The sequence below is a fragment of the Stegodyphus dumicola genome, chromosome 2 (assembly GCF_044657685.1).
Source record: "Stegodyphus dumicola isolate Sdum_Otavi_A_Nest chromosome 2, ASM4465768v1".
NCBI classification, from domain to species: domain Eukaryota; kingdom Metazoa; phylum Arthropoda; class Arachnida; order Araneae; family Eresidae; genus Stegodyphus; species Stegodyphus dumicola.
Window position 1 is genome coordinate 62,469,843 of NC_140769.1, and position 68,528 is coordinate 62,538,370.

Here is a 68,528-nt window from a genome sequence, read left to right on the forward strand (position 1 = left end):
CGAGCTAGCGTAAGTCGCTGAACACTGGTAGTTCGGTCCGAGGTTCAAATCCCGCGAACGGGCTGGCTGCATGGGTGTTTTCGTGGTTTTCCCCATGTGTAACGTGTATACGAGCCAGTTTACCTTAGAAAGTTCTCCACGAATTCATCCCTCTCCTTAGGCAGATAGCCCTAGTGTGCTTTGCCATAATTAAATACACCACACACCACCACCTTCTTTCTACAGCAAAAATTATCATTCGAAATCTAATCAACAGACATACGCTTTCGTTTAAGACCGCATAAATGCTATAATTTACTTAAGTAGCTAGCTATAATTTACAAGCTAGTTCTAATTTACTTAAGTATTTTTTAATTTTAATTCTTTTATATCTAAATACCTCATGGCCTGCACGACCATAAGGCCCATTAGTTCCTTTTTTTATGGCTGGGGTAAGGCTTAGATAGGGAATTTTATTCTTGTTGTGGACTTCAAGTTGTATGTATTTTTTGCATTTTCTTTTTATAGCATATCATGTACAGATATGCCGTTCATAGCCGCCCATAGCGGCTATGAACAATACAATTGATTTTGATGAACTGACTGATCCCTTATTTTGACTACGTAGAGAAAGGGAGTGTAAGATCTTAGTAACATCAAGAAGATGATATACAATAATGATGAAGAAAGGCGATATTTGGAGTTTTGGAGAAAGAATTATTGTGTTTTTTACTGGTTCATAAATTTAGGAGGGCAATGAGGAGCGTATTTACAAGGTGTAAAAATAAAATAAATTAGAACCATATATAATGTAGTTAATTATATGTTTTCCAATAAAATAATTCCGTTTATTTCAGATACAGGAGGTGGTTGAATATATTCATCAGGAAGTTTTAAATATCTTAGAAAATACGCATGGTATGGACGAAGAAACTAAAAAAAAAGTCATCGAAAAGGTTTTATTATGTTTCTCATGGCTCCTTGTGTTGTATAAAACAAAACATTTAATGCTTAAGCAGTAATCGTTTGTTGCTTTAAACTTTGATAATACATATTATACAATTCTAAAGTAATCTTATATTCATCATTAACTTCCAAGGAGACGAAATCAAATATAAGACGAGGATTTTTGCATTTGTAATGTAACAGAGATGCCCTTCCAGTTTTCTTGTTAACAGTTTCTTTCTAGTCATTTTCTAGTCTTTTAATCCTCTATATTGTTTCAAGTAAATTAATTTTAGGACGCCAGAAATAATTTTAGAACCGTAAAAGTGGGTTATATTCTACAGCTAATAATCACTATTTTCTCTGTTTTCAAAATTACTATCTTTATCACTATCACTATAGTTTTAGTTATCAAAATGTTCTGAAGTTATATTTTGGTATTTTTTAACCGTTTAGATAAATTTACTGTTTAGTATGGAATGATATTCTATTCAAGGAAAGCTACTCAAACTCCATAAATTATATTTTGATAAAACACACATCACATTTCAGAACTTCAAGCATAGTAAAAAAAACTCGTAAATTTTATGTTAAATTTAAAATGTGAAATTTATTCATCAAAATTTAAACTTGTACATAAAATTTGCAAATAGTGAAAATTTTGTTTAAAAATATATAAACCTATCCAACAGAATTACAAAACATCTGTTATTTTAGTTTTACAAAAATTTTATAGTTTATTGATTAACCGGGATGAATTTACCATACATATCTAAATTAAATACATATTAAATATCTGTCGAAATGGTATTTCAAGAATAATTTATAATCGAAAAATGTTCTTTCTCATTTATTTATTGTTAAATACAGCTTTCTCGAAGTGATTTTTTTTGAGTAGAGTTATTGTTCAGCAAATCCCAACAGAAACAAAACTGAAGCTAAAAAGTTTTTATTTAAATGAGCTATAGAATTCATAAAGTACGTGAAAGAATTTACTTATTTAATTCAACCATGTAGTTATTATTAAAAAACTCGATAAAATAATTATTACATCTACTACGCCATTTAAAAGTATTTCGAAAGAAACATGTTACATCGATTCCAAATTCAGTGAAGGCTAAAAAGTTGACAGAAACTAATTTCGAATAAAACACAATCGCGCGAAGAAGAGCGCCAGCGTTTGTCTTGAAGAAAACATGCTTTAAGGTATCACGTTTTTTAAAGTGGAATTTATTTGAATGAGAATTATGATAGGCGTTATGTATCATTATTATATAATCAATAATTAAATTATCAGATGTATAGACATTTAATTTCTAACTGCATTTTTGTTAATAAATATTTTTAAAAAGAAGAAATTTCAACACTTTTTTCAAAATATTACATATTATAATTCGTTCATGAATGGAATGCTGTTTGCATGTAAAGTAGCAGTTCAGCCTAAATGGTGAAATGGCCAAAGAAAAACCTACCTTTTTCTTATTTATCAATTCATTAAATTTGTTATTTAATTTTGTTCAAGGTTTGCAAATTTCGGCTTCACATGTGTGAATATTTCACAAACTGCGCTTCCTTAACAAAAATTTATATTCATCAACTTCTGCATCTTCTTCTGCATTCATATAATAATTCAGAAAATAGAAATACTAACTTATTTACCTTGCAGGTTGCAGCCATAAAGTATCACGTAGGATATCCTAAAGAGCTTCTGAATGATTTTATTATCTCTGATCTATACGCAAATGTAAGCTTTTTAACATTCATTAATGATTTTTTTTTAAAAACGCTTTATCTATAAGTACTTTCCTCAAACTATTTTTATTAAATTTACTTTATTTTTCATTTATTGCTTCATGTTTTTTACAGTTAAGGCTTAACAAAAATTATTTCGAGAATGTGCTGAAAGTTCGTAAATGGTATACTGACTCATTCCTGTCACTGCTAAAGAAACCTACGACAAATGACGAGTATGTGATATTTGAACCATTTTAATATGAGTAAATTTGCTTCATTTTCGAGCATCTTACTAAAGGAAGAATATTGTATTATAAGGTTGTTCGTAACATAAATTAATATTTCGGAAGCCTTTTACTTGCAAATTAATTACTTCTTCTCCAATCTTAAATAACAATTTGGTTGTTAATTTAGGATTGGAGTTCCTTTCTTTCCTGCTGTCAGTTGCAAAATTGCACGTATTTTTCAGAAACTGAATTTCCGTACAATTTTTTCGCCTATCAATAATTGCGCAATTATGTCTATAAAACCCCTCCTCTAACATGAATTGTTAAGGAATTTATATCATGCCTCGTTAGTTCGGTTTAATATGCAACGGACAGAAAAAACGAGCTTTAAATTTACGGATACAGAAATTCTGTGCTTGAAAAAAGTAAACAAATAAATCTTCTAGTGCCTAGAACTGTTCAGCTACAGATCACAAATCCGATGTTGCTTTTGCTAAAATCGTCATAATGGCTTCAGTTGGTGAAGTAGATTTCCTTGAGGCTCTTTATAACTATAAATATATCTGTACAATAAATTCAATGATTTAAATTCTAACGCATATTTCTCACTCATATATCGCTGACGCTAACATCCAATCAAACCCTCGAATTCGTCTTTGTCCAGAGCGCAATCCAATAAGTCTTGGCCACATTTTCCAGTCACGTGAATGCGAAATTGCCTTGTTCCTTCCAAGACTATCTCGATTTCACAAGGCCGAAGTTCGGCGATGCCGTAGCCAAAAGCGTTCGTGTTATTCAGTGTTTTTCCTATTTCCCAGAAGTACGTGAGAAGTAAATATTTTTTTCTTCGTAGAAGCAGGGCTAGCGAAACATATCGATGATTTAATTGTTCACATTTCACACTTGGACGACGGATATTGCATTTAAAGGGAAAGCCTTATCAAATAAGATTAATTTATGTTAATCGATGGTGTTAATAACAGTATTATATTTTTGATTATATATTCTTTGTGTTATTTAATACGATAAAGCTCTGCAAAATACAATAATTTCACACCTATTAAAACGAACATAATACCAAATATATACTTTAAAATACTAGAATTTAACTGTTTATATTAAAGTGTAAAAGAGATTTAAAAATAAAAATTAAATTAAATATTTTCACTTATTCACTTTGTTTTCTCATACAAGCAGTAACAGTATTACATAGAAATTCCAAAGCCTTTAATTGTTATTATTTCATGTTTACTCAACAGGGTTGCCATTCGAAAGAAAGTTATTCTTAGTGCTATGCTTATCTGGGACCATATCAATATAAATACTTTCCATTTTCCACATTGTTTGATTAAATCCATAGAATTTTCGTTCCCATAAAATGAATACAAAAAGCTGAATCCATTATTTAATCTGCACCTTCGTAACATGCAATGCACGTTATTCTAGTTTCCATAAATTACCTGTTCATAATAGCTTTGAGGCTTATTTACATGAGGTGCTAAATACATTCTTCAAGACATGTTGATTGTTTCTGCACCTGATATTCATAGACGAATACAGTAAAATTTTCAGATCAAAAAAAATTTTGCAAAAACGAAATAATCGTTTTCGTAAACAAACATTAAAACTTTTCATGTATACCTAAAATTAAAATTAAATAACTTATCCAACACAATTAATTTTTATAATAAAAGTAACATGCTAGGAATGAATAAAATTGCTAAAGCAGTACATTTTAATTTATTATTGTATACACAGCAGCTGCAACCGCGACTTCAGATGGCTAACTTTTGCATTAATGTATAATGTATCCCTTTTCTTGGATTTTGTTTGTTTTTAAAACAATAATTTGGAACTTGAGCATAATTCTTCAACAAAATTCTTGAAACTGATAATAAACACGATAACAGTATAAGTTTTGGCTGTTAGCACATAAAAATTTAATTTCACAATGTTCTGAAATAAATGCTTGAAACGTCTGATATGTAACGCCCGTAATGTAGATAACAAATTCAGCAGCTCAAAATGATATTCAACACATCCCAATTAATCTGAATATTATTTTCATATTAAAATCTATATACAGCCGCTTACAAACTTTAAAATAAAATATATATATATGCCTAAAATACGTTGTATTCATCATTAATGATCAGATATTAATTTGGAACATTATAGTTTCAAATAATAACCCAAAAGTAGTTGTAACACTTAGTTAAAAACTCGGGAACTCTATTAATGCTGATAAATATTTTCTTCTAGGTGGAAGATTAACGCAGACGGAACTCGAGCAAATCTATTTTACAAGAAATCGAGAAATAGCATTGGTGAATTCATCTTCCTTCCTTTATAAAGTCCTTAAGTTTTTAATCTGCCATTTTGAAAGAGTAACAGGACTTCAAGTGTTAGTAAGAGGACCATTAGCTTGCTTGGGCCACACTGGAAGAACACGAGATATTTTGAGCCATACAAATTATTTCTAACATCAGTGGTAGCTCGTGACCTCCAAAACAAGCGAATCACACAATGAAGTACGTTTTATTCAAAATTTTTGTGTTTTCTCAGGTTTGACGGCTACAAAAAGAAATTTGAATTTCACATTTAGGAGAGAAAAGCGCGAGTTTGAGTACAAAAGTTCAAATCTTCCCAATACGTACTAGAGGTACTACTAGTTGACTACTAAACTGTAACGAATATATTTGAGGACTTACCTCTTAGTGTCTTATATATATGTTTTCTCACTATTCTTATGGTTACTTTTTTAATACGTATATTATTTACTCAAGCTCTTTCCTTTCCTCTATCACAATTTTTTCTTCTTCTTCCCCCCTTTTTTGTTTGTTTTAATGTATGGTACTTTTCCGTTTCGCCGCCGCCAATCTCGCCAAGCAGACTTTATTGGCGACAACATACAGTATACACATAAAAATGTTAACAAATGTTAGTTATAATAATTTTTTATTTTGAAGGCATAAACATTTTAATATCGTTTAAAATTTTGTAAAAAGCCAATAAATAAAGACAATAAATTTGTAAAAAGACATTAGCTTAAGAATTTACCATGCTTTTATGGTTCAAAATCCTGATTCGCCGGTTTATATCACGTGACCCCATCTCACGTAAACTACGTTACAAAAATCTAATTCTCTCAGTAGTTATCTACATTAATTTCAAGTTTAATGTTAATTTGGAATATAAGTTTAAAATGAAAGAATTATTTCAATTCGTAAAAATAGCTTACTCAGGAAGTCTGTAAAACCACCGTGCTTTACTTCGCTAGTGCATTCTCATTAGAAATGATGAATTTAACCCTTGATTTTGCCTTTTCTATATTTTCGCCTTCGAGTGAGCGGTGTGATTGCATTCTAATTGACTTGATTACCGCGAATGGCCTTAGGACATAAAATTGAAATATCTGGTAAAAATTCTATGTAATGTTATGCCAGTATTGAAAGAAACAATCAATCTGATAAGAAATGGCTGCTACTTGTTCTGAAAATGAGGCGTAAAAGGTTACCAGCGAGGATATCCTGTTTGGCATCAGTTACACCATTACTGGCGACGTTATCGCCTGCGCCGGTAAAACGAAAAAGTATCTAATTTACACTCTTAGACAAAAAAAAAAAAAAAAAAAAACGACGCTTCAAGAAGGATTATCCGAATGGGACAAAAATCGGTAGAAGTGATGTACATGTACAGAAAAACAAATGATTACAGTTTTTACAGTTTGAGAAAAATTGGATGATTTATTGAAGTGATAGAGCTTCCCAAAGGGAAAACGTCAGTAACACGTTTGTCCACCTTTGGCCCTTATGCAAACAGTTATTCGGCTTGCCATCGATTGATAAATGTAGCGGATCTCCTCCTGAGGAATATCGTGCGAAATTGTCCAACTAGCACGTTAGATCGTCAACATCCCGAGCTGGTTAGAGGGCCCTGCCCATAATGCTCCAACCGTGCTCAATAGGAGAGAGATCCGGCGACCTTGCTGGCCAAGGTAATGTTCGGCAAGCACTAACGCAAGCAGTAGAAACATATGCAGTGTGGGGGCGGGCATTATCTTGTTGAAATGTAAGCTCATTGTGGCGTGACATAAACGGCAACACAACGGGCCTTAGAACTTCATCGACGTACCGCTGTGTTGTAAGGCTGCGACGGATGACAACCAAAGAGGTTCTATTATGAAATGAAATGGCACTCTAGACCGTCACTCCTGGTTGTCGGCCTATCTGCCGGAAGACAGTCAGGCTGGTATCACACCGCTGTCCGGGGCGTCTCCAGACTCACCTTCACTGGTCATCGGGACTCAGTTCAAAGCGTGACTCATCACTGAAGACTATTCTTTCCCAGTCAGTGACATTCCAGTTCGAATGAGCCCGACGCCACTGCAAACGCGCTTGACGTTGTACAGAGATCAATGGTAGTCGGCGCAAGGGGCGCCGTGACCTCAGCCCCCTTTCTGCGAGCCGACTATGAAGGGTCCTTGTGGTTACTGAAGCACTAGTTGCACGTACAATCGATGATAATAATGCATCTGGGGCTGTGAGTGCCGCTCTGACGATTGCTCGGTCTTCACGTTCTGTCGTTTCTCTAGGCCTACGCTTCCTTCTTGACACTGTGCGGCCGTGTTTCACCTATTCCTGCCAACATCGTCTAATATTGTCATCGCTCCTGCTCAAATGTCGATCTATTCGTCGATAAGACCAACCGGCTTCTTTGAGCCCACTACACGACCTCTCTCGAATTCTGACATCTGCGCATATCGTTCGCGCACCTGTATGCGAGGCATAGTTACTGTCTACTTGAGTACACTGAATGACATTCGTGAAGAATTTATGACCTGGAATCGTAATTTCTCTTAAATATCCTGCCAGTTGCGCAGATCAGATGCCCTGTAGCGATAACCGTTCATCCATTGGCAACCAAAATGTAAAATTTTGCATCCGTCGAAATCTGTATGCATATCAATTTGAATTTGTGTTAAATTTGCTTTACATCTTCTCGGTGCGTCGTAGTGCGTCGTTTTTTTTTTTTTTTTTTGTTTTTTGTTTTTTTGTTGTCTAAGTGTTTGTGTGTGTGTGTGTATATATATATATATATATTCCCTTCAAACATTAAATGTCGTAATGTTCCAAACGTACAGCGTAGCATAGAATAGCACGAATATGTGCATCATGTAATGTTGTATTTAACATGATTGTGTGTAATCGACAATGGACCTTGGGCCGGATGTCATCTCGACGATGAGAAGTAACTAGATGTAAGAAAGAGCATTTGTAATAAAATTTTAAGTGAATCAGTGATTCGCTTGATTTGTAGGCGAGCCGCCACTGCTTAACACTAGTGATGGCTGATGAGCAAGTATAAAACTTGAATTTCAAGAATATATGACTTTTCATATAATGACATCAACATAGAATTACCTTGACATTGTGCACACAACATTTCATTATAAATTTTATTTATTACTATAAAAATCAGAAGAAATCAGGAAATTAATGTGCTATTTCGTCTTGAATTTGAGAAAATATTGCATCAGTGTCTGAATCGATTTAAGTGCTTGCAATTCTGAGGGAGTTCCGAAGGTGTGCATCTGTTGATCTAGTTTCAAATTTAATCTTAATGTGTTTGAAAAGAGTGTTCACAAATGTACACAGCGGGGGGAAGGGAGTGAAAGGGACAGTCTTATATCTCCCGTTCTACTGGGCCGATTGATGAAATTCAAATTGTGTTTTTCATGTCTCAAAGGCGCGCTTTATGATATACATTAGTTTTATATATAGCAGTACTCAAATATATGTATTTTAACACAAAATCGTAATTTTTCTGAAATGACATGCAATTGTTTTTCCATATTTCGATTCTACGACTCAAATTATGCCGAAATATTAAATTTTGTAAACTTTAATGCGAAATTTATATCGAAATTCAAAAATTTATCTTGCTATATTTTTTTCAGTTTGCGCCAAGAATAATTTACTTGGCGAACTTCTTAATTTATAGCAACCTATTTTCCTTTCCTTTTTTTTGATTGGACTTTCATGCATATGTATTTCTCCCGCCTTCTTAGCAAGTCTTCATGGTGTAGTGGTCTGCACGCTGAGCGCGTAATTGAGAGGTCCACAGTTTGATTTCCGACGAAGGAGTTGCTAATTTTTCACCTTGCCTGCTTCCAAAAAATACCTAATGTCTCTATAAGGTGAATAAAAAAAGTCATTGACCATACTTCCAAATAATTTTAACAAAGTGCGTAATCCACATTTGCGTTATTATCGCTCAAAAGAAAAGATTCCAAATTTCGAAACGAGCCAATATGTAAATTCATGTATAAAAAAATTTTGAATAAAAAACCTCTAATTTTTTGCAGGTTTGCCTAGAAATACATCTACTTTAAGATGATGTTAAATGTTAAAGTTTTTATACGTTATAATACGAAGACGTTTTTGAAAAATTTATAAAAAATATAAATTTTAGAAGTAAATAAAAAAAGGGTTAATTATATTTGGATTAAGACTGAATTTTAAATTGTGGAAGAAGGAATCAATTAAGTTTATTAAAAAAAATATTAATGGTACTTTTTCGTTTTGCCGGCGCAGGTGATAAAGTCGCCAATAGTGGTACAACTTATGGAAACGGTGTGGTGTGTATTAAATTACGGCAAAGCACACTAGGGCTATCTGCCTAAGGGGAGGGATGCCTTCGTGGAGGACTTTCTAAGGGAAACTGGCTCGTATACACGTTACACATGGGGAATACCACGAAAACACCTATGCAGCCAGCCAGTTCGCGGGATTCGAACCTCGGACCGAACTACCAGTGTTTAGCGACTTTACCGCTCGGCCGCTGATGGCAAACGGAATATCCTCTCTGGTAACATTTTACGCCTCATTTTCAAAACAAATCGCAGCCATTTCTTATCAGATTGATTGTTTTTTTCAATACTGGCATAAAATTACATATAATTTTTACCAGGTTGCTCAATTTTATGCTCTAAGGCCATTCGCAACGGCAAAACGGAAACGTACCGTTTTTATCTAAGGAGCATGAACAATAACATAAAACAAATATCCTAAATGCGTCATTTTTAGATTTTATGTGATAATAAATGAGTTCTTTGATAAGGTCATCCATAAAAAAAGAAATTATGTGCACATTGAAATGATCATTCTGATATCTGAAGCAAATTAAGGATTTCTTAATTCTGGCAAAACTTGTACGTGAAAAACGAAAATAGAATAATAGGTACTTTTATAATAGGTTCTATGTTCATAAAATTACGTAGAATTTTTACTAAATACCTCAATTTTATGCCCTAAGGCCATTTGCGGTAATTAAGTCAATTAGGATGCAATCATACTGCTCACCCGAAGGCGAAAATATAGAAAAAGTCAAGGTTTAAATTCATCAACTCTAATGAGAATGCACTAGCGAAGTAAGGCACTGCGATTTTACATAATTTCTGAGTAAGCTATTCATACGAATTGAAATAATTCTTTCATTTTAAAATTGTATTGCAAATTAGGATTTAATTTGAAATTAATGTAGATAATTACTAAGAGAATTAGATTTTTGTAGCGTAGTTTACGTGAGATGAGATCACTTGGGGTCACATGATATAAACCGGCGAATCAGGATGTTGAACCATGAAAGCATAGTAAATTCTTAATTTAATGTCTTTTTACAAATTTATTGTCTTTATTTATTGGCTTTTTATAAAATTTTAAACAATATTACAGTGTTTATACCTTCAAAATAAAAGAATTCTTAGAACTAACATTTGTTAACATTTTTTATGTGTATATTGTATCGTGTCGCCAATAGAGTTTGCTTGACGAGATTTGCGCCGGCGAAACGGAAAAGTACCATATTAATAAATATATATCAAGTTCAATTAACAATAAGGAGCTAAATTTTTGAGAGCTAATTGTTAAAAAATTACGCCTGCAATTTTTACAAAACTTTGTAATTTGGCATAAATTGAGTCGTTGAATCGAAATATGGGAAAACAAAATTGCATGTCATTTCAGAAAAAGTCCGATTTTGTGTCTCAATACCTATATTAGAATAATGCTATATATAAATCTAATACATATCTTAAGTCGCGCTTTCGAGACATGAAAAACGCAAGCTTAATTTCATCAATCGGCCCAATAGAACGAGAAATATAGAATTGCTTCCTCCCCTTTTTTTTTTTGCGTAGTGTACCTGCTGCCAAATAATGATGGCATGAACAAGACACGACTGTGCGAAGAGATTTGTTTCTGGATTGGCATGATTTATAAAAGTCTAACAAAAAAGTAAAAAAAAAAGTGTCCAACGTAAAAAATTGAAAATCGCAATTCATTATTACTCACTATGGCATCCATATGAACACTTTGAAACATCAGACTGATTTTTTATTTATTATACACTCAAAATATTCATTAACCATATCAAATTGCACAAATGATACAATAAAATGAAGAAAACAACAGGACGGATTGACCTATTTTAGGGCCCTAGACATTTTTTCCTACCGAGCCCCTGTTCCCGGGGTGCTATGTAATTTTTACGAGAACTTTCGAACAAAATAATAAAAGTTTTATGAGACTTTGTTACCTGAATAGTTTATATCCTACTAAAAAATTTAAAACATTGCTTTCTCGTCAAAATCGCTGATGATAGTCTACTGAATATTGAAAACTGCACTATTAAGGAGGAAAAGACGGTAAAGTTGCGCAAAATGAATGGATTTTAGGCGTAGCTATAACATGCAAATGATCCACTTTTCCAGAATCTAGCTGTAATCAGTGACAAGTGTGAGGGCCTTAGTTTATATGAAAGTATGGTTGAAATCTTTTTGTATGTTTTTGTTTGTTCCGTGAGATTTTAAAAATAGAATAAGTCTGATGGATTTATAGGGAGATTCGTCGAGTTCGTCAATTGTTACTTATCATTATCTGTCCAAGAAAGAAATCCCTTACAATCTCTCAATTCAAAGATGGCGGCTTATCACGTTTAAGGAAGGAAATACGGGTGCTGTTCAATGTTGTACATTCATGTGGTTACAACAACAAAGACGAACTAAGATAACAAAATGCAAAGATCAGAGCCAAAATTCTACTAATTTTTAAAGGGAAGTTTAATTATAAATTTATCGCACTGTGATGATCTCGATCTTAAAATTATCGCACTGGGATGATTGTACTGTGAGCGAGTCTGGAAGTCATTTACTAAATTCAGAAACTCAGGCAGCGTCGATATTGAGAAGGTAAAAGAGAATGGAAGGGAGGATATCCTCTTTAGCAGTGGACTTCCCTTCTGCCTTGGAGGAAGTGAAGATTGAGAATAATCTGGAAACCATTTGGCCAACGATTACAACAAGCCTTCACATAAAAAACATCATACAAACGCTATTCCTGGAGTAACGACTTAAGATAATGTAGGGTTGTACATTCAAGTGGTTTCTCTGCATGATCTTTTGTCCTTATTGTACCTGGAAATTAAAGTAGAAAGTCTTGCAGGCCTTACTCGACTAACAGAGAATTATCGACATGTCTCGACAACTCACAAATGCGGGAGAAAGTTTAGAACAACCTTTTTATTTTAGTCAAAATTTGAACGTAAGGCATGGTTTGTGCTACGAATGGTTTGGTTTGGTTTATGTAATTATGGCAAAGCCTCGAGGGCTATCTACCAAATGGAAAGCTTGTCTCCCTCCAGGAATTTGTAGAGAAAATTAACTCTCTTCGCGTTATACATTCTGAAAATCAAGAGAAACACTTCTACAGCCATTATGTTTGTTTGGGTTCGAATTCGGATCGAACTACCAGTATTCAGTGGTCTTAAACATAAGGCCACTTCTGAGAGAAGTAACACGCTTGTAAGTGGGGACCTTCGGCTATTAAGTATTTGACATAATCGATCAATAATTACATGAAATCCATGAAATGCAGTAGCTATATAAAATGAGTGCCGGGATATGAAAAGTCATGCAAATTTTCCGAGTATAACTAGAACTTTTAGCATAATATAAGTAATAGATTACATGAAGAGGAAGGGATTTTGTTATAAAATACTCATTCATATCTTAGAGTCAATGAGGAGTTACTTCTCTTAGAAAGACTTAGAGAATAAGTACTAAGAATAAGCTTAGAGAATTCTTAGAAAGACTGCAAATATATAATTTCTGACTCATTTGTCCAGTTTCTAATATATTAATATTCAAAACTCTCATTGATTTTGAATCAAATCGGGCCTTATTTTTGTTGTACTGCATTCTTTATCAACAGCTTCGTTTTACAGATATCCTTGGAGGACTTTTAAAATTTCCTTTCTTCGAAAATCGTCGACCAAGGTAAATTGATAATAAATCTCCTGTACGTTTTTAATTATACGTTGAAATGAAATATATTTATCTGTATTACTCAGCTATGGTGTTTGTAAATTCATATATGCGATTCATATTATTTCGTATGTTTATTCCAGTTACCTGAATTTTGGAACAATCGGTTTCCTAGTTGGTCGTGAGTTAATGCATGGACTGAAATTCATAGGTGAAGTAATAATTTACATTAAAATAGTTACAAATATAAGTAGCGAAAACGTATCAAATATATTCGAATAAAGTAAGGAGCTAATATTAAGTTATGCAAAATTTTTAAAGTATAGTTATCATGAGAGATTTTTCCACGCCATATTTCATATTCAACCAAATAATTGGTTCTACATCAAGTCCTCAAAAATTTATCTGTAAAGCTTTCACAGCGCAGAACAAGGAATTCAGTATAGACAATTATGCACATTTTTAGAAACATCTGAGACCTTTTTCTTCGGTAAGATATAACTTTGGAAGGATGTCTGCTGAAAACGTCGCGGAGAAAACAGCGCAAAGCAAAAACTTCGTCATACAAAATATCATGGGGGAAAAGAAAACAAAGAGAAAACATTGCAGCTCCTAAAGCATCGTGGTATAAAATATGGATGATTTGTATCTGCCTAATTTTTATCACGGTGTTTTCCGCTTCGATGTTTTAAAACTGTTTTTGAACTGCTTTATTTTCGACGAAGATATTTTAGAACTGTGATGTTTTCTCCTTACTTTTCTTCTCTCAAGATATTTTGTAAGACGATGTTTTCCCCTTGCATAGTTTTTCCGCGACATATTCGTCTGCGGTATTTTTGCCGCAATGCTTTCGCCTGTAACCTTTCGAAGGCGAAAACGAATTAAGGTTGGGTAATAAAAGTAACTAATATACTAATGAGCAGTTTTAATCACATTTTTTAACTACCCTGGCGTTCTAAATTAAGAAGCGTTTCACATTTGATCGATTACCTATAAAATTAATCACTTATTTAACTGAAATTGTTTATGTGTGTAAGTTAATATAATGCAAAAAACGTATACCATAAAACAGGCATCGTGGGATCTCATCTGTTGGCAAGAAGGTTTGTTTCCCATTTATCCCCTTAATTTATGCGTAAAAAAGACCTTTTTTAACAGATCGCGGAAAACATCGATTTTAAATCTCATGTCAGTGAGGACTGTTCTTTTCACAAGTAAGTCCTGATTCAATCTAAATACTGGTTCTCTATGCATCTTCATTCATATGGAGAGAAACAAGGACTTGCTACCTGCGCTCATTCTAAAAAAAAAAAAAAAAAAAAAAAAAAAAAAATGGAAGCTTGATGGTCTTGGTAGGCATCATGTTCGACGGGTACATTAATTTTCATGGCCTTTACCAAAAATTCTGTGACTGTTATGAGTACATGGAAGATATTTTAAGTCACATATACGCCTTTTCAAGAGTGCAGTTAGCTTCACTTCATTTCTATGGACGACAACGCTTATCTATATGAGGATAATTTGATAGATGATTTAATGGCAAATGAGGATGTTACTTAAATAGATTGGTCAACCAGATAGATCTGAAAGCTACAGAACATATCTGGAAGAAGGGCAACTGACACTTCCGATTGCCCGAAATCTCCGAGAATCCTGCTGGATCTCAAAACGGTGTGACTGAGGGGGGGGGTAAGGCCGATTGTCACAGGAATTCATAAACTGCTTCATTTCCAGTGGGAAGTTACTTTGTGAGAGTTGTTTGACTGTTGGAGTGGACCATACCTCTATTATCCTCCTTTTTACTTCCTTGTACGAAGTAAAAAGAAAGTATTGTAATCGCGAAAAGTTTCAGGCAGCATATTTCAACGAAAATATCCATTTTGACCGCTATCGAATGCAATTTAACGATGTTTTTGCGTGATATCTGTACGTAAGGACAGAATAAAATACTCTTTTCCTTCAAAAAAATTATAAAACTGCTTTAAAATTAATTCTGAAGAGAGTTTTTCGTGGCGTCTGTACGAACGTATGTACGTACGTACGTATCTCGCATAACTCAAAAACGATTAGCCTCAGAACGTTGAAATTTTGTATATAGGACTGCTATAACATGTAGATGTGCACCTCGTATTTTGCAATCGGCCGCAACAAACGTATATAAATATATATTTATATATACATCTACTCTATTACCCAGCTCAGTGATATCAGTTTCTTTACTCTTATATGTTTGTATATGTTTGTAAATTGTACATTTTTTGCTTTAAAAATGATTGAATTATGTTGTTTTTATCTTCCGGTTAAGGATTTTATGCCTTTAGTAAATCTGTGTGCAATAATTTTAGAATTATCAGCAATTTTAAAGTTGTTTAATTGCCGCTAAGCCTGTTTTTAATGGCGGCCATTCATGTTTACATTTGAAACAGGAGACTAGTGGATTTGTTGCCAATCTAGAGAAACTTAGCTTCGCAACAACAAAGATAACGCATTTATTTATTATTGCCAATTAAATCATGCTTAATTCTTTCTGGAATTTTTTCGAGGAAATAAGCGTTTGAGATTTACTTCGTAATTTTTAATGTAGATATTTTGAGTTTTTATGTATTTTTGCCTTCTCGCGAAGTGAGAACTGAATTAATTAAATAAGAAATACTCAATCGTCTGTGAAAAACTGTTTCTTATTTGTTTTGTTTGCTTAATTTGTTTTATACATAGTTCTAGCTTTATTATAGTATTTGAATAGAACATTTGGCAACGATTAGATAATTCTTTAAATGATATACATTTTGTGCATTCTGAGTTATAATATGAAAGAAATATAATATTGTTAAGTAAATCTAGCGCCAGAGTGTCGCTATGGTAAACAAAGGGAATTTTAAAGAATGCATTTATTTTATTGCGGTTTATGCGCTGTCGTTCGCCGACAGCGCATAAAGGTAGGTTTAATTCAATCTAATAAGTTTAAATAAAATGCAAGAAAAAATGCGTATAATTTAATATTCCGTACAAGGAAGTCATGTGGTGTACACATCAGATTTTTTATTCAGTTTTGCCAACTGCTAGTTAGACTTTTCTGCGCCAATGAGCTTTACTCATCATCATACATATGCATCATTGCTGTTGTATGTTTTATTTTATTATATCAAACTACGTAAACAAAATTTGATTAAAATCTATTTATCAGACCTGGAGACAATCAATCAAATGCGAAAATTTTCTTAATTTTGAAAACCAGTGTGTACCTTCATAAAAACTTCACAAAATCCACAATGCATTTTTTGTAATCCTCATATGGATATCAAGAAATATAAAAACCATCTGCTTATTTGGTGTATTTAATACCTATGTTGGGAACTTTTGAAACACTTGAATGTATTTTTAAAAGATTTCTGGAAATATTTAGATTGTTTATATTGTATTAGTATGTGCACGCCATTTGCACATAGTCTCAACATCATTATTACCGAAAGTCATTAATTTAATTTACTAACAGATTGTTTTTTACTTTACATACAAGTATTCTTTCTACTTTATATTACTTACGAAAAGATGCAAAAACGCGACTATGTTACATATACATAGATAGAAATATGTGTTTCGAACTTCGAACGATTTTATTTCGTTTTCAAGTTAATTAAGGAAAGTAAATTTTTTAACAGTCTTTGGAAGGTAAATGTCTTAAAAATCAGTGTTATGATTTAAGATAGGAATATTAAGCTTCAGATTGTTAAAATCAAATTATAAGATCTAATTTTTCAGTCTCTTAAAAAGGACTTTTGAAGAAACTGGATGCAGTATTCATTCTCCACGTTTTCAAAAATGATTCAAAAAGATAAAAAATAAATCGTTATTCGGAGTGTTATTTTCACCAACAGAAAAAAGGTTGATTCAAGTTTGATGTTTTTACAATCCAATTTCTCGAATTTACGGATTAGAATCGTAATGGTAAAGAGTTATTCTTTATATTTGTTACTTTATATAATATTCACAAATTGCTTTTACAAAGAAGATGGCTATTAAATTTTATTATATTCAGAAGCTCTAATTAAGATTATTGCGGGAAGTGCTTTTATAAAAGACAAAACAAAAAAAGAACAGAAGAGTATTTTTATTAGTTGGAGTTGTAGCAGATTTGTTATATATTACACCGAAACTGGACTTTTTGATCATTGTGCAGTCATTTGTCAAACTTCTTTCATATTCAAAATTTTAATAGGTTATAGTTGTACAGCATTTAACACTTTAGAACGTTTAAAACATTTCATGTAATAAGGAATAATGCAAAAACTTATTTTGATATAAAAATTGTGTATTTAATTAAAATACCTTTTTATGTAAAAAAACTACATAATTTATTAAAAAATATTTCATTAAAACTCATTATTTATTTCTGTTAGTGTATTTACAGTAATTTGTTAATTTGTATTTTAAAAACATTTAACCAGCTTATTTTCCCATTAGGCTTATAACTTTGATATTTTTATCCTCTTGTTTTCAGATTTTGATGTTCTTTAACGAAATCATAAAGCTACTTGCTATAATTTAGGCAAACGCCCATTAAAAGCAAACGGATGATTATTGAAAAATTTATTTCACTTAATCAGTTATTTTCCATTTACTTTACTGTGATATTAAGGTTTGTCAGAGAAAATCTCTGATATTTATTTTTGTCATTTATAATTTTAAATTCAAGAGATAGCATCAGGCTTTTAAGATTTCTTTTAATTTCATCTAAATAATATTTGAAGGGTTATCAATCAAATCAGTCAACTCATTATTCAGTTCGGTAAAACCAAGTTACAGAATAAAATATTTAAGCAGTTTTCGATAGTCGCTAAAGGCAAACAGAAGATATAATTTTTCAAGAACTGTATTTTCAAAATAAAACACACTCAGTGAAATTTGAAATAATGACCACTACTACGAAAGTTAAATTACATACTCGTAAGTCCACAATAACAAAACATGAGTTAAAAATAGCTATATTCAAATATATTGAAAATTTGGTGTTTAAGTTATAATTATACTATTAAATTTTTCATTATTATTTAAATTATTTTTAGTGTACAGAGATGTTTGTAGTAACTACCAGGTTTAGTTGACAATTCCGTCTGAATGCAAACGCTCATGTATGACATACCTACATCTGTGAAGAGTTAGAAGTCAGATAATTAGTATACCACAGACCATCACCTGGTGCAGTTGCGGATTGCAGCAGTAGAAGCTCTGATTAGAGCAGATTCCGTTACAGATGCTCAAAGGGTATTGCGGTGAACAGTGAAGATCGGCACAATTGTGGGCAAGGTAGTTAGAGGATATGTATTATTTCCAACAATACGGCGTAAATGCGAGCACAAATATGGCTGTACCCCGATACTATTCAACAGCACATATTGATGAGCGTCAATGAACCTTTTGCAAAGCTCAAATTATGCTTTTAAACAGAAGAAGGACATTTGAAAGACAAAAAACAAACTTTCGCAAACTGATACAGTAAGACGTTTGATACAGTAAACTGATACCCAGTGATGTAACCTCTATGCAATGCTTTTTAATAACGCTTATTTATAAGAAGTTAAATTAGTTATTAAAACTTATCTTATCGTACGGAAGTATTTCATGAGAAGCACTCCTGTGTTTGGGCAAACACCGAAAAAAATCTGAACTTGAGACAGGAAAGTATCAATCGAAAGACTTAAATGTAATAATGTAATAGAAGTAAAAAAAATCTCAAACTTACTGAGCCTTGAGCATGCAATGCAAAATTAAAACTAACAAACAGAAATTGACTTTCGCCTTTTGCAGGTATAACATACAATGCAGAAGGAAGTTTATTTACAATTAACAGGTTTACATTCTATCCTAGTACCTAGCTTAGTAAATTTCACCGTTTAATATAACTTAGCAAGTTTCACCAACTAACTTAATATTCGCAGCGTAAGGGAAATTCACTAACTCTGAGAAATACCCCTCTCGATAGATACAAACAGAAGAGTCTCTTTAAATCCGGTTGGCGTCACCAGCTTGTCTTCTCTTAAATAAGAATCTTCCTCCTATTTAAAATTCTTTTCATTTACATATTCTGTTGGAGTAGCAAAACTGTAGGAACCTAGGACGGATTTTAAGAAAAAATACTAGTTGGCTGAAATAAAGTTTAAAAAAGAGTCTTAAACCAAGCGATATGCAAAGTACTCTGTATTATCTACTTTTAATACTCACAATTTCTTTCCAGTTGAAAATGTTGGCAACAGTACACATTGTTGCGTGCGTACGGGTTCGTTATGAAATGAATGCACAAGTACAATGAAAAATGAACAAAAATTTATTATTATCACAACAAAAATGCTTAAATTTTCTCAAATTATCATGCAGTATTACAATATCTCACAGTAGTTATCTTTTAACTACTCAAATATCCAATAGAACGTAATTCAAAACAGCTAAAGAACGCTAATCCGCGAATTCGCTACAATCAACAAGAGCAGTTTTCTAAACAACAACAAACTAAGCAAGCAACTACTACGAACTGAGATGTTTTCCTCCTTTTATAAGATTTTAAAATCACGCGCTGGAATTTTCCAGTACTTTCTCGAAATCAAAAAGAGATATTTATTTATTTAACGCACGCGCTCTTGTATTTTTAATTTTTCCGGCTTAGCTTTCTTTTAATATTCGTCACGCGCTGCACTGCGCGAGAAATAAAACCATTTAATTTATAATTGAACTAACATTAGCTTTTTAAATATCAAATTCGTAACACTGCCCCCTTTCCAAGGACTGCACGTCCCGGGCAGTACAATCCCTGGACAGGAAGCTAAACTTACAACTGTGGCATAAATGCAACTGAGGCATAAACATTACATTACAATATCAAACAATATAAACAATAAATGCAATAACTAACTTAAACAAATCAAATGCTATCAAATACTAAATACAAAACAAATACTAAATACAAATCAAATACTAAATGCAAATCAAATACTAAATACAAATCAAATACTAAATACACATTTATAAACGAAAAGGACCATGGTCTGATACTATTTACAATTATTTACATTACGTACTATGGCCATAGTAATGAGCTAACTTGTCGTAATGAAGGACTTTAGGTTTAGAGTTCGAAGACTTACGGATGCGAACCACGACGTCGTTCAGCCTGTTTAGAACTGTGTACGGGCCATCCCAAGGTGACTGTAAATCAGGCCTGACTCCTTTTCGTCGAATCGGGTTCCACAACCACACCTTGTCTCCTTCGTTGGATCTATGTCCAGCAGCTCTCGTGTTGTACCTGGTCTTCACTTTCTCCGTCGCCAAGTTCACTCGCTTTCGTGCGGAACGGTGCATCACTTCAAAACGGGCCTTGACATCTTGGATGTGTTCCTCAGGCGATGAAGGCGCATCCGTACGGCGATGAAACAGGCGGTCACAAGGCAGACGAAGGTCTCGACCGAAGAGCATCTGAGATGGAGTATAGCTGGTAGTCTGGTGTTTCTTTTCGACCCTAGCATGATTTCGGCTGTTTCTCGAGCTGGTTCTTTCGGACAAAGCGTCGGCATTTCCAGGTGAGGATCCCTTCTTAGGATGGATAGTCATGTCTTTAGATCCTGAAAGCAGTTTGTTGTTTTTCAAGTCTAAGGAAAAATTGTATTTCCTTAAAAAGTCCAATCCGAGTATGCATGGATCTGTAATATCCGCCACATATGCCGTGTGATGGTAGGCGGTACTTCCAAACGTGATGTTTACGTTTAACTTCCCAGTTATGTCGATCTTGTCACCAGACGCAGTCTGAAGGGTAACACAGGATGGCGTCCAAATAAGTTTATCTTTAAACTGTTCAGCTAAATCTTTCCTAATGATGGTAACATTAGCTCCTGTGTCAATGATCATACTGCAAGGAACTCCATCGATATTCCCATTGATGGACAGTCCGTTATTGTTGCCACTCACTGTATAAATTTTAAGAGCTTTAAAACAAGGTTTTTCACTATCTGGCAACCTCCGTTCCTCGATATGGTCACTAATTTGTTTACTGCGTTGTTGCTGGGAAATGGTCTTATTTTCCGTACCTCGGGGTGTTCTGCAGTTTCTGCGTATGTGGCCTTCAACTCCGCAGTTCCAGCACTTTAGAATTAGTTTCTTTTCACTTCTGTTCCGTCTCAAGCCACTGACTTGTCTGGTAAAATCATCTGCTATATATTCCGTACCCTGGGGTGTTCTGCAATTCCGTCTTAGGTGACCTTCACTACCACATCTCCAACACCTTAGAGCCACTTTCTTCTCGCTCCTACTCCGTATTAAATCTTCGACTTGTCTGGCTAAATCATCTAAACGAGCCATCAGTTGATCCACTGGCTCATGGACTCGCACAGCTCTAACTGGGTAGCGATCTCTACTAGTTGCTTGCTGGGCTGCCTCGAACTTCATGGCGTACAACAGAGCGCTTTTTATGTCCTTTACATCTGCCATTCGAAGAGCTTTCTGTATTTCAGTATCTCGGATGCCGTCGATAAAGTATTGTAAGGACAGGATTTCCCTTGTTTCTGTCGGGCATTCCGAAAAGGCGAGATGGGACAGCCTTTCAACATCCGCGGCGAGCTCCTGAAGTGTTTCGGTAGGCTTCTGTTGACGAGATTTTAATTGGAGCATGCTGTAGTCTTTTAAACATTTCTCGCCGAAGCGCAGCTCCAAAGCGCCGGATAGAGCTTCGAAATCTAGCCTTTGATTTTCGGGAAGCGTCTGCAGGATATCCGCTGCGTCTGCTCTCAGAGAAGCGGCGAGATGACAGGCCTTAGCTTGGGAATCCCACCCATTCGCATCCGCAACGATAGAAAATTGTGTCCTATACACCTGCCAGGAGGTCTTCCCATCATATGTAGATAGTTTCAAAACGGAACGAGCAGGCATCGATAAAAATTTGAAACCTTCAGAATTGTTTCCTACCGTCGCTATGCACTTCTTTAGGCTGTCAACTTCTTTGGCGACGGCAGCAGAAACCCTATCATCAATTTGTTGTTCGACGGCAGAAACTCTCTCTTCTATATGTCCAACTTTAGTTTCAACCGCGTCTATTCTGCCTTCCATAGCCTCGAATTTATTTTCTATTACGCAGGTAATTTCTCTTTTCATTTCGTCCTGACCTGCTTTCATCTCATTTTTAAGAGATTTCATCTCTTCCTTAACGGATTCCTGGCCCAATTTCATTTCTTCTTTGAGGGATTCCTGGCCCAATTTCATTTCTTCTTTAACGGACCTTTGACCAGCATCCATTTTCTCTTTAATTTCTTCTTTAAAAGATGTTTGGCCAGCTTCCATCTTTTCTTGGAAAGCAGCAAAAGCAGTAATGAGCTGTCTCAATTGTTCTTCCATCCCTCTTGTTATTGGCATTCAAACCCCACTTCTGACACCAAAAATTGTTGCGTGCGTACGGGTTCGTTATGAAATGAATGCACAAGTCCGATGAAAAATGAACAAAAATTTATTATTATCACAACAAAAATGCTTAAATTTTCTCAAATTATCATGCAGTATTACAATATCTCACAGTAGTTATCTTTTAACTACTCAAATATCCAATAGAACGTAATTCAAAACAGCTAAAGAACGCTAATCCGCGAATTCGCTACAATCAACAAGAGCAGTTTTCTAAACAACAACAAACTAAGCAAGCAACTACTACGAACTGAGATGTTTTCCTCCTTTTATAAGATTTTAAAATCACGCGCTAAAATTTTCCAGTACTTTCTCGAAATCAAAAAGAGATATTTATTTATTTAACGCACGCGCTCTTGTATTTTTAATTTTTCCGGCTTAGCTTTCTTTTAATATTCGTCACGCGCTGCACTGCGCGAGAAATAAAACCATTTAATTTATAATTGAACTAACATTAGCTTTTTAAATATCAAATTCGTAACACTATTGTACAGACGAAGTCTACAGAAATAAAACCCAATGTATCAAGGAGCAATATGGCAATTATAGATGCGCTAATGGAATGAAGGTGAGATATATTTAACGCATTTTCATCCTTTAATATATATATTGTTGCGTGCGTACGGGTTCGTTATGAAATGAATGCACAAGTCCGATGAAAAATGAACAAAAATTTATTATTATCACAACAAAAATGCTTAATATTTCTCAAATTATCATGCAGTATTACAATATGTCACAGTAGTTATCTTTTAACTACTCAAATGTCCAATAGAACGTAATTCAAAACAGCTAAGGAACGCTAATCCGCGAATTCGCTACAATCAACAACAGTAGTTTTCTAAACAACAACAAACTAAGCAACTACTACAAACTGAGATGTTTTCCTCCTTTTATAAGATTTTAAAATCACGCGCTAGAATTTTCCAGTACTTTCTCGAAATCAAAAAGAGATATTTATTTATTTAACGCACGCGCTCTTGTATTTTTAATTTTTCCGGCTTAGCTTTCTTTTAATATTCGTCACGCGCTGCACTGCGCGAGAAATAAAACCATTTAATTTATAATTGAACTAACATTAGCTTTTTAAATACCAAATTCGTAACACAGCCCCCTTCCCAAGGACTTCACGTCCCGGGCAGTACAATCCCTGGACAGGAAGCTAAACTTACAACTGTGGCATAAATGCAACTGAGGCATAAACATTACATTACAATATCAAACAATATAAACAATAAATGCAATAACTAACTTAAACAAATCAAATGCTATCAAATACTAAATACAAAACAAATACTAAATACAAATCAAATACTAAATGCAAATCAAATACTAAATACAAATCAAATACTAAATGCAAATCAAATACTAAATACAAATCAAATACTAAATGCAAATCAAATACTAAATACAAATCAAATACACATTTATAAACAAAAAGGAACATGGTCTGATACTATTTACAATTATTTACATTACGTACTATGGCCATAGTAATGAGCTAACCTGTCGTAATGAACGACTTTAGGTTTAGAGTTCGAAGACTTACGAATCCGAACCACGACGTCATTCAGCCTTTTTAGGATTGTGTACGGGCCATCCCAAGGTGACTGTAATTTCGGACAAAGTCCTTTCCGTCGAGTCGGATTCCAGAACCACACCTTGTCTCCTTCGTGGAACTGATGTTCAGTAGCTCTTGTGTCGTAGCGGGTCTTCATCTTCTCCGTCGCCAAGTTGACTCGCTCTCGTGCAAAGTTGTGCATGACTTCAAACCGGGCCTGGAGATCTTGAATATATTCCTCAGACGATGAAGGAGCATCCGGAGGGCGGCCAAACAATAGATCACAAGGCAGACGAAGGTCACGACCGAAGAGCATCTGTGATGGAGAATAGCCGGTAGTCTCGTTGACAGCACTGCGGTAAGCCAGTAAAAAGTGTGGTAATTTCTTGTCCCAGTCCTGTTGGTTTCTGGAAACCACTAATGAGAGGTTATTAAGGATGGTTCGATTGAACCTCTCTACCATGCCGTCCGACTGGGGATGCAATGGTGTCGTTTGAGTTTTGTCAATGCCGAGTAGTTTGCATAGTTCTTTGATTACTGCCGAGGCAAAATTCCTTCCCTGATCGGAATGTAACTGAAGAGGCACTCCGAACCTGGAAATCCAGTGCTGTATCATTACCTCAGTTACTGTGACAGCCTCTTGATCAGGAATAGGATAAGCTTCAGGCCACTTGGTGAAGTAATCAATGACAACGAGTATGTATTTGTTGCCATCAGCAGTTAGTGGCAGAGGTCCCAGGATGTCAAAGGCGATACGTTCAAAAGGCGCCCCTACGTTGTAACGTTGCAGCTTGCCTCGGCTGCGTCTCCTCGGTCCTTTCCGACCTGCACAGGCATCGCAAGATCGGCACCACTTTTGCACGTCATCCTTTGCATTATTCCAGTAAAAGCGCTCACGAACTCTCTGCAAGGTCTTCATTATTCCAAAGTGACCTTCAGTAGGGGTGCTATGTAACTCTTTAAGGACATCAGGAATGCGGGATCTTGGAAGTATAAGTTGCCATCGGAACGTCTTCCCATCATCCGATTCGAATTTCCGGTATAAGACGCCGTTTCGAATGTGAAGTGAATCCCAGAGTGCCCAATATTGTTTGGTTGTAGGACTACAGATAGAAATGTCCTGCCAGGTAGGTTTTCTGTTTGATGACTCCATTAAATCAATTATGGGTTTAATGTCGCGGTCTTCCAGCTGGTCTTTCCTGACTTCATCATCACTCCACGGTTCTCGATCAGCCGATGTTGATGTTGTAATTTGTCTTGCGACCGGAGTCAGCAGCTCGTATTTCGCTTCCACCCTGGAACAATATCGGCAGCTTTCTTTGCAAGGTCTTCTAGACAGGGCGTCGGCGTTTCCGTGTGATGATCCCTTACGATGACGGATAGTGATGTCATATTCTTGGAGTCTCTGTATCCACCTGGCTATTTGACCCTCAGGATTCTTGAAATTTAAAAGCCAGGTCAATGATGCATGATCGGTGCGGAGCAGGGATTTTCTGCCGTATAGATAGTGATGGAACTGTTCTACAGCTTTGACTATGGCGAGCAACTCTTTCCTGGTGACACAATAATTCCTCTCCGGTTTAGACAGGCACTTGCTCCAGTATGCCACTACACGTTCTTGGCCGTCTATTTCTTGGGACAAAACAGCACCAACACTTTCATTACTCGCGTCGGTGTCGAGAATAAATGGTCGGTCAAGCTGAGGATACGTCAGGATTGGAGCAGATGTTAAAGCCTCTTTTAAGTTGTTAAATGCATCCTCGCAATCTTTTGTCCACAAGAACTTCTGGTTGCTCTCTGTCAGCTTGTGTAGGGGTCTTGCGATGGAAGAAAAGTCCTTCACGAATTTCCTATAGTAGGTGCAAAGCCCTAGGAAGCTTCTCAGCTGATGGACATTTTCGGGACATTTCCAGGATTTAACGGCTGATACCTTTTCAGGATCCGTGCGCACACCTTCTGCAGAGATGACATGTCCCAGGTAAGTCACTTCCTTTCGGAACAATTTGCATTTAGCGGGACTCAGCTTCAGATTGGCTTCTTTCAGTTTCTGAAGCACCTTCCTAAGATTTTCTAAATGTTCTTCAAAACTCTTTCCGACGATGATGATGTCGTCCAGGTATATGAGGCAGGCTTCGTAGGAAAGGCCTTTCAAAACAGTTTCCATAAGACGTTCGAATGTTGCCGGCGCATTACACAGTCCAAACGGCATCACCTTGAATTGCCAAAGCCCTTGTCCCGTAGAAAATGCCGTCTTTTCTCGGTCTTCAGGCTGTATTTGTACCTGCCAATACCCACTCTTTAAATCAAGTGTTGAGAACCACTTGCTTCCAGAAAGAGTGTCTAGAATGTCGTCAATTCTAGGAAGAGGGTAACTGTCTTTCTTCGTAACCTCATTCAACCGGCGATAGTCGACGCAAAATCTTGTTGAGCCGTCTTTCTTTCTGACTAGGACGATGGGAGATGCCCATGGACTTACTGAAGGCTCGATGACATCGCCTTCTTCCATATCTTTTAACAGTGTTCGCACCTTTTCCTGTTTAGCAAACGGTAGACGTCTTGGATGTTGCTTGATCGGGGGATGATCACCGGTATCTATTCTATGTTGTATCAAACTAGTTCGACCCACGTCAGAATACGAGCGGGAGAAAACAACTTGAAGATCTTTAACGACGCGATCGGCAGCATTCTTCTCTTCATCGTTTAATTGCGCATTCTGAAGTAACTCTGATGTAATGCTTTCTGAAGACACGGATTCTTGGATGTTACTCTTTCTTTCAACGGTGGTTACTGGAGTACATGTTGCAACCACTTCACTTTTCTTAATAACTCTCGCCTTCTCAGTTACATTGGCGACTCTCACCGGGATAACCGTTCTGGATAGGTCGACGAGTGTTGAGGCTACTAATACTCCTTTTGGGATATTACAGTTATTGGGATATTCTATGATGCCGTAGCGGAAATTTCTATTTTCGCTACGGCATCATATTCTATTTTCGGCTATGGATCCAGGAAGTAAAATTTCCGTTCTTGCCGGTATTGTGATATTGTCTTGTGCTATGATTTTATGGACAGATTTAACTTCATCATTGACTCCAAATAACGCTATGTCCTCAGATGTAGAATGCAATTCGTTATTTTTAAAGTCCAAGGAAAAATTGTATTTCCTTAGAAAGTCCAATCCGAGTATGCAAGAATCAGTGATCTCTGCTACATATGCCGTGTGATGGTAAGCGGCACTTCCAAACGTGATGTTAGCATTTACCTTTCCATCGATGTTGATCTTCTCACCGGACACAGTCTGTAGGGTAACGCAGGGCGGCGTCCAGATAAGTTTGCTTCCCAGTTGTTGAGCCAAATCTTTTCGGATGATGGTAACGTTGGCTCCTGTATCTATCGTCATATTGCAGGGAACTCCATTAATATGTCCTATTATGAAAAGTCCATTACTGCCGCCTCTCACTGCAGAAATCTGAAGCGCTTTAAACTGGGGCTTTTCATGATCTGACAACCTCCGCCCCGCGAGATGGCCACTAATTAGTTTCCCTGCTGTTTGTTAGGAGCGGTCTTAGCATCCATGCCCTGGGGTGTTCTGCAGTTTCGTCGTATGTGTCCTTCAGCACCGCAGTTCCAGCACTTTACGGTCGGTTTCTTGTCACCAATATTCTGTCTCAAGGCGTTCAGTTGTCTAGTTAAATCGTCTAGACGAGCAGTGACTTGATCCCCTGGCTCCTGGACTTGAGCAGCTCTGACTGGATGGCGGTCTCGACGAGTGGCTTGCTGGGCTGCCTCAAATTTCATGGCATACACTAAAGCGCTTTTCAGATCTTTAACATCCGCCATTCGCACTGCTTTCTGTATTTCAGGGTCCCGGATGCCATCGATGAAATATTGCAGGGACAGGATTTCCCTTGTTTCTGTCGGGCACTCCGAAAAGGCGTGATGTGACAGCCTTTGAACATCCGTGGCGAGCTCCTGAAGCGTTTCGGTGAGCTTCTTTTGTCGAGATTTTAATTGGAGCCTGCTGTAGTCTTTTAAACATTTCTCGCCGAAGCGCAGCTCCAAAGCGCCGGATAGAGCTTCGAAATCTAGCCTTTGATTTTCGGGAAGCGTCTGCAGGATATCCGCTGCGTCTGCTCTCAGAGAAGCGGCGAGATGACAGGCCTTAGCTTGGGAATCCCATCCATTCGCATCCGCAACGATAGAAATTGTGTCCTATACACCTGCCAGGAGGTCTTCCCATCATATTTAGATAGTTTCAGAACGGAACGAGCAGGCATCGATAAAAATTTGAAACCTTCAGAATTGTTTCCTACCGTCGCTATGCACTTCTTTAGGCTGTCAACTTCTTTGGCGACGGCAGCAGAAACCCTATCATCAATTTGTTGTTCGACGGCAGAAACTCTTTCTTCAATTTGTTGTTGGAAGGCCGAAACTCTTCCTTCGACTCGTTGCTCCACAGCCGACACTCTATCTTCTATTTCATCTTTGACAGAAGAAACCTTTTCTTCAATTTGCCCGACTTTATTTTCGACAGCTCCTATTCTGTCTTCCATAGCCTCAAATTTACTTTCTATTACGCAGGTTATTTCTCTTTTCATTTCGACTTGACCTGCTTCAATCTTTTCTTGTACAGCTTTTATGTCTTCTTTAAAAGTTACTTGACCAGCTTCCAACTTTTCGTGAACGTTTTCCATTTCCTTTTTAACGGATCTCATCTCTCCTTTAACGGAATCTTGGCCCAATTTCATATCTTCCTTAACGGATTCCTGGCCTAATTTCATTTCTTCCTTAACGGATTCCTGGCCCAATTTCATTTGTTCCTTAACGGAGTTGACGGCCCCTTCCATCTTTTCTTGGAAAGCAGCAAATGCAGTCATCATTTGCCTGAATTGTTCTTCCATCGCTCTTGTTATTGGCATTCAAACCCCACTCCTGACACCAAAAATTGTTGCGTGCGTACGGGTTCGTTATGAAATGAATGCACAAGTACAATGAAAAATGAACAAAAATTTATTATTATCACAACAAAAATGCTTAAATTTTCTCAAATTATCATGCAGTATTACAATATCTCACAGTAGTTATCTTTTAACTACTCAAATGTCCAATAGAACGTAATTCAAAACAGCTAAAGAACGCTAATCCGCGAATTCGCTACAATCAACAACAGTAGTTTTCTAAACAACAACAAACTAAGCAACTACTACAAACTGAGATGTTTTCCTCCTTTTATAAGATTTTAAAATCACGCGCTAGAATTTTCCAGTACTTTCTCGAAATCAAAAAGAGATATTTATTTATTTAACGCACGCGCTCTTGTATTTTTAATTTTTCCGGCTTAGCTTTCTTTTAATATTCGTCACGCGCTGCACTGCGCGAGAAATAAAACCATTTAATTTATAATTGAACTAACATTAGCTTTTTAAATACCAAATTCGTAACACTATGTTGCATTCAAAACTCTTAAAACGTTTCACGAAATAGACAATGATTTAAACGTTTTGCCAGCTTATATGACTAAAACCCAAAATATTTTCTAGTTTACCATTACTTCGGAATTTGACCAGATACTTCAAAGTTTGATCGAAAGAAACTTGTTAAATTTAGAAACTACACGAATAATAAAAGCAAAGATTTTTTAGCAAATTTTTGATGAGTCCATGAAGCGTTTTAAAACTTCATAAAAAAAAAAACTGAAGCCAAGGCCAAATTTAACATAACTGAAACAAAAGGTAAATTCAATAAATTCTTTTATACATTGTATAAATGCTTAATGTATAAATTTCTGCTGATTTTCCATACTTATGCGACGCTAGAAGGAGTTGATGGGACATCCTGAATGATGCACAGAATGAAAAGAATAACGATTATCTCTTTTAACAGCACAGTTGCTCTTCGTATTTTCAAAAATTATTATTAGAAACCATTTGTAAGAATATCTTATTCATAATTTGCCACAAAAATAGGGACCATTTGAAGAATATCTGAATCATACGTTATACCTGAGGTGGTTACTATGCACAGAACGAGGGCTTATTGTATTAATGTAGTGCTATCGCATTCTTTGAATTTCATCGTATGCATTTCGTCTTGCGAGCATTTGTCTAGGATAATACTTTTCACCCTCTTCTACCTACTTACGTTCAGGGTCATTACAACAAGATTGGTAACTTTAACGTTCAAATTAAGGAATGATTCTTTGTAACAGATTTTTTTTTCTTTCTTTAACTTATTTTTACAGTGGAAAAGAAAAATTTGTGCTGAGCTTGTAATATCTGAAGAATTTCTGCAAACCATCTGAAATGAAAGTGTTGTGAAGTGTAAAATGTTAAATGCTATAGAAATATTAACGCTATTTGAAAATGGCCCCCCTTGATTGAAAGGAGAGATTAAGTTATTTTTTGTTGTAATATAGCATTCTTAAAGGAAAATGTTCAAACTTGAAACAGTATTTGCTTACTCTTAACCAAAAATCGTAACCAAAAATCAATATCATATGAGATGAAAGAGGTATTCCGTAGTGCTCTTGTCTTTGTTTACACGCATATATGCGTTTGATGAGGTAAAACGAAGAAAAGTACAAGTTTGAAGAACATTTCTCATTACCATCCATGCTTATGTCTTTGCTTACAATTTAAGATGATATACCTATATTAATTGACATGGATGATCTACAATTGTAATAATTCATTCATGAATGTATCACTTCATCACTTATTATAATCATGCAGTATGCATTGCATCTACGATGCAATAAATATTATGTTTTGCCTGATTTTCTACAGTTAAAATAAAATAAAATAAAACTAAAACTTTAAAATGTATATTATATTGAAAAATTTTAACTTTTGCAGCTAAACGCAGTTAAGTCGTTATCTGAAAATATAGCTGACAATGGAGGTTTGAAAATAGCGTATCAGGTAAAAAATGCATCTAAACTAAAATATCTGATGTGTACACCAACTGACTTACTTGTACAGAATATTAAATTATACACAATTTTCCTGCCTTTCATTTAAACTAATTTCCTCGAATTTCATTAGAGATATATTTCTCATTCAATTCATTCAGTTTTCACTTCGCAACAAGGCAAAAATACATAAAAACTCAAATTATCTATATTTAAAATTGGAAGATATAAAAAACAAAACGCCAAATACAGTTAAAACCATTAAATTTTTTTTTTACAATTAAAATTACAGTTTCTGCGCAAAAATATTCAATTCGGCTAGCGTGCAAGAAGGCAGATTTTTCGGTGCACAAAACTGAAAGTTTACTTTTGGTCTAATTCGGCAAAAAGACACTGAAGGCGTAAAATCTGACTTAATTTGTTATGGATACTATGTTGAGTCAATATATGGGATAATTTAAAAATTTTAATGATAATTTCAGAATGGATTAAACGTAATGTAATTCGCAATAATAAACGAAACGTTACTTTGTTGTTGCGAAGCTTAGCTTCTCTAGATTGCCAACAAATCCACTATTTGGCTAACTTTCAAATGTAAACAAATGTGGCTATTATGATAAAAAAATTAGGCTTAGCCGCACTTAAAAAACTTTTAAATTGTTGATAATTCTACAATATAACATGCAGGTTAACTTAAGGCATAAAACTCTTAACTGGAAGATAAGGGCAACATAATTTAATCATTTTTAAAGCAAAAAATTCACAATTTACAAACATATAAAAATAAAGAAACTAAGCTGAGCCGAGTAACAGAGTGAAAATATATATATAGGAGTATAGTGGAAGTATATATGTAATATATTCAGGAGCAGGAATTTTGATGTCGTAGAATGTTGATCCATAATGACTAGGAAAACTGGAGACGAATGCAGATTAAAATCTTCAGTTTTATTTTAGCAAATATGTTGCGGCTACAGACAAGTTGGCACATTAAATGTGCCTGTTCCAAAAGGCTTACATTTTTGATAATTTTGTATCAAGAACGCAGAGCAGACAGACAACAGTGTAGCTAGGCTAAAGCGTGGAAAGCAAGTGCGTAATGTTCAGAATGAAATCTCAAGTCAGACTGAGTTAGCTTTGGTTCTCAAAGCATTCTAATTGGATGGTTAATATTGCTGTAAAATCATTATAGGCTGTTTATAGGCTGTTAGTTCCATTTACATCCGTATGTGAATCAAATATTGCGAATCCTTACTTGCTTTTCTTCAATAATAAAGTTATCTTGAATCCGGACATGTTTGCCACGTTTTTTCGCTGCTCATCTATTACGCTACCGCCAAGCTCCAAATCATTCATTTTATATCATAACATTTTAGGATGTGTATCTGTTGCCTAGAACTCCAATGGGAAAAGTATCTGCAAGTTCATCATTCTTAAACTTAGATATCATCGAGTATTCAAATATGGTGCTTACTTCATTTTGCAAATTCTTCCGAAAAAGTGCGTGGAACTAACTTCCAATGCACTGCTTCCAAAATTTGTGCTTTCATTACATATACATTTATAAACTTTTGGTGCGACCGATTGCAACCAAAATAGGTGGTGTACATCTGCATATTATAGCAGTCCTATATACAAAATGTCAACGTTCTGAGGCTACTCTTTTTTGAGTTATGCTAGATACATGCATACGTACAGACGCCACGAAAAATCTTCTGAATCAATTTTAAATCAGTTTTCTAATTCATTTGGGGAAAAAGAGTCCTTTATTCTGTCCTTATGTATAGATGTCTTTCAAAAACATCGTTAAATTGCATTCGATAGCAGTCAAAATGGATATTTTCGTTGAAATATAATACCCGAAATTTTTCGCGATTACAATACTTCCATTTTAATTCGTACAAGGCAGTAAAATGAAGCCAGAATTATAGTTTGAGTTAAGACTATGTAACTAAAAACAACTACCCCTGCCCCAAGTACAAATGGGTGTACGTAAAAGAATGTTCCACTTTTCAAAGGTATACTATACCATTTAATTTAGACTATTTACAACAAATCATATATCAATTTGAAGGCAAACTTACGTAGTGTTTCCTACAAATGTTTAGTATGTGCATCTTTAATTTTTGCGCAGTTTCCACTTAATGCGATAATCCTGTACTTCTCACACTGTAATTAATAAGTCCGAAGTAATGGACGTAATAGTATCTTCAATTCTGCGTGTCAACCACTACTTAGAAGAGAAGGGCTAGCTCACAAGAGCTTTTCTCTTGTAAACAGGAAGCGAGAAGTGATGACGTAATCATGTTGACACTGAGCGCGGAGATGTAATTCACAACAAAGAAATTAGCGTTTTAAATTTGAAGAACCAGCGTTTGAAATTAACTGTGTGTGAAAGATAGCTATAATTTGGAAAAGTCAATGTTACTGCGGTATGCATTTTACACTAAGCATTAAAAAATTTAATAATCCTTATTCGATTTTAAAATAATACATAAAATGTGAAACTCTTAACATAAAGTTCCATTTTTTAAATTTGCCTTTTTTGAAAATTTTAAACGCTGGTTTATTTATAATCATTCTTTTATCTGCATGCTAGGAGAATTCTACTACTGCTTCTAAGATAACTATAATAACAGCTATTTAAAATTAATCAAAAACCAACCTTAGATTGGCATAGTTTTAAACATATATGGCATATATTGCAAAATTTCTGCTAATCTAAGGATGATTTTTTTGTCTAACTGTAAATTTTTCGTTGGCATATTTCTCTTCCAATTCAATATAATAATAGATATTTTTCAAATAATTTTGTAACTTACGTCTATATTATATTTAAATAAATATATGTAAGATTGTTATCTTAATTTTGATAAAACAACTTTACTCTTAGTACCTAAAAATATTATTACATTTTTCAAAAGTGGGGGTTAAGAAGCCATGTCCTTTTATGCCAGTTACTTTGATGTACTAGTGACTTTAGGATAATGTTTCTTCAATATTTTGTCTTGAATGCTAATCTAGCAGAAAATCGAATCAATAATAACAAAGGATACAATAAGAATAACTTTAACAAGTACTTAACAAACAAAATTAATCCTAATTTTAAATATGCTTTATGTTATTAACTGCTAAAATGTCATCCAGAAATATTTCAAATCAAAACATATTATATTTAAATGCAAATGATATAAATGCTTACTTGCACGGTCACACTGCACTTACAAGCTCTTCAAATATTATCTGCTGGTTGCCACATACGAAACAGTCCTCTTTTTTTGCCTTTTGAGTTGCTTTCCTTTGGGAAAAAACATATGCACTTCTATTTAAGAAATGTATTCTAATAAGTTCGCACTCTGCAAAATAAAGGAATTGCATCTCTAGTAACTTTAGGATAATGTTTCTTCAGTTTAGTAATTAATGAACCAATTACATGCTTCCCTCTATAGTAAGTTGTACGATGAACTGCACAAAATATTTTTTTAAAACTCGTTAACTGTGTTCATCAATGAATGGGAAGGTGCAGTCAAGCCTCTTAAAGACAATAACTTAATCCATTTTGAATGAAACATTGTTTCATTAGCACTATTTCTAGATATTGTTCCCAATAATGGGTTTTTGTTTCGCTCACGGTAGGCAGTATAACGTGCAACATCTGTTAATGCTTCTTTTCTTGTGTTTGAAAATTGTCTGGTAGAATTCTTTTCTAATTCCCAAGCCATAGGAGAATTCTCCTCCATGAAATCCAAATGCAAATCATCAATAGTATTTAATGGAAAAACAAATCTTCCTCCTCAGTTTTCAAAGCCATTTCAAGTAATTATGCGGCGTATTCGGAAATTAAGTACCGTTTTGAAAAAAACCATTGTAAAACAATTTTTTCGAATCCAATTTTATTTTTACATGAAAATACATGTCTTAAACTATTTTTCAACATAGTTTCCGCCAATGATCAAACACTTGTCATAGCGGGTGACCAGTTTTTGTATACCATCGTCAAAGAAACTTCCCGCCAGTTTCGATAACCACGACTCCACAGCATTTTTCGTATCATCGTCAGATCCAAAGCGCTTGCCACCAAGCTCGCGCTTCATGTGCAGGAACAAGTGATAGTCGGACGGCGCCAAGTCCGGGCTGTACGGCGGGTGATCGAACTGCTCCCAATGAAACTGTCGAATTAACGATTGAGTGACACCAGCAGTATGGGGCCGAGCATTGTCATGGAGCAACACAATTCCTTTACTGAGCATTCCTCTTCGTTTGTTTTGAATGGCACGCCTTAGTTTTGTTAAAGTCTCACAATATCGTGCCGCATTAATGGTTTCACCTCTGGGAAGAAATTCAGTAAGCAAAACGCCTTTCCTATCTCAGAAGACAGTGCACATGATTTTTTGTGATGATATTGTCACTTTGAACTTTTGTTTTTTCGCAGAATGAGTGTGTCTTCACTCCATCGATTGTTGTTTCGATTCTGGTGTGAAATGACACACCCAAGTTTCATCACCTGGCACGATTTGGTTTAAAACGTTTTCTCCCTCATCACTGTACCGCGTGAGAAATGTCGGGGCACTACCAAGTCGCTTTGTTTTGTGAACATCAGTGAGCATTTTTGGAACTCATCGGGAACACAGTTTGCGATAATTCAAGCGGTCAAACATAATTTCGAACAAAACAGTACGTGAAATTTGTGGAAATGCCTCTGAAAGAGTTGTCATTGTGAAGCGTCTGTTCTCATGAATTGCTTCATCAACTTTCCTTACCAAATCATCTGTGACAACAGAAGGCCGACCACTCCGAGCCTCGGCATGGACATTTGTTCGACCTGCATTAAACATTCTTACCAACTTTCTCACCATTCCATCACTTATCGCGTATTCACCGTAAACTTCTGTCACTTGACGATAAATTTCGGCCGGTTTAACATTCCTCGCGTTCAAAAATTTAATCACGGCACGAATCTCACAGTCAGCGGGAAAACTAATTGTCTTGAACATTTTGAATGTGCACAGCAAACTGAAAACACAACATAGAGCAACCAAAATGGCGACAATTGAAAGTCAGTGAACAAGAAAGACTAGTGCGCATGCGCGGGACGCCTACCACGTGCTGCGACGGCGCTAGAATGAAACGATACTTAGTTTCCGAATACGCTACGTATTATATAAATATCAATCAATATTTCTGCTTTCTTTAGTTATGCACACTTTTGAAGATAATTTTAATAGCTTATTAGGGAGTAATAATTGCTTTAAGCGGCGTATAACTTCACTAGCTGATGGGTAGTCATTAAATTTACCAAGCCCTCGAATCTGACTAAAGAGACTTTCAAGTGAATCTTGAGTTAATCTAGAGGTTAACATATATTTAGCATCATATGATGATTTCAAATCATGTAGGCGAAAATGAGAATTTATTGAAATTATTATTCCTTTCATTAAAGGCAGTATGTTAGATTTTTCCCTGAACTCTTAATCCACTGAAGACTTTCTTCATTGATTCCAAAACTTGAGTTTGTTTCCCATGATGTTCATTCAATCAAAATACTGCTTTTTGTATTTTATATGAAGGAGAGTATGGCTTGGTAATATTCATAACATCGAAAAAGTTGTAGATTAACTCAAAGAAGTCAAATGCGTTTTGATTTTCTGTGAGGTGGAGGATACTTTTTGCGGTAGTTCATAAAAATAATGTGTTCACTGGAGCGACGTTTTGTCTTTCGTTTCCCTTGACCATTAAATAGATCGGTTTTAGTTTGTGACACAATTTAATTTCTCCTGAATCTCTGTTTAAAACCTTTTTAATAATATCAACATTTAAAACAGTTCTATCTTATAAAACTAATCCTTTATCTAAAAGGTAGTTTCTCAGTAATTTGAGGCAGTGCATTAAAACCAAATTTTTTTCGTTTGCAATATGGGATTAAGAAACTTAACAATTTTTAACTGAAATCTGTAGCTCTTTTCACAAAGTACTATATCATCCTACATCAGACCCTATTACTTTCTTTTCTAATTCAGATGATTGGATATGTCTTATGAGTGAAAACAGAAGTCCTTTCTTCATTACAGTGTTAAAATTAAGAAAACAGTTGGTTGTTTCCACTGTAAAATGAGACCTGTGATTAAAACAAATTGCACGTTTTGAAAAGGACCGAGAATTTGGTCTAGTTTAGAGCCATAGCAGAGTTTAGAATCTATATACATTTCATCGAAACAGAAAATGCTTTTTTTTTCTACAGAATTCAAATATTCTCATTTTTCCTTCATTACAGCAAGAACACCTCTCTGAATTCCTGTACTACATGAAAATTTAGCACACCATCTCTTTAGTAGGTAAAGGAATTCCCATTTTTTTCTTTCCCCAAATCGTATCTTTTATATGACAGTGCTCTTATGACGTAAAATATCTTCAGTAGTCCACCTGATATTTTCCTTCTTCAATAAAGCATAAATGTCTTTGTAAAAATATGCTTTATATGTTTTTCCAAATTTCCTCATCTGTGCTTTTTTTCTGAATTTCGCTATTTGAGATTTTAATTTCTGAAAGAAATTTCTTTCTAGATATCGTCCACTTTCTTTGTCACTGAGCAAACATTCTGAAATGTTTCTTTTCTCTGTTTTTTAATAGTTTAATACTGTTTTCTAAGGGTGTTATTTTGTTCTTCAATTTATCAATGCATTATTGTTTAACTTTAAACTTAGGGCTTTCAGGGATACATTCTTTACACTTAGGAACATTGTCATTTATGAATTTTATTTCAAAATCATTCACATTTTATTTATTATTACCATCATCAATTTCGTTTTCGGCCTCAAAATGAATTTTCTTAGGGTTTACTTCTTCTTTTAAAAGCACTCTGCATTAATTTTCTTTACTCCTGTCTCCGATTTCTTGGTGTTATTTCGTTTACTGCACACGATAAATTTGCTTTTTGGCACAGCATTCCATTCAACAGTTTCTTTTCCGCACTGCATAGAAAATGTTTGCTGCAAATTCTTGCTCTCTTCACAATAATAGAATCCTGTTTTCGACATTTATGTGTCCATTATTTCCTTAAAAACAAATTATCCTTTGGGAAAGCAGGAAATAAAATATCTCTTCCTTTTGTATTTCTAAAAATATTACGATACGTTACTATAGCGCAAGAAGCCATATTACATAAACGATACTTTACAATATAGAATTTAAAACGAAAACTAACTAAAACTGTATACGTATAAATTATTTTAAACATTTACATTATTAGAAAACACATATATACGATTAAAATTAATTTGGGATAAGCGACCTCCAGAAAATCGCTTCGCAGCTGAATAAAACTACAGTTTTAAACGCGCAAAATCGGAGCAAGTTGTAGAGACATTAGTATTTTTTGGAAGCCGGGGAGATGAAACATCTCTGGATACCGGCCCAGCGTGCAGAACCATTACACCACGAAGGCACGCTAGGAAAGTAGGAGAAATACCTTATATACACTCCCCTTTTTAAAGGGTGACTGCGGTTTTAGGGGACCCAATCGCCAAATCCTGTGTGTGGAGAATCCTCATCCAACGCTCTTTTAGTTCGGGCGCCACTATAGAGGCATTAGGATTTTTTTGGAAGCCGGAGAGATGGAAAATTAGCAACCGCCTTCGCCGGGAATCGAACCACGGACCTCTGGATACCGACCCAGCGTGCTGTACCACTACACCACGAAGGCACGCTAGGAAAGCGGGAGAAATACCTTATAAGAAGCAACACAGTCATGACAGATTGCTTCCTGTTAACTGCCTCCATGAGACTAGCGACGGCGAAGAGTCGAACGAAGGAATGAACTAGCCCTTTCTATTTATTTCTGGTGTCAATTCTACAAATCATTAGGTAGTGGGGGAACATAGAAATTTTATAAAGCCCCAAAGTAAAAAATTGCATGGCTGCAAGTCATGCAATAAACGTGGAGGCCAGTGAAAAAAGAGCTCTGTCGTGTTGACCATTACGACCAATCCAACGGTCAGGGCTTCGACGTTCAACTACTCTCGTACAAAGAGATTCCCATTAGGACGGGCTCCATCGTGTTGCCAAATAAGGTTGACGAGTTCACTATCTACTAATTGGGTAAAGAGCCATTCCACCTCTATAAGGGTAACTTCAGCGAAACAAAATGTTCCGTACAACTTGACGTCGAAACACAGCGTAGCAAACGTTTAATTTTGAGAAATATCTTTGCGGTTCTACAAGTTAATGAGGATGTTCTGACCTCTAGATACGAACATTATGGGTGTGTACCTTCCCACTCAGATAAAAAGTCGACTCATCATTGAATATCACGCAGTCAAGAAAGTCATCTACCTCTCAAACACTTCACTTGCAAGGTTAAAACGTACACCATAGTCATCTAGCTTTAAAGCATGTACTAATTGTAACCGTTACAGAAGCATACGTAAAAGTTTTCTTAAAACCTTACAAACAGACCTTAGATTTCCGTCTTTAGTAACTGAAGTTCAAAACTTGATTTCCGAACAGATTTCTCAGGACTGAGAAGATAAGGTGCTCTGACCTGGTCCACATCCTCTACGTTTGGTTGTCTCGTGCTTTTCCCTTTACAAACACATCCGGTTCATTCGATTTGCCCATACCATCGGTGGATGTTTTTTCCACATGCAGGATCAAAATTAACGAAACGCAAACTGAACTTAAATTACAGATTCGCTCTCAGCAAATTACAGAACACAAAATGCTCAGAAGTCACCATTTTGCTCAAATGGAGCTGTAAGCAAGAAAACAAAAAAGCAGTCTAGAAGAGAAACACGCTAATGTGACAATCAAAATCGTAAAAACAACCTTGTATTTAGCGTAGGTATAATGAAACACTCAATCGATTTCGAGGGCAGCTAAAGGTCCCTCCTCATCAGGAGAAAGAAGTACCTAGAAAGAAGAAAATAAAGGAGAAGGAGTCTCAGAAACACGTGGTCCTTATCAGCACTGCACGTGGTTATAACTGGATTTTTAATCAGAGTTGCACAGGCCGCCTACTTTTACAGAGCCAGGCTATCTGATCAAGCATAAAGGACAAGAAAAATTAGCGAAGTTAAAATAGGGAGCGAGGGGCAAATGCACCTTCACGCTCAAAATCTGAACTTCAAATAATGGAAAGCAACCACTGAACGGATTTTTATACCCTCTGGTAGTACCAAACGCGAAGAGGTAACGCCATCTATCGGCAAAAATAACTGAATTAAGACAGTAGAATTTTAAAGGCATTAGGAAGGACTGGATTGGACTTCAAATCATTAACTAAACCTGCTAAATCTTTGTGAATGTGAAAAGTCTCAAGAAAATCCAATTCACTTATGGAAGAAGCCTTTTGGATAATTTTTGCAGACCCAAAGTCAAAATTATGGTTAAATATCCAACTATGATACGTTATTGAAGACTTGTTAATTTCGCCTTTTCTGACATAAGATTCATGTTCCTTGATACGAAACTTCAACGCTCTTTTTGTTTGGCCTATATATCTTAAATCACACTGACACGATATACTACTATAAATTCCCCAAGAATTCAAGACAGAAACGCGATCTTTTAGAATTGAAGGGTGAATTTTATTAATAAGGGAAAAACCGACTTGAAAATTGAATTTCTGGAGAATCCGTGCAATTTTATAGCTAACAGAAGGATAAAATGGAAGCACGACAAGGTCATTAATATTATTTCTAACAGTGAAAGGTCTTCTTTGATGGGAATCTGAAAATTTTTTAACGGCTTTATCAATAATCACGGGAGAAAATCCACGGTCAATCGCAACTGCTCTCAAATAATTAAGTTCATTGGTAAGCAAAGATTCAGAGGAACAAACTTTAAGCGCGCAGAATACATAATAGTAAAAAGAAGCCATTTTTTGCTTAACAGGGTGGCATGACTTGGCATGGTGTGGTAAACAAACTGCAAAGGGTTTACGGTACACAGTGGTGCTAAAATCAGTTTTATTGCGGATTATAAGAATATCGAGGAAGGGGAGGGAATTGTTGGGTTAAATTTCAAGAGTGAATTGGATGGCTGGATCAATTGAATTCATAATAGATAGAATCTCGGATAAATCCTCTTTATAACCGTCAAAAAGTGCGAAAGTGTCGTCAACATACCGAATCCAAAGACGAAAAGATAGTTTATCAAATAATTTCATCTCAAAATAGTGCATATAAATGTCAGCAAGTACCGGACTGAGAGGATTACCCATAGCCAATTCTTCAAATTGACGAAAACATGCATTTTGGAAAACAAAGTGGGTTTGACTTAGAGAAACTTTAGTAAGCGAAACCAACTCATTAATTTCAGTATGTGTGAAGTGAAATTCCCGAAGCCTAGTTTCAAGACAATTTAGTGCTCCTTTGACCGGAACATTAGTAAACAGTGATTTGACATCAAATGAAACCATAATGGAGCGAAGTGGAGAACTATTTTTAAGTTTATCAATGACTTCAACAGAATTTTTTACAGTGTGAATATTGTTAGCAAGTAGAGGAGAAAATCTGGAAACTAAATATTTGGCCAAAGGATATGAAGCAGTACCTATGTTGGAAACAATTGGTCGAAAAGGAATACCGGTTTTGTGGACATTTTAACTTTCATGAGGTCCGAAGTTGAAGGATCTTTAGGGATCGAGCAGTATGGGCCTTCATTTATCAGTTTAGAGACTCCAGTAATATATGTGTGTTTGTTCATAACAACGATCTGTCCGCCCTTATCAGCTTTAGAGATAATGATATTAGTATCAGAATGAATTTCACGTAAGATCTCATTTTCCTTTTTCCTAAGATTCGAACCCAAAGATTTGTTGTTAAAATTAACGTTATGAGTAATTAGGTGGCGGATTGTATCCTTCTGCGTTTCCGAAATTTTGGAGAATTTAAAGGCGATGATTTGAGGAATTGAAGGTTTAGATGTCTTTGAAAAGTTGAAATTATATTTTAATACTTTTAACTGATCCTCTGTAAGATTCCTATCGGAGATATTAACGATGGGGTTAACGTTTACAGAAGGAAGATCAGCTAGATAGGTGGGACTATCCGACTGGTGTGTGAGTTTAAGAAATTTAGAAATAAGCACATTTTTATGCCGTTGACAAACGGTATCGGTTCTACACCAGGATGTATGTTCAAATAAGGAAAATTTTTCAGTGGAATTAGCAATTTGTAAATGGAGGTAATATAATTCAAATTCAAATTTAGATAAACGTTTGCGCGTGTTCCTTATAATATGACGAAGAAGTGCCAATTTGAATTTATGCAAAATTTTTGAAACGTGAACCGAAGCTTTAAGGCTACATTTCACATGTATGAATTTGGGAATGATATTTTGATGTTTGCATTTAAGTAGAAACTGTAGATGACTCAAGAATTTCGTACGCTTAAGGCGTAACTTACAAAATCGGTTCCTGTCAGTGGACATATTTCAGTGGTTTATTTCAAAATGAAATATTGTGTTATTTTTGTATTTGAAATTATTTTTTATCCTGAAATGCTACGCACTATTCAGAAATGTTTACATAAAATAAATCTATAAAATAATATGAACGTTTATAAATTATATGAATTAATACCATGTGAAATACTGTAAATTATATGAACAAAAATAGTTAAAAATGAAGTAGTAAATTTTCTCTTAGTATTTAAAGCCGATGCTCAAAATCCTAAAATTAAAATAAGTATTGCAAAAAATTATAGAGTGGCCCGTACTTTATCTGCGGTTTTGAAATGGCAAGTGTATGATAACAAGCATGCATATGTGCAGCATGTTAACATGTGAATGATGTGTTTACTTAATTTTTTCCTTATATAGGCTTATCAAAGGTGGGTAAGAGATCATAAAATCGAGTCCGATCTTCCGGGACTGAATTATACCAAGAACCAGTTGTTCTGGATAAATGCAGCACAAGTAATTTTTTGTCATTCAATTGAATAGTTATTTTAAGATCGTTTAAGCTTTGCTAAAATATTTTTGCAATAAATAAGGAAATAGAAAAATTATAAAAAAGAGAGTTTTCATAAAAAGATTTTTAGTTCCCCCATATTTCCTCCTTTACACTATATTTCCTGAAAGCAAATGTGAATAGAACTAACAAGGGGAAGAAAAGAGGCTTATAAGGAAATGCTTATTCATTGTAACTGACCGTTTCCTATATTTAAAACAAAATCACTTAAAAGCGCTACATTATTACTATTAATCTGTATAATGTGATTCCTACTTTTCCTCTCCCAAAGCTATTTGCGTAGCTCGAGCTTCAACACCTTTTCTTAAAAGCTGGAACAGGTGCTTGAAGCATATGAAGACGATTATGAACAAATAATGTTTATGATAAGTAATGTGGATTTTGAGGAGACGTACTACCTATTTTGGAACACCATTTTTGTAAGAAATCATATTTTTATTTACTACGAATTAAACAAAATATATTTAGGAGTTTTGATGACCGATATAAAAATTTTAGAGTGGTGTAGGATAGTACTTTGTCCTCGGCATCTTCAGAATTGAAGAAATTCATTCAATCTCTCTACATATATTGTAGATATGGAAAACTTTCTGTCAGTTTTTAATGACTGTTATTTCTACATAGATTTCAACACTAAAGGCCGTTGATTAACTAACATTCATACGTTGTGGAGCAATGTTACATAGGTTGTGGAGCAATGTTAAATGAACATACAATATTAGAAGTATTCCTCATTTCCTGCTACAATAGTGTAAAGAATCAAATTTGCTTTGCCTGTTTATTACCTCAAAATGTGTACTTGTGTTAATTCCTCTATCAGATGCAATTTTAGTTTGTATGCAGAACTTTTGAATTGCTTTCAACAGATTGTGTGCTTAAAATAGATGCTCTCTTTCGCGTTAAATCTTTAAACATTCTGAGTTGCACTTCAAAGTGTGAATCCCGGTACCGGTTTAGAAAAGGGTAAGATTCAAATCCAGATTGTTGCAAGCACCTACAAGTACAGAAACAAAATTTGCATTATTTGATTCAATTGATATCAAATTTACATTATTTTAATTGCACATTATGCCCATATGATAGTTCCCAAAAGTCTAGTCGAGGATTTAACTTTATTCAAATGAAGTTTAGATACAAACAAAATTTGTCAGTTTAGCATTTGATCATCAGCTTATTTGCACAAATTTATGAACTTAGTAACATTTGCATTAAAAGCGGACACAAAAAAGGATATTTGAAAGTTTAAAACATGGGGCATGCTTTGACACTTTTTCTTATATTGAGTTACGTCTTGCTTGTTAATGCCCCCAATTTTTTAAATGCTTTATTTGGATGGCATACCTTACCTGATATATCTGTATATCACTGCCCCATCACATTTGCCTGAAGACATTCAGAAACATAAATAAGTACTTGTAGAGTAACAGTTTTTAACTTCAAACGAAACAAAAACAGAGGTGGCAAATAATATCAGTCATATTATTGGTGCTCAAATGTAAGTTAAATGTGCGAAAAATATAAAATGTGTAAAAAAGTATCTTCAATAACTTTATGGCGCCATAGCCTGCATAATATCGTGTTAATATAGGAGGATCGATGAATTAACTGAGCGGTTTCTATATGCACAGATCATTCTGTTCTCAAAATACCAGGAAAAACAATTACGTTTGTCGAGTATATTAGTTTCCATTTATCGGATAACCAGTGTCTTAATTGGCTGGTCTAAGTGAGCAGCTGCGCAGCTTTGAATTTCATCCGTTTATTTTTTAGTTCCTGAAGCCAAATTGATCAAAAGGAGAGTTAATAGGTCTCACATCAATATTTCCCAAGGCCTCAACATTGAATTATTCTGATAAAATGTGTAAATGCGTCCGTCATGTTGTAGTGAAATGCTTAAAAACATTTCATCATTTTAGTCGAATATCAGACTTTTTATTTCTCAAATTTGCAAAACTTCGTCATTTCCAGCGCGAAGACTTTAATATTTCTCTCAGGATAATTATTTGGTAGCGTAGCAATGCAAAGACGTTACAGTTTTAAGCACCTTCTCTCATGGAATTTTATTTACTTGTATTCGCAACTCAGTTCTGTGTACCTTTTTCAGATTACTATATTAAAACTGCTCACAACACAGAAAAATTTTCAAATATACCAGTAACAAATATAAATTAGATGAACACAACAAATTAATACAACTTAAATTATCGACATTTTTGTTTTGCTTCCAATTTATATGTACAGCAAATAGGGAACCTTTTCATGACGAGTTTAGAGGATTTTTGTATTTATCAATTATGTAAAGGTTTATTTAAAAAGGACATCTTCATCATTATCATAATATCTCTCATACAAATTCCCTTTGTCCCACCTGAACACTTGAAATGATTCAGAATAATGCGACAGTTCATCTTCATCACCATTAGGTTCATTACCAGAATGAGCATTATGTACATAGTTTATTGTTACCAGCGTCCATTGTGTGGAAGATAAAAGAAAAATGTCGCAATTTAGACACGGAAGACAAATTTAAACTAAATAAAGCAAATACCAATTAATTTAAAAGCATACATGGTACTTATTTTCGACTATATTACAATTCACATCACGGAATCGAGGTGACTCACTCAAATCTGCAAACCACGCAAAATCAGGGCGATTCTTCAAAACTTTACTTAATCGGTTGATTCAACAAAGTTTGCATAGAATCAGAGTGATTCTTCACAACTTCAATGAATCGGGATGATTCGGCTAACAATAGAATCAATGGGATTTCATTCAAACTTCACGGAATCAAAATGATTCATCCGACAGCATATGATCAAGAAGATTCTCTTCAAACTTCATTGAATCGAAATGATTCATTTAATTAAGTAGAATCGGGATCATTACTGAAAAATTCACCATCTAGGATTGGATCTCCCGTGGTTCGAAGCAACAAGTGAATTCTTAAGAACTAGATGTTCTTTAACCGGATAAGTCATTCGGTTCCTGCTTTGAGCTGCCAATAATTAAACAGGAAGCCATACATCTTAACGTTGTTAGCTTCTATTGTTTTATTTCAATTACTATTCTGCCAAAAACTATTTTTTTTAACTTTCTCTTACCATTTACTGTTTTAAAAAAATCTCTCCTTGCCATGACTATGCGCTTGAAAGCCGTGAGGTTATACAACTTCATAGTTAAAAATTTGTGACATCAAATCCCTGCGTAATAGTCTAGGGGAAGTCCCAGTACTTTGATCCAACCACACGGAAGTATTTTAATAAGTCTGAATGATGAATTTATGAGATCCATCTAGCAAGAGATTTTAATTTTTGTACTGGAAATACAATGGCTGCACACTTCCTTTACATCGTAATATACTTCTGTTCAGTAAATAAAAGGTTTTTGCTAAGAAGCATTATTGGATGTTCTTCGCTATTAGCCTTTATATGTGACAATACGACATCAATATTTGAAGTACTACACTGAACTGTAAATGATTAAGAAAAGTTTGAGCTGTATAAGACTAGATTTTCTGATAACCGTTTCTCAAAAACGTTTGGCAATAATCAGTTAAATTTATAGCTGATTTGCAACATTTTCCTTTTAAAACATCTGCCAATGGTGCAGGAATCGCAGAAAATTTGGAAATATAATGTCGATAAAACCTCTCAAGGCTTAAAAATGATCTACCAGACAAATATAAATTAGATGAATACCCCCAGTGTTTTCGTAGTAGGTGTAGGAAACTCTTTTATGGCTTGGACATTTATTTCTCCCGGTCTCCTTTCACCTTGTCCTGCTATATGACATGTGTATTTAATGGTCGTTTGGACAAACGGACATTTCGAAGGCATAATAGGTAGTTCAGCAAGTTTGAATTTCTCCAAGACAACTTGTAGGTGCTTCAAATGTTCTTCCCGGGTTTTTTCGAATACTGCAAAATCATCAATTTAGGGTACAGCGAATTCCTAACAATTTCCCCATATTTCTGCAATCAAACGGCTTAAATCGTACGGAACAATTTTTATCCCGAATTTAACCCGAAATTTATTCATCCGACATCATATGATCAAGATTATTCTCTTCAAATTTCAGGAGTTTAAAGGTGTCAGAATTTGTCATAAAAGCAGCATAATGTTGAGCTCTTTTAGTTAGTGGCATTTGCTAGTAACCTTGAGTGAGATCTAGAATAGTTATACATCTGGTAATATACATCCTTTAATAGTTATACATCATACAGGTAAATAGTTATACATCCTTTAATACGTTAACAAATAAATAAAAAATAACGTTGACAAATGAATAAAATAATAAGGTTTAAACAGGGAAATTATTATACGAGTACATTTTAAATAAAGATGATCTTCAAGTTTATGAGTACCTGTTGCTCACACGAAATCACCAGTTCCAAAACCGTTTTCATTATGATCGGCTTTGGCAACACCAACTGACATTTTTCTCTGCCACTTACACATACGTAAATATATGTCACATGTATATATAAAAAATTCTGGACAAAGATGGTAGCAGAAATAGTAATTTATAATTGAGGTAAAAAGGAAAAAAAAAAGCAATTAATTCATATATTACGATTATTTTGTATAAAAGATTTATCTGTTGATAAATCTTTTATACAAAATAATATGCCATATTAAATATTTTAGGCTAAAATTACACACCGAACAAATATTAATTTAGAAGTCAACAACAAAAATCAGCGCTATATATTTGCAAATTTCCACAGGACTAGTTTCGATGGTTTTACCGAACCGCCATCTTCAGCCGCCAAAGTGCAAATGAACGAGATCAGATATAGTAATAAGATAAGAATGGCTGGCGCCATCTATTGATGAAAATAAAACTAAAATATAATTTCCTAAAAAGCTGAATTTACATATGGATTGCAATTAGAAAGCAGAAGAGAAAGTTTTTTTTTAATGTGAAACGCCTCTAGAAAATCTAATTCACCAATGGAAGATGTTTTTTGAATAATTTTGGCTGCAGAAGGAAAAATATGATTTTCGAATCAACAATACTGGGCAACAGAGGACTTCTGTATTTCCTTTTTCCTAAAATATACCTCATGTTCTTTAAAGCGAAATTTCAAGGCCCTCTTAGTTTGACCTATGTAAATTAAACCACACTAGCAAGGAATCCTGCAAACACCCCAGAAATTCATATACGAAATGGGATCCTTAAATATGGAACTCCGAAAATTATTCATAGGAGGATAAACGACTCGAAAGTTAAATTTCTGTGAAATATGTGCAATTTTATAGCTAACTGATGGAAAGAAACTAATCACAAGAGAATTCTTATAATATCCTAAAACAAGAGTATGCCAATTCAGAAGTCAAACAACAAAAATCAGCGTTAATTCACAAAATTTTCACAGGACTAGTTTCGATGGTTTTATCGAACCATCATCTTCAGCTGCAAAACCGCAAATGAACAAGATAGGAAATAATGTTTAGATAAGATAGATAAGAAAGCCTGGACAAGAATAAGCAAGTGGCGCCATCTGTTGGCGAAACCAGAACTAAAACATAATTTCTCTAAAAGCCGAAGGCAAATTTGGATTGGAATTAGGATCGTTAACTAGAACAGAAAGATTTTTATGAATGTGAAATGCCTCTAGAAAATCCAGTTCTCCAATGGAAGATGTTTTTTGAATAATTTTGGCAGCAGAAAAACTGAAAGTGTGATTTTCGGACCAACAATGTTGAGCAACAGAAGACTTCTGTGTTTCCTTTTTTCTAACATATGCCTCATGTTCTTTGACGCGAAATTTTAAGGCTCTCTTAGTTTGGCCAATGTAAATTAAACCGCACTGGCAAGGAATCCTATAAATACCCCAGGAATTCATATCCGGAATGGGGTCCTTGAGTATAGAAGTCGGAATTTTATTGATGGGAGAGTAAACAACCCGAAAGTTAAATTTCTGCAAAATATGTGCAACTTTATAGCTAATTGATGGAAAGAAGGGAATGACAACAGAATTTTTATAATCTCCTAAAATAAGAGTGTGGCTTTTAGTGTGTTGAGATGAGAATTTTTTAACTGCTTGATTAATAATGTTGGGTGAAAAGCCCCTGTCAATAGCTATTGCTTTTAAATAATTTAGTTCTTCATCAAGGGCTAGTTTGGAGGAGCAAACTTGAAGAGCACGGAAAACATAGGAATAAAATGAAGCTAACTTTTGTTTAGTCGGATGACATGATTTAAAATGTGGTGGAAGGCAAACCGATGAAGGTTTACGGTAAACTGTAGTACTGAAGTTGGATGTGTTACGTGTGACCAGAATGTCGAGAAACGGAAGAGAATTGCAAGTCTCAAGTTCAAAAGTGAACTGAATAGCAGGATCAATAGAATTCATTGTTGAAAGAACTCTATTTAAATCATCTTTATTACCTTCAAAGAGGGTAAAAGTATCGTCTACGTAGCGGAACCATGCCGGGAAGTTTAAAGTTTCAAACAATTTTGATTCATAATAATGCATGTAGATATCAGCCAGGATGGGACTGAGGGGGCTTCCCATGGCTAATCCCTCAGTTTGCTTGTAATATTTATTTTGGAAAACAAAATGTGTTTGTATCAAACAGAGTTGAGTGAGAGAAATTAGCTCATCAATTTCGATGCAAGAGAAATGAAATTCGCGAAGTCTGGTTTCTAGACATCTTAATGCACCCTCCACTGGGACATTGGTGAATAATGATTTTACATCAAAAGAAACCATGAGTAAATTACGAGGAGAAATGTTTTTAACCTTTTTTACAAACTCTATTGAATTTTTTATGGTGTAAATGTTATTGTCTAATAGAGTGGAAAATCTAGAAACTAAATATTTAGCTAATGGATACGAGGCAGTACCTAAATTTGATACAATAGGGCGGAAAGGAATACCACTTTTATAAATTTTGGGAAGAGCATATAATCTGGCACAATTCGCAACAGATGGGATAAGCGAATGTTTTAAGTTGCTTGAAATGATTTGCGAAGATTTGATCGCAGTTTTTATTTTGGATAAGTCCGAAGGTGAAGGATCTTTAGGGATCGGATTATATGGTCCTTCGTTTAAGAGTTTAGTGACACCATCGATGTAAGTGTTCTTATCCATGACGACTATCTGGCCACCTTTGTCGGCCTTTGAAATGACAATATCCGGGTTAGAATGAATCTCGCGCATTGTAACTCTTTCTCTCGCAGTTAGATTTGGTTTCAAAGGTTTATTATTGAATTTCACATTATGAGCGATAAGATGCCTAATCATTTCTTTCTGTGAATCTGAAACTTTACTGAACTTGAAAGCTTTTTCGATAGGAGCCAAAATCTTTGGAATCGAAGGTTTACAGGTTTGTGAGAAGTTAAAATTATATTTTAGAATTCTCTCTTGTTCTTCTGAAAGACTAACATTAGAAATATTAACTATTGGCTTGATGTTTACAATGGGAAGATTTTTTGAACTACTTGAACTGGAAGACTGTAAAAGAAGTTTTTCGAATTTAACTGCAAGGGTGTTTTTATGACGGTTAACTGCATTCTCCGTTCTAGACCAAGACTTTTGTTCAAGGGCAGTGAATTTTGGATATGTTTTAGCGAGTTCCAGATGAAGCTTATAGAGTTCATGTTCAATTTTGGACAATTGTTGACGTGTATCCCTTATCACGGACCGAAGTAAGGCAAGTTTGCAATTTAACAGAATTCTTGAAACGCGACTCGAAGGTTTTTGATTAGATTTGATTTGAATAAAATTGGGGATCAATTTTTTACATTTACATTTAAGTAAAAAGTCAAGATGATTCAGGAATTTTTGCCGTTTCAGGCGTAATTTAGTGAAACGATTAACGGATGAAGGCATGATAAACAATGCAGAAAATCAAACTAAAGTAACTGAGCAAGTTATTTTTGCTCAGTTAATTATAATATTTATAGTTCAGTTAATTATAATATTTATAGCTCAGTTAATTATATAGTGTATTTTTGCTCAGTTAATTTAGTTTGATTTTCTGCATTGTTTATCATGCCTTCATCCGTTAATCGTTTCACTAAATTACGCCTGAAACGGCAAAAATTCCTGAATCATCTTGACTTTTTACTTAAATGTAAATGTAAAAAATTGATCCCCAATTTTATTCAAATCAAATCTAATCAAAAACCTTCGAGTCGCGTTTCAAGAATTCTGTTAAATTGCAAACTTGCCTTACTTCGGTCCGTGATAAGGGATACACGTCAACAATTGTCCAAAATTGAACATGAACTCTATAAGCTTCATCTGGAACTCGCTAAAACATATCCAAAATTCACTGCCCTTGAACAAAAGTGTTGGTCTAGAACGGAGAATGCAGTTAACCGTCATAAAAACACCCTTGCAGTTAAATTCGAAAAACTTCTTTTACAGTCTTCCAGTTCAAGTAGTTCAAAAAATCTTCCCATTGTAAACATCAAGCCAATAGTTAATATTTCTAATGTTAGTCTTTCAGAAGAACAAGAGAGAATTCTAAAATATAATTTTAACTTCTCATAAACCTGTAAACCCTCGATTCCAAAGATTTTGGCTCCTATCGAAAAAGCTTTTAAGTTCAGTAAAGTTTCAGATTCACAGAAAGAAATGATTAGGCATCTTATCGCTCATAATGTGAAATTCAATAATAAACCTTTGAAACCAAATCTAACTGCGAGAGAAAGAGTTACAATGCGCGAGATTCATTCTAACCCGGATATTGTCATTTCAAAGGCCGACAAAGGTGGCCAGATAGTCGTCATGGATAAGAACACTTACATCGATGGTGTCACTAAACTCTTAAACGAAGGACCATATAATCCGATCCCTAAAGATCCTTCACCTTCGGACTTATCCAAAATAAAAACTGCGATCAAATCTTCGCAAATCATTTCAAGCAACTTAAAACATTCGCTTATCCCATCTGTTGCGAATTGTGCCAGATTATATGCTCTTCCCAAAATTTATAAAAGTGGTATTCCTTTCCGCCCTATTGTATCAAATTTAGGTACTGCCTCGTATCCATTAGCTAAATATTTAGTTTCTAGATTTTCCACTCTATTAGACAATAACATTTACACCATAAAAAATGCAATAGAGTTTGTAAAAAAGGTTAAAAACATTTCTCCTCGTAATTTACTCATGGTTTCTTTTGATGTAAAATCATTATTCACCAATGTCCCAGTGGAGGGTGCATTAAGATGTCTAGAAACCAGACTTCGCGAATTTCATTTCTCTTGCATCGAAATTGATGAGCTAATTTCTCTCACTCAACTCTGTTTGATACAAACACATTTTGTTTTCCAAAATAAATATTACAAGCAAACTGAGGGATTAGCCATGGGAAGCCCCCTCAGTCCCATCCTGCCTGATATCTACATGCATTATTATGAATCAAAATTGTTTGAAACTTTAAACTTCCCGGCATGGTTCCGATACGTAGACGATACTTTTACCCTCTTTGAAGGTAATAAAGATGATTTAAATAGAGTTCTTTCAACAATGAATTCTATTGATCCTGCTATTCAGTTCACTTTTGAACTTGAGACTTGCAATTCTCTTCCGTTTCTCGACATTCTGGTTACACGTAACACATCCAACTTCAGTACTACAGTTTACCGTAAACCTTCATCGGTTTGCCTTCCACCACATTTTAAATCATGTCATCCGACTAAACAAAAGTTAGCTTCATTTTATTCCTATGTTTTCCGTGCTCTTCAAGTTTGCTCCTCCAAACTAGCCCTTGATGAAGAACTAAATTATTTAAAAGCAATAGCTATTGACAGGGGCTTTTCACCCAACATTATTAATCAAGCAGTTAAAAAATTCTCATCTCAACACACTAAAAGCCACACTCTTATTTTAGGAGATTATAAAAATTCTGTTGTCATTCCCTTCTTTCCATCAATTAGCTATAAAGTTGCACATATTTTGCAGAAATTTAACTTTCGGGTTGTTTACTCTCCCATCAATAAAATTCCAACTTCTATACTCAAGGACCCCATTCCGGATATGAATTCCTGGGGTATTTATAGGATTCCTTGCCAGTGCGTTTTAATTTACATTGGCCAAACTAAGAGAGCCTTAAAATTTCGCGTCAAAGAACATGAGGCATATGTTAGAAAAAAGGAAACACAGAAGTCTTCTGTTGCTCAACATTGTTGGTCCGAAAATCACACTTTCAATTTTTCTGCTGCCAAAATTATTCAAAAAACATCTTCCATTGGAGAACTGGATTTTCTAGAGGCATTTCACATTCATAAAAATCTTTCTGTTCTAGTTAACGATCCTAATTCCAATCCAAATTTGCCTTCGGCTTTTAGAGAAATTATGTTTTAGTTCTGGTTTCGCCAACAGATGGCGCCACTTGCTTATTCTTGTCCAGGCTTTCTTATCTTATCTAAGCATTATTTCCTATCTTGTTCATTTGCGGTTTTGCAGCTGAAGATGATGGTTCGGTAAAACCATCGAAACTAGTCCTGTGAAAATTTTGTGAATTAACGCTGATTTTTGTTGTTTGACTTCTGAATCAGTATTTATTCGGCGTGTTCTTGTGCCTTAAGAGTATGCTATTTTGTGTCTTGAGACGAGAATTTTTATAATTCCTTGGTTTATTGCATGAAAAGTTCCTGTCAATAGCTACTGCTTTTAAGTAATTTATTTCTTGATCAAGGACCAGTTTGGAGGAGCAAATTTGAAGTGCACGAAAACAAAGGAATAAAATGAAGCTAACTTTTGTTTAGTCGGATGACATGATTTGAAGTGTGGTGGAAGGCAAACCGATGAAGGTTTACGGTAAACAGTAGTACTGAAGTTGTATGTGTGACGTGTGATCAAAATGTCGAGAAACGGAAGAGAATTGCATGTTTCAAGTTCAAAAGTGAACTGAATAGCAGGATAAATGGAATGCATTGTTGAAAGAACTTTATTTAAATAATCTTTATTTTCGTCAAAGAGGGTAAGAGTATCAAATTTAGTATCAAATTAAAGTAGAACTATCAAATTAAAAAAAATTAAGTATTGTCTGGGTAGTGGAACCCTACCGGGAAGTGTAAAATTTCAAATAATTTTCATTCAAAATAATGCATGTAGATATCATCCAGGATGGGACTAATAGCGCTTCCCATGCCTAATCCCTCAGTTTGCTGGTAATGCTTGTTTTGAAAAGCAAAATAGGTTTGCATAAGAGTTGAGTAAGGGAAATTAGCTCATCATTTTCGATGCAGGAGAAATTAAATTCACGAAGTCTCGTTTCTAGACGTCTTAATGCACTCTTCCACTGGAACACTGGTAAATAATGATTTTACATCAAAAGAAGCCATGAGTAGATTTCTAGTAGAAATGCTTTTAACCTTTTTTAAAAACTCTGTTGAATTTTATGGTGTAAATGCTATTTTCTAATAGAGTTTAAAATCTAGAAACTAAATATTTAGCAAATGATTACGAGGCAGTTCCTAAATTTGATACAATAGAGCGGAGAGGAATACCAATTTTATGAATTTGGGGAAGAGCATATAATCTGGCACAATTCGCAGCAGATAAGCAATTGTTTTCAGTTGATTTGTTAAGATTTGATCGCAGTTTTTATTTTTGAGATGTCCGAAGGTGAAGGTTCTTTATGAATCGGATTATATGGTCCTTCGTTTAAGAGTTTAGTGACACCATTGATGTAAGTGTTCTTGTCCATAACGATTATCTAGCCAGCTTTGTCGGCCTTTGAAATGATAATGTCCGGGTTATAATGAATTTCGCGCATTTTCGCTGTTTCTCCCTCTTTTAGATTTGGTTTCAAAGGCTTATTATTGAATTTTATAGTATGGGCGATAAGATGCCTAATTATTTCTTTGTGTGTATCTGAAACATTACTGAATTTAAAAACGTTTTCGATAAGAGCCAAAAAGTCTGTGGGATCGAAGGTTTTGACGTATGTGAGAAGTTAAAATTATATTTCAGGATACTCTCTTATTCTTCTGATAAACTAACGCTGGAAATATTAACTATTGGCTTAATATTTACAATAGAAAGATTTTTTAAACTACTTGGAATTTGAATGCAAGAGCGTTTTTATGACGGTTAACCACATTCTCAGTTCTAGACCAAGACTTTTGTTCATGGCAGTGAATTTTGGATACGAATTAACGAGTTCCAGATGAAGCTTATGTAGCTTAAGTTCAATTTTGGAAAAATGTTGACTTATATTCCTTATGATGGACCGAGGCAAGGCAACTTTGCAGTTTAAGTGAATTCTGGGAACACGATTGGAAGATTGTTGGCTAGATTTAATTTGAATGAATTTGGGGATACATTTTTTACGTTTACACTTTAGCTAAAAGTCAAGGGGATTCAGAAAGTTCTGTCGTTTCAGGCGTAATTTAGTGAAACGATTAATGGATGAAGGCATGATAAACAATGAAGAAAATCAATCTTATTTAACTAAACAAAAATAAAGCTCAAAATAATGGAAAATGTTCACACGGAAATGAATACAAAACAAAAGATTTGCAACTAGAAATCATGAAATCAGATAAACAAACACAATATCAAATAAGAAAAATTAAAATTTGTAAATCCTAGATCAAACTTTAAAAGTTGGAAAAACACTTCCGAAACTCATAGAATCACAAAATGACGAAAACAACCATGTAGGAAAAAAGGATACAAAAAACAGACCTGTTTGGAGCTCCTATAATTTAGGTTAAAATTATGCGCCGAACAAATATTAATTTAAAAGTGAACAACACAAATCAGCGTTATATTTGCAAATTTTCACCGGACTAGTTTAGATTGTTTTACCGAACCATCAGCCTCAGCTGCCAAAGTGCACATGAACGAGGTAAGATATAGGGATAAGATAAGAATGGCTGGACAGAAGTTAAGCTACTGGCGCCATTTATTAATGAAAAAAGAAAACTAAAGTATAATTTCTTTTAAAGCTCAAGGTAAAGATGGATCGTTAACTGCAACAGAAAAAGTTTTTTTTTTTAATGTGAAACTTCTCTAGAAAATCTAATTCAGCAATGGAAAATGTTTTTTGAATAATTTTGGCTGCAGAATAATGAAAAGTCCTGTCCAGCCCTTCTTATCTTATTATTATATGTTTTCTGGTTCATTTGCACCTTGGCAACTGAGGCTAATGGTTCGGTAAAACCCTCGAAATTAGTCCTGTGAATATTTGAGAATATACTCATTTTTGTTGTTCACTTCTAAAATAATATAATAAATAATATTTAGGTAAGATTCGTATGATAAATTGTTGCTGCCAGAATGGTTTCTGATTTAGGTCAAAAAAGTTCTGAGCTGATAACGGCAGCCCTTAATTGCTTACGAAACCAACAAATGTGATTCAAACTGGCTTACTAGGCATAATTTTCAAATACCCTTTCACGTATGCAACGGAGAATTACTTAAAACATCATATGAAGATTCTGTTTCAGGAAAAGGCACTATTTCTACCAAATAATACATTAACTCTCATTTATAACACTAAGTGATCATTATTAAATAAACGAGGATCTTATTTTGTGTATTCTATTCGAACACATTTCATTTTGTACGCCCTTTATCCATTACGAACACATATACTTCATTTATTCGCGCATGATAAAAAATATTTAATACACAACTTACAATTATACTTAAACTGTTTGCTTTGGGACAAATGATTAATTGGAAAATTTTAGTATGGTTTTTTTAAATTAAAAACTATTCAAAATATTTGGAGCAAATGAGATATTTAAATTGATAATTTAGTGCACGTAAAAGTAAAATGCAGCAGTATTATGAGTTCTGCTACAAAACGCATATCTTTATAGCGAAGAAATAACCCATGTAATATAGTGAAATTCTCACGATTCTCTCTGTCTGTTACTTATGATAGCTATCAGTGTTTTCTAGCTTATAAGAAAGCATGCATACCTAATCATAATTTTTTTCTTCAGACTACTATCTTCGTAAAAGATGTAACAGAAATGAAATCTCAGATCGTTATCTTGGAAGAGGTTTTCACTGTATCTGAAATATGCCAAATGTTTATATATTAAAAGTTTTTCTACCATATATAGTATATGTAAACGTAGTTATTCAAATTATTTTAGGGATTGTGTCAGAATTTAGAACCAGAATATATCTGGCAGTACACAAGGAATTCAAATTATCCACCATTTAAGTTCAGGTAAGTGAAATATAGATCCTTTTATTTTAAGTTATAATTCAATTTATTACAGTGAAGTAATTTTTATACCATATTCATCGGCAAATATTACACTTCTGGCAAGAGAATGTTAAAGTTTCCTTCGTCATTTCTGATAATTTCAAGTATCTAATGCACGGTTTTCATTCAATGAGTAGTTTGGAATAGAATCATATTTTGAAAATAATCATTTGAATACTGATATCCTATTTTGTACAAAAATATCTAAACTTAATTCTTTATTTCAGAGTGATAGGAGGAATGTCTAATATACCAGAATTTTCCAAGGATTTCAATTGCGTTCAAGGGTCGCTAATGAATCCAATAAACAAGTGCAAAGTCTTGTAGGAAAGACAACTGAAAAAATTCAATATTTTAGAGAGGATGTTTTGATGTATTATTATTGTTTCTTGGTATTGCTGATGCAAATGTAGCACTATTGTTATATGCAAATTTGAAATGAGTCCACATTTGTCAGCTACAACTTTTATTTAAATAAATTTCTGAAACGTATTTCTTTATGAATTTTATTATATTTTGGTTTTAACATAATGAAAGAAAGTGAAATTTTTTTTCCGATATAAAACTGCATTTCTTGAAAATGCGAATGCTTTAAAGTAACGAACTTATTTATAGCAGAAAAAATGTTAGCAAAGAAACATATTTCTCTCAAGATTAATTCATTCAACACCATGAATGGGCCCTAATTCTCCACCTGTGGCAGAAACACGTTAGAAATGTTTTCTTAGTTAACGATTCAAAGCACTAAGTGAAGTACGCCCCTTCTCTCACTTCCAGACCTTTGTACTTTTAATTCGTGGAATGGCTTGTCATTGAATAGATGCGTATCATTGTACTAATGTCAAAGCACGTATCATGCCGATTCAGTTTAAGAAATAGTTCTGATAATGGAGATTTTTCGCCGAGATGCTAATTCAACCCATGGAGGTGATTTCCCTATTTCTGATGCAAAGTAAGGAAACAAAATAAGGATTTTAGGAATTCCACGTTACACGCCTTCTCTTCACATATCTCAGTGCACGGACAATCAGTTTTATCTAATTCTTATACCTGTGACATGGACCAGATGTTGATATCAATAATTGCTTTACAAGTTCTTTTCATTAATGTTTAACAACTACCTACAAATTCTGCATTATCACCAACATATGCATTTATTAGTATTTTTACAGCAGTTATTCGAATCTGTATTCGTTCCTTTTTAATTTCTTGTAGTTCATGAATCTTTGGTAAAATTTATTTGAGATAAACTCTGCCCTTGTTCGCTTTTATTCATATCATTGATATTCTTTTAGGTCGTAAAGCTATGAAACGTAAAACTTGAGCAAGCAAATAAAGTACGAGCCAGTGTTAACTGTAGCTTATGAGAGTGTATCTGGAAAGCTGCATCGAATCCCATTTCGTGACAGCTGGTAAACCAACTCATTCTATACTTGATCACATAGCGTACTGTCCGACTTGCAGCCTCTATTAACGTCGAGGGCAAAAACTTAGAGCCAAAACAAATTATTCGGAAATTTAACAAATTCATTCAATATTCTCATCCAGAATAATAAAATATTACACCACAATACACTAGCAATTCACTAATCATAATTTTTCAAATAAACTTACAACGTACGAAATTAACCTTCTCTAAGATGGCCAAACTTATAAATGACAACCCTAAAGATTTGATATTAGTGCAGGAACCTTATTGCATAAAAGGTATTGTAACCTCAGTCCCAAACATTTAGATTCTTCAAAGCACTCCGGACGATCAGAAATGCTTAGTGGAAGCTGTTGCCATCTGCATAAACAAAAAATGGAATCCAGTCTTAATAAAAGCGGAAAGATATGTAGTTATGTATGTTTAACAGGATCAACTTCTAATAACGTCACTCTTTTCATATTCAGTAGGAGACTTCATTTTGAACCAGCAGAAATTAGGCTTCTTAACACAGAATTTCTCAATGTCTCCAACATTAATAGCGGGCGACTTTAATGCCCATAACCGAATACAGGGAAACTTTATTTCTGCTAACAACATATGTATTACACAATAATAACAATGCCCCTCCCTAATTAAAAAAAAATGCATGCAGAGAAGTGTCCGATCTGACTCTCTCATATCACAGAGGAAAACTCCATGTCTAATCATAAATATATTAGCTTCGAAGCCAACGAAAAAGTTGACATCAGTAGCATTCAGCGTTTTTGAATCAAAGACAGTGGCAAAATTTTATTGGCTCTTCAATACCTCCATCCCGAAATGCACGAAAATATCAAAAGCGCAAACACTGTTGAAGAAATCAACTAAGCCACACACACTCTTAAAATCTTTATACATAAGACCTGCAGAAATTCATGTGAGCTGCGGAACCGGCCAAACTACATGCGTCAAGAAACAGAACCAAAGCAACCCCAAAAGAAAGATGAAAAAACAGTCTTACATAAGAAAAAACTGATGTTATTAATATTATCCAAAGCAAAAAGCTATTTATAAAAGGGAAATAATAAAAGCCAAGTTTAAGAGATGGAGAGATTTCTGAAGCAACAATATTAAGCCCTAAGCCACTGGTCTGAAAATGGTGGCCAGAGGACGCTTGCGCACCTGAGGCAAACTTACGCGGCCAGCGAAGACTTTCCAATTAAGGTTTTGTTTCAAATATGGTGTTTTAAAGGTTTAAAGAGTTAAGCTTTTTGAAGTCCGAGTTTACATTACCTTCATTTCCATTAAAAGCGTATATGAATATCGTACCAGAAATCTATAAATGGGGTTAAATCGTATTCAAAGATTTGAAGAGACAGAATTTACTAACTTTTATTCGTACTTATCAAAAATAAATAAGCTTAGTTACGAATATTTGCATTAAGAAGAAATAATCCGTTTGTTTTGGAATACATTTATATGTGAAGAGTCTTTTTTCATAGCGGAAAATTAATGAGAAAACCCACCAGCGGCCGAGCGGTAAATGACGCTGAACGCTGGTAATTCGCTCAGGGGTTCGAGTCCTGGCGGACGGGCTGGCTGCATGGGAGTTTTCGTAGTTTTATCCATGTGTAACTTGGATACGAGCCAGTTTCTCTCTAAAAGACCTCCATGAGGCATTCCTCCCTTTCCGTATAGTGCCGAAGGTCACGAAATAAGTAAGTAAAAAAAAATAAGAAGAAAGAACCTGATTGACTGTTACCATTAAATAGCCCAAATATCACAAACATATCAGTTAACGCAGCTTCAGGACTCTTCTGAGAACGATTCGTCAAAACAAACCGCAGTTAGTAGAGATCAAAGCATCCCAAATTTCGAGAAAGATCATTTTTACTACTATAGAAGTACACAGCATAATTAGAGTCCTTTCAAATACAAATGCACCAGAACTGAACGGAATAAATAATAAATCATAAAACTAATTCAAAAGACCTCACCTGGGATACTGATAGATTTATTTATTAAATGTATTCAACTTTTTCCCCGATGTTCAAAGACATAATTTTTTAAGCCTTCGAAATGAATAGAAAAAAGTAATAACAGAAAGAGAATAAAGACTAAATAAATCGAAATTTCCTGGAATTAGAAGAGACATAAAGCTTAAGTGGACAGAACACTTTCAAAATATTAGAATCTATTTGCGTTATGTATTTTCAGAATAATTTTATTTTTCTTGGGAAAAGGAATCATATGATGATACGCTTTCCCTTTGAAACAATTTCTGGCTCTACACCTTTTAATATTACACCACAAAGAAAAACATTTGAAACAAAAAATATTTTTGTTAAGTTTCAAAATGTTTTTGTACCTCATTTTGTCTTTCCGTATAGGTAGCGCTGCCATCGAGCCAAATGTGTTACTGCTTACCCTATTTTCAGTTTTGTCTTGTGTTTGTGCAATAGATGTTTAAAAATAAAAGACCAGAATTCGAAAATTATCAACATCTTAAAAATTTTGATAGTGCCATAAAGTCTAAAATCTTTATTTAATTTTGTGTCCTTGTTTGTGTTTCCAGGTTAACTGTAAGAAAATTCAAGGTAAGCTATTTAAAAATTATTAATTGTTGAACTTATCATCAGCCAATTTTAATTGATAATTTGAACTCGCTGATTTATTGAAAACCTTTCAAAATCAGGGCAATATTGTAATGTATGATTTTGATTAGTTTTGCGCAAAATACATCTATGATTTTTTAGTCCAGATACGTCCACATTTAAAATATTTTTGAACTATAATTACGATATTTATTACCATTATTTCCCTCTCCTCTTTTATTAGCGTTACCTGAAATTGAGTTTGCAAAAAAATGATAAAGGATTCTGGTTTTTGTTTACCTTCTGATGTGAAATAAATATCGCAATTATGATATTAAGCTTGGAGTTCGAACCACTTCTCTCCCTGTTTAACTGTTTTATGGAATTTTGATTCACGACAGAGTTCACATAATGAGAAGATTTAAAATCTTTAAAAGTCTGCAATGAAACATGACGCGAAGTTCTCTGATGACATGTTTTAAGCAGAATGAAAAGATACACACTGGCCAATGAATTAGAAACCCAAAATCAATATCATATTGGACTACCGTTTGCATGAATATCTGCTCTGATTCCTTAAGGCATAGAGTCTACATGCTTCTAGAGTGCATTTGCGTTCAGAGAATACCTATATCTTGTCAATTAGATGGAAGAGAAGAGTGCTGTCTGATGCGTCTTTTCACCATACCCCACATATTTTCTATGGTGTTGAGATTCTATGGTGTTCCACTTGATCTGCCAGTATATCTAGGTATCTCATAGTTGTTGGTTTACAAAACGAGGAACACCAGGGAACCACTTCCATACCAGCAGAACATGCCCCATAGCAATACTCCCACCAGACCCTTGCACAGTGCGAGTAAGGTAAGATGGATTCCTGGATTCATGGGGTTTTCGCCAAATTCCATCAGTGCAAAATAAGGTTAGCGTGATTCGTCCGACCACATTACCCGTTTCCAATTCTCAGATGTCCAGTGTTTTCTTTCTCTACACCACTGCAAACGAATTCTTGCACGCCGGGAAGAAATGAGCGGTTTTTTCAGTCACCCTGTAGAGACATTAGGATTTTTTGGAAAGAAGAGAGATGGAAAATAAGCAACGCCTACCCCGGGAATCGAACCAGGGACCTCTGGAAATACAGGCCCAGCGTGCAAGACCACCACACCATGAAGGCACGCCAGGAAGGCGGGAGAAATGCCTTATATACTTCCCCTTTTAAAGGGCGACTGGGATTTTTAGGGGACCCAGTAGCCAAATCTTGGGTGCGGAGAATCATCATCCAACACCCTTTTAGTTCGGGCGCCACTGTAGAGACATTAAGATTTTTCGGAAGCAAGATAGGTTGAAAAATATGCAACGCCTTCGCCGGGAATCGAACCGCAAACCTCTCACTTACGCGCTGGCTATGCTGACCACTACACCACGAAGGCTCGCTAAGAAGGCGGAGACATACCTTATATACTTCCCCTTTTAAAGGGCGATTAGGATTTTTAGGGGACCCAATCACCAAGCCCTGGGTGAGGACAATCATCATCCAACACCCTTTTAGTTCGGGCGCCACTGTAGAGACATTATGTTATTTTTTAAAGCAAGAGAGATTGAAAAATTAGCAACGCCTTCACCGGGAATTGAACCGCTGACTCTCAATTACGCGCTGAGTGTGCAGACCACTACACCACAAAGGCACCCTAGGAAGGCGAGAGAAATACCTTGTAACCCAACTATGCATTCATATCCTCTGGAATTCTGTACTCACCGTTCGAGCTGAAATCTGTTGAGAAGAACCTCGTTTGACCATCTGTATCAACCAAGGTCCTTCCCAACAAATTTCAACTCGAACCATGAAACCAGTAGAATCCCTGTTTTTCCGTACAATTCGCCGGAGATGATGTCGATTACTCTCATGGAAAACTGTGCTCGAACCGTTACGTCTTCAAGAGAAGGACTGTAGGTTCTGATTCCAACTTTTGAAAACCTTTCATATGGCTGCTTTTGGGAACCTAGTGAGATTTGCAGTCTTCGAAATCGAGGCCCCTGCTCGACTGGCACCAAAAATAAGCCCTTTTTCATATGGTGAAATATTTCCCGTTTTCCCTAGTTTACTTTATTCATCGTGAAAAGCACTCTTACACCTTACTTATACTAGCATTCTAACCACATGTAAGCCCCGTCATAGAAAATTTGCATGCTTCATCACTAGCACGCATTCAAATAAAAAGCTCAAAGGTTTCTAACGCATTGGCCAGCGTGTGTACTCTAAGCATTTTCGGGATTGGCTGAAATTTCGTGAAAATCATGGACTCGAGTTTATTGTAATCATTAATATCTTGTTCTTTCACATTATCATTAAATTAGTGACATTGTTCTCCAGAATATTTAATAGGATTTCTGATTTTAAACTCTTCGGGTAGTTTGTGTCCTTAAAGCTCTTTCAGTTGATCGAAAAAAGAGATTAAAGGATACTGCTTTAGTAGGCACCTAAATTGTTAATGTGTTTACACTTTTAATTACATTTTCAATATTTCAAATTGGGGTATCCGTCTCAAGATTTTGATTTTGTCGCAAGTCTTCCATAGTATTAGCTAATGCAAATTCCTCCTCTAACTGAGAAAGTTTTATTTTCTTTAATCTAATTTACTGTTTCGACTTTTATCACTCAGTTTTTATTTTCTCTTCCTGTGGAGTATTAACAAGAACATTTTGCGCGAATTCAGCATCACTTCCATAAACTTCTGAACTTCTGTTAAAGTTTCCAAAGTAGTAATTTTCGTACTCGACTCGGAATTATTGAGCCTAATTTCTCCTCCACGAGCGCCAATGTGTCCTTCTTTAATGGTTTATGTGACTTAAGTCTCATCTTAATTAAACATACACTGAACTGACAATTAGAACAGAATGAGTACAAATCTATCACATCAAACTCAATACAGAAACTGTCAAGACAAATTATTGAATAAGAACACCAGAATACACAACACTAATAAACAAGCTTTAATAGTAAAACGTGTTTTCAAGAAATTAAAATTACTACTTACCACAATTCAAAATATGGAACCATTAATATTCGCTTTCGATTTCTGCGCAACACACTTCACATTACATTTATCATACCTTACCCTCCTGACATAAGGAGTTATGTCCAACTCCACGACGAAAATCAGTCTCCACACAATAAGCAGACACTCAAATTAACAAATATTTTACTCCAATACACAAAAATACAAACACATCTAAACTTTATATCTTTTTAGAGCATAGCTATATGAGAAAAAATCAAATAAAAATTAAATACCTCTGTGAAGCATTTCAAAGTTTTTGCAAGAAATCAATAATAATTTTTACACGGTTTTTATTAATACGTTTCAGGTTTTAATATATATTATTTCTTTTATTTATCACATTTATTAACTGAACTGTAGAATACCATTTAAATTTAATTATATGTTTTTCTATTCTTAAATGAAAATAAATTTTTAAATATAGCTAAATTGTGTAATATGATATGAAAAAAAAAACTGTTCTGTAATGGGTCAAAGAATCCCCCTCGCAGTTATGGGCTAGTTTTAATTCTAGGCATTCTAGGCAGTTCTAGGCTAGCTATAGGTCAATTATGCTCTTCAGAAATTTACTGGATAAAAAATGGATACATTTCACGTCGTCAGATCGAGTTATCGTATCTCGGAACCTCAAATAAAAAGATAGTTCTGGAATATAAACACCCAAAAAGCATAACAGAATTAAGTAATTATTAAATGCCACGCGGTATTTTGCGAAAGGCGAATCCCGAAAAGCAAGTATCAAAACTACAGATAGAGTGAGCCGGTAGATACATAGGATAATAATATATTCCCAGATGATTTCATTTTTTGTCATCTCTACCTCAGACCTTCTATCTCTTTCTAAGGTTCTTTCTAAGTTTTTGCTTTTGCATACAACTCAGCCGAACGCACATTTCCACTTCGACCACTTCGAAAGAGTTACAATATGCTCTCTTTCTTGCCAATTTTGCCAGATGAAACTGCATTCTTCGTATTGTTACAAATTTTGCATTTAGTTAGATAATTTTTAGTAGAATTATAATAAAAATTGTTTTATTTCCCAGCGCAATGCAGCGCGTGACAAATTTTAAGAGAAACCTACGCAGGAAAAGTAAAAATACAAGAGCGTGCATTTAACATTAATTAACAGTTTATCTCTGTAACTGATATTTAATTTGAATTATTAAATATTAGTTAACTACTATGTTAGCTGAAACCGTAATTCTACTCATTTTGCTTTCCAGAAATTCCTGGCTATCGCGAGGACGATTTAAAAAGCTATAAAAGCCGGAGAGATAGCATCTCAGCTTAGTTGACTATTCTGGCATTTTTCACATTGAGAATACTCTCAATAAAGCGAAGAACGTTAGATCCCAACTTCACCCCCTATTAGCCCGAAAGAGCCATCTGTCTATCAGAAACAAAGCTCTTCTCTATACTTCAGTTATTCGACCAATATTTATGTACGCGTGTACCATTTGGGGTACCGGTGAGAAGAGTCACATAAAAAATTACAAGCCTTTCAAAGTAAAACCTTACGTTTAGTCCTTAGGGCAGCCTGGTACGTCCGTACTGATGTAATTCACTCGGACCTTAACATTAAACCAATTGATGTCGCTATTAAAAAACTTAGTCAAAATTTGTTCCTCTAAATTGAACAGATTTTTAACCGAGCACTTTAGCAGCTTCGTATCTACGATCCTGATATTCCAAGTTCACAAAAACGACCAAGGGCCATCATGGACCGAGACTACGGCATCTATCCCTCTCCTGCTAAAAGGCGTAGACACGATCTCGCCTCTTCAGTTCCAGCTTCCGAGCCGTGAAGGGCGGACGTATCTATCTTCTGAAATGGCTATTCCTCACTGACTATGCCAAATTGCACTCTTCTACTCAAGTTCAACTGAAAAGTGGCCTTCTTCGCACTGTTATCAATCTGTTCCTTTAAAAAATCTCATCATGCCCGCAGAATTAATTTCTGCGTTGGATATTTCCTCGCGTTTTCCACAAACCTTACTACATTCTGAGTTAGCGCCATATGCCAATGATCCTCTTAATTTCTAAAATCTTTCCTCTTGGCTTTTTACTTTTGTGTTTTATCTATGTCATAAAAATATAAAATACCCCCAAAACTAAAAAAATTAAATATACAAACGAAAATTATAAAAAAATGACTTAATGATTTTTTTCCCTATACCTAAACTATCTCGAGCTAATGTGGCTTTCCCTAGCTTTCATCAAATTAACTATTTACGTAATTCGTAATTTTAATATTTCTGCTCACTTCTTGGATATTTTTATGATGTGTAGCTAGTACATGGTTAAGAACAATAGGCAAGCCGAAATACTTCATCATTGACATTGGCTCAACTCAGTTGCTTAGTTACTGTTATTCGGAGTTATTGTTTAGCTATCTGTTGTTGTTCTTTTGCGAATTCGTAGTGAGATCGGATTAGCTTTCTCGTTGCATTGTGTTGTATTTTAGCGTTTTTAGTAGTTTAAAGTATAGCTACTGATTATATAGCGTGATACTATACGAATATTTCTGAAGAAAACTACAGCGTTCTGTTATATTTCCTGCGAGAAGAATAAATTTTATTAATCTTGTTCATTCAATCTATTAAGAAACCACGTTCGGACGCAACAGCTTTTACGCATTCTAGGATACATATTTATCATATTAGTTTTTCTTCAGGCTATTTCAGTTATAAATTTTTTGTTGGATGTTTGGACAGTTTTTTTACATCTAAGAAGGTTCCAAGCATGTTTAGAGTGAAATATTGCTTAAAATATTCAAAGCCATTAGTTCATTATAACTTATTAACAATCATTAATTTATCAGGATTATTATTATGAAAATTAAAAAATAATTATGGAAAAATATAATTTTAAAATTAATAACTATTTCTTTTTGTTAATTATCATTGGTAATGATAGTCTTATTATCTGCAACAGTGCTCATCATAGGTTCCTGAAACTACTAATTCATGCTTTATAGGGTTTATAATTTTATGGAGAGTCTAGCTGCATCTGTTTCAGGTTGATTACCTTCGGATAATTTTTGCATCGTCGAAGTCATATGACCCGCAAATTGTTCCGACCTACATTTATCTCTCAACCATTCCCCTTCCTTCATTCTCCCTGTACAGAATTACACCCCTCCTCCAAATTTTCTTACCCTCAATGCAATTTAGAATCAATTGTCATGGTATCATGTAAGATTCTCTATTTTTTATTCTTTTTTATTCACCATTATACAGAAAAGCACAACAGTAGTGCATAATTAATACAATTTTTCGTCAAACTTTGTTAGTAAACAAAAAGCTTGCTTTCATTCTGTAGAAAGTATAATAAGGTAAATTCCAAAGCAACAGACACATAGTGACATTTAAAAGAATAACTAGAAAATTAAGATTCAGAGAAAAACTTCTGCGACACTGAAAAATATCAGGGTGAAATGCGTAATTCAAAACGACTTAAATTTAAAGTTAATTTTTGTTATTATTTACTTACGCATTATGTTATAATAAGTAAAGGACGGTTTATATTTAATTTAAGCTCATTATTAAATGCTCTTATGGTTGTATTATTAGTAAGAAACACACGCAAAAAGTTTTTAAATATTTCTTAAATATGCATATTATGAACTTTAACGTTAAGAAATCATGATTAGTATATAAAGACATTGTTGCGTGCGTACGCGCTCGTAATAGATAGAATGCACAAGTCCAATTAATAAGATTTATGCTTATCACAGGAAATATAACAAAACGCTGCTATTCACCTCAGAGATATTCGTACAATAAATGTATCCCACAATATAATTCAGTAGTTATCCTTTAAAAGCTAATCCGATCAATAACAACAGCAGAAGCTAACTAAACAACAAACAACAACTGAGGTGAGCGTCTCTCTCCGGCTTTTTATAACTTTTAAGTCCGTCGCGTGAGATTCTAGCAATCACTGCTTCTCCAAATTTCCAGAAAGCAATAGAGTAGAATTACGGTTACAGCTATCACAGTAGGCAATTAAATTTATTCAAATTAAATATAAATTATCGAGATAAACTTTTCTTCAATGTTAAATGCACGTGCTCTTATATTTTTACTTTTTCGGCGTAGGTTTCTCTTGAAAGCTGTCTCGTGTTGCATTGCACGGGGAAATAAAATAATTTTAATTATATTAAAAATATATGATTAAATAGAAA

General features: G+C 34.6%; 2 protein-coding genes across 2 annotated transcripts; both read left to right on the plus strand.

Annotated features, from left to right (window-relative positions):
- The first annotated feature begins 326 nt into the window (after positions 1 to 326).
- Positions 327 to 5,766, plus strand: LOC118185239 (phosphate-regulating neutral endopeptidase PHEX-like). The gene is made up of 4 exons (XM_035355069.2): positions 327 to 935; positions 2,591 to 2,668; positions 2,791 to 2,891; positions 5,148 to 5,766. Exons 1-4 carry the CDS (start codon positions 900 to 902, stop codon positions 5,236 to 5,238), a joined length of 306 nt encoding a protein of 101 aa, XP_035210960.1. The 5' UTR covers positions 327 to 899; the 3' UTR covers positions 5,239 to 5,766.
- A 17,440-nt stretch (positions 5,767 to 23,206) lies between these two features.
- On the plus strand, positions 23,207 to 57,764 carry LOC146998457 (neprilysin-2-like). Its single transcript, XM_085809981.1, has 5 exons — positions 23,207 to 23,212; positions 31,060 to 31,125; positions 42,933 to 43,028; positions 57,163 to 57,239; positions 57,506 to 57,764. The coding sequence occupies exons 1-5, from the start codon at positions 23,207 to 23,209 to the stop codon at positions 57,603 to 57,605; spliced, it is 345 nt and encodes a 114-aa protein (XP_085666107.1). The 3' UTR covers positions 57,606 to 57,764.
- The last annotated feature ends 10,764 nt before the right edge of the window (positions 57,765 to 68,528 follow it).

Coding starts and splice junctions, on each gene's coding strand:
- LOC118185239 (XM_035355069.2), top strand. CDS start 900: ATGGACGAAGAAACTAAAAAAAAAGTCATCGAAAAG. Junction 2,669..2,790: donor TCTCTGATCTATACGCAAAT/GTAAGCTTTTTA, acceptor TGTTTTTTACAG/TTAAGGCTTAACAAAAATTA. Junction 2,892..5,147: donor AAACCTACGACAAATGACGA/GTATGTGATATT, acceptor ATTTTCTTCTAG/GTGGAAGATTAACGCAGACG.
- LOC146998457 (XM_085809981.1), top strand. Junction 31,126..42,932: donor GTTTGAAAATAGCGTATCAG/GTAAAAAATGCA, acceptor TTCCTTATATAG/GCTTATCAAAGGTGGGTAAG. Junction 43,029..57,162: donor TCTGGATAAATGCAGCACAA/GTAATTTTTTGT, acceptor AAATTATTTTAG/GGATTGTGTCAGAATTTAGA.